Below are 62,796 nucleotides of genomic sequence, written 5' to 3' on the forward strand. Positions count from 1 at the left end.
TTTTTTTCAAAAACCATATGGATTTGAATCACGTGTGATTACATCAGACATGCTTGAACTCTCGTGGGCATGCGAGAGTTTTTTCACGCCTGTCGGTTACGTCATTCGCCTGTGGGCAGTCTTTGAGTGAGGAGTCGTCCACCCGCTCGTCGATTTTTTTCATTGTTTAGGAATGGCTCAGAGACTGTTGCTTTGTTTGATAAAAATTTTTTCAAAACTGTAAGGCACAACTGAGTGGACACCATTCAATAAATTCAGCTGGTTTTCGGTAAAAATTTTAACGGCTGATGAGAGATTTTGGTCTGGTAGTGTCACTTTAAGGACGGTCCACGGCGCCTGACGGTGATCTGCGCTTCGAGGCGGCAGCGTCTCGCCGTTTCAAGTTGAAAACTTCCACATTTCAGGCTCTGTTGACACAGTAAGTCGTCAGAGAACAGAGAACTTTCAGAAGAAGTCGGCATGAGGAGTTTATTCGGACATTCCATTGTTAACGGTCATTTTGTAATGAAAGAACGTGCGGGCAGAGTCGCATGTCGGGCTGGACCCGACCGCGGGGGGTCGCGGCAGGAAAAACGCCTCCGTTGGAAATCTTAACGGGCAAGTTGGAACATGCTCAAGCTGTTAAACAATTTCTCAGTTACTCACTTGTTGAAAGCCATTAAAAGCCGCCTCAATTCTACAAATGGTTTTCAACACGGAGGTGTTTTCCTGTCGCGGCGCACACAGATTTGCCGAGTCGTCACGGAAACGACTCGGCGAATTTGCGCGTACGTCTTTCATTAAAAAAATGTCCTTAAACAGTGGAATGTCCGCATAAATTCCTCATGCCGGTCTCTTCTGAATCTTCTCTGTTCTCTCACGATGTCCTGGGTGAATTAAGCCTTAAATTAGGATGTTTTCAGCTCGAAACAGGCCGACGACAGCGCCTGGAAGCGCTGCAGGACGTCCCGCTCCGTGGGAAGTCCTTACACCGACAGAAACACCCCATAATCTCTCATCAGCCGTTAAACTTTTCACAGAAAACCAGCTTAATTTCTCGAATAGTGTCCACTCGGATATTCCTCACAGGTCCAGAAAAAATTTTGATAAAGCAACGCGCGCCGTCTCGAGCAACGTGTGAAACAAAGGAATTCAGCCGAGAGGGCGGGACCACATCTCACTCAAGGCCTGCCCACAGGGAAATGACGTCACCGACACGCGTGAAAAAACTCACGCATGCGCACGAGGGTTCAAGCATGATTGGTGTAATCGCATGTCATTCAAATCCATATAGTTAAAAAAAATATATAAAAGGGTCGGTTTATTATCTAAGAGACCTCGTATATGTATATATGTATATGTATATATGTATGTATGTATGTATAAAATTTGCTGATATCAAGTCTTTGCCAAAGTTCAATATCACCTGATAGGAATGAGTAATTCTCTGATGTTTTCTGAGCTGCTGCAAGTATAAAAAAATAGATTTATTTATTTAGTTTAATTGCCTTTCTTGCGTTTTGTTGCAGTAAGCGTTCGAGTTGAACAGCTGATGCTACCTGTTCATGTAGTGCAAAGCATGCTGAAAGCACTCAAGATGAATTCTGAAGAAGCTCGCCTGAAATTTCCACGTCTACTCCAGATCATTGAGTTGTACCCCTCTGAGACACTGGACCTCATGACAAAAGAAGTGGGTGTAACACCAGAGACATACAATCCTGTTATATAGCTCATGTCACACTGCCTTTGCAAAACATTTTTTCTAGTAGGTCTACAACTAAACGTTATATCCATTATTGATTCATTTGGCAATTTTGTTGTAATAAAATGGCCACACAATTTTTCAGAGTGAAAGTAATTGAGTGAAAGTCTTGACATTACTTTGTTGACCATACAGTCCTAAAGAAAGGTGCAAAACCAATGTATCTTAAATTAAACCAGTTGGAATATTTGCTTGATTCCTAATTAGCAGTCCCAAGCAGACTTGTGGTTGCTTTATGTCTCCCAGAGGTAACTATCAGTTAGGTCATATGTAGGTGTCTGCTTGGCCTTGTCTGAACACTGGAATGTTCAGTACTGATGCACCTGCTTGATGTATTCTGTCTTCTTCAAGAAGATGCTCCACACAACAGTAGTGTTGTAATTGGCATTCCTTCAGATTGCAAGTAGTGCCCCTCAAACAATTATTTTTTGTCAGTTCTCGGTAGCTCTATTCAGAGCATCAACAGAGAGACCTTGTGCCAAGGAAATCCAATCCTCCTTTAGGTTTCTCATTGCCGTTCAGGTCTCACTGTATAATTAAACTGGACGAACCAGGATTCTGAAGGCTTGGCTCTTGGTCCTGCTGTTGTGGCCTTGATGTACACGTCCATCCAGTAACTTTATGACACTACAAGCTCCTCCCAGACATCTTTCAGCCTCACCAGCTGAGTTTCTGGAGACATGAATGTTTCTGCAAAGACAAATGTCTGGGCCATAATCAATCCATCAATTTCCTTTTATTGAGAGCTGCAATGAAACCAGGACATACAATGATTCTACAAGGATGACAGCCTCATCTGCACAGTCAAGGTCTGTGAACATGTCCTTACTGACTAATGCAATCAAGTGACTCCATGAACCAACCCAACAACCAGTCCATCAACTTGGGCATCCTACAAATTGGGCACCACAGTCTCATTTGAGGGCGGGCGCTAAAGGGGTAAAATATGCCACATATGATATAATTTCTCTACTTCCGGGGGGAAAAAAAACATTTTCAATGTTTTTTTGGGCACATTACATGCAAACAAAGTGGAAATGCAAAGGAAAAGTGACAGTGCTTTGGGAAAGTGGACATGTGTTGCAGTTGGTTTATGACCTGCAGCATGTGGAAGTGGTTTTGCAGGCGAGAGTACAGAGCTACTCTGGTTAGCTGTGTAGGCTAACACTTACCGACACAACCTCTCCCACTCGCTTTGTCTTCCCTTCTACAATGGGAACTGAAAAACCACTTTTTGCGATTGCTTCAGTGATTGCAGCTGAAAACAAAACAGTACACCATTTATCTGTGTGAAGTTGTGCTGTGTATATATTGCACAACAAACAAGACTGTGGTGCCCTATTCTCAAGATGATTCACAAAGCAGTCTTACCAACAGAATTAAAGGTGGTGTTTAAAAAAAAAAATCAATGCAAGCTACAAGGAAGCCATGTTGCAGTTCAGGGTTGTGTGGAATCCAAGCAGTTCCCTTTTTCTTCCCAGTGACAAAACCAAATATTAGGTGCATGCAGAAAAATGTGCAACCTTATTTTATCCCACAGAAACAAATGAAGCATGGGAGTTGTTTGGTGGGGAGGTAGAGGAAACCTTCTTGAGCATGCGTGAATTTTTTCTAGTATGCAGAGTATGTCAGACAAGCATCAAACCAAAGAGTGCAGGCATGTACCTCCATCAGATTTTAAAATGATGGAACGACTTGAGGCGGGGACTTTTGCCAGATTTGGGCTTGCGGGACACTCATTCAGGCTTTCCAGAAATACTTCTGTCAGTGGCAGAACCACTGAGAGAAGTGTGTGTGTGTGAGACGGTTGGGATTTAATTTTTTCATTTATACTGCACCAAATCACAACAAAAGCATCAAGGTGCTTCACACAAGTAAAGTCTAACCTTACCAACCCCTAGAGCAAGCACACAGGTGACAGTGGTAAGGAAAAAACTCCTTCTGATGATATTGAGGATGAAACCTGAAGCAGACCAGACTCAAAGGGATCCTGTGGAATGTGTGTTTGGCCAGGAAAGCCTGAATCAATTGAGCAGAATCAACAGCTGCGGGACTTCCAGACACAGTTGCTTCTCCTCTGCCATCAGCTGCTTCGGCACACATTTCATTGTCACTCTCTGTATGCCCAAATCCTCTGTTAAAATGGAACCTGTGCCAATCCCCATGTTCTCAGCAAATTCTTGTATGGTGATATGATGATCATCCATGACCAAAGTCTGTATTCTGTCAATCACTTGGTCATTCCAGCTTGTGGATGTCCTCAAGTTGTTCCGTCATGAATGTGCAACAGAGTTGCAGTACATGTGTTCACTCTTTGGCTTCCTGCTTGCGTATCACGTGCTCTGCGGTCTAGAAAAAAATTCACCCATGCACAAGAAGATTCACTACACCTCTCCATCAAATGACACCACACCTGCATTTGTTTTTGTGTGATAAAATAAAGTTGGATACTTTTTGCATGTAGCTTTTATTGCTTGCAGCATCGGTGGAACAACATCACTTCACGGTTTACTTGCCTTTGCTGTTCACTGCCTCTGCACTGTGACTGAGAAGTTATGGTTCACAGCTGACTGGAGCATCAGCCACAAGAATCCTGACACTGGAGGTGTTGATTGTAGAGTAATGGCTTGATCTGTAGTCAGCATGTTTTCAGGTCACGGTAATGGAGTTCTCTCTTAACGGTGGACAATAACACATTTATTTCTAATGCCTCCAACTCTTTATCAATTCTTCAGTTGTGATCCTGAGGTTTTGGTGGACAGTTAGCACATATGTGTGTTAATTCATCAGTGTTAAATCTGGTTTTCTTCTTCGAATGAATGAATGAATGAAAACTGTTTATTTCGAACATTTGATACAACAACAATTACAAGATAGATCAGTAAAGACAACAACAAAAAAGTTCCTACTGTGTACCCAACATGTCCAAAAAGGGGTAGGGTGAAGCATCAGCTTATTTATCCCTACCCCTTCTTCCCCACAACCAGTAATACCCTTTGCCACATATACACGTAGATTCCTACACACCTAAACCGATATCAATATATATATATATATATATATATATACATATATATACACATACACATACATATACACATCAACATACATACACATATACATACACATATATACACATATACATATATACACATATATATACACCTACACATACCTACTTACATACAAAATACTATATATTTACAAGCCGAAGCAAAAAACAAAAACACCCTAACCCTCATTACCCTTCCTCCTCCCTATACCCAGAAAAAAACATATTTTTGTACCGCTGTTTGAACTGGTTCATGCTTGGACATTGCTTGAGCCCCACTCCCAATCTGTTCCACATCCTCACCCCACAGACAGAAATACAGAAACCTTTTAATGTTGTTCGTGCCCACTGATGCTTTAAATTAAATTTCCCCCTCAGACTGTAATCCCCTGATCTGTTAAAAAACATATTTTTAATATTTGCTGGAAGTAAATTGTTTATTGCTTTATACACAATTTGTACTGTTTGAAAATGAACCAAGTCTGTGAATTTTAAGAATTTGGATTGTAAAAATAGTGGATTTGTATGATCTCTATAGCCAGTATTATGAATAATTCTTATAAGTCTTCTTACTGATCTTCAGTACAAATCTATATGGTTCTAGGCTTATATTTTTGTACACCAGTTGCTTGTGGAATGATTATTGTTTCCAAGATGCAATAATTTTTAAAGGTCTTGTGTACTTTTTGTTATAAATTGGTGATCGTGTTATCTTTGTGCTTGTAGATGATGACAGTTCCTTGCTGGATGCTGATTGGCTGGATCAGCCAAATGGTGGCACTGTTGGACAAGCAAGAAGCTGTAGCAGTAAGGCACTGCATTGAGCAGATTGCCGAGTGCTACCCTCAAGCTCTAGTTTATGCTCTGATGATCAGCAGCGAGAGTTACCAGTTTGAGGACTCGGCTATTGGACACCAACAGCAGCAATTTGTCAACAGGTACCCCACTGCTGCACTGCAGCTTATTGTGGGAAGGAAAAGTAATTGGGCAGTTCCATTATACTGTCACATCAGTTACAGCTGTCCATGGTCCTGCTGTTTAGTCTTAGTCTCAGTTGGATGAAGAAGCAATATACAAACTATAATTCTCTGGGATGGTTAGATCAGCAGTTAGAGTACTGTCTCACTGGGCCGCGACTGTTGGAGACATGAATTTGTGACAAAACTCGCAAATTAGTGACAAATTCTCACTTGGTATCTCACTGAATTGGTACTAACAACACATTAGCGCACGTCAGCCAAATGGCACATGAATATCGCACGGACTTGCGGCAAAAATGTCCGTGTAATATTGCGTGAGTGCTGTTTGAAGGCCGCATGGCACTCTCACAAATGTCCAGCGCCACTCCTGCAACTTTCGCAGATCCAAGGATCTGCTGGTTTGGGCTCGAATGGCGTGCAGCACTCTCACAGATTTCGAACGCCACTTGTGGCTGAAATAATGATGTGAACAAAGTGCTCGGGATTCCTGTGGGCTGCTATTAACCTGCTATGAAAAGAGGCTGTGGAGACTCTCCCGACTGTAACCAGGAAGTCACAGCCCTGTAAATAGTAATAATAAAATAAAATGAATATTTAAAAAAAACAGGAAAAATAAATGTTCACAGCACAGTCACTGACTTGAACTGTTCAAATTTCAGCCACGACGCAAGTCATACCTTGCGACTTGAGGGGATGGTGACACGCAGCGAATGTGCAAATTCTCACAAAAGCCGTCTGCAAGCTGCTGAGATAGGGCACCATCTCACTGGGCTGCGAGCGACTGTTGGAGATACGGGTTTGCAACAAAACACATGACTGAATGACAAATTTTCAGTTGGTATCTCACTGAAATGACACATTTGTGAACTAAGTGCTCAGGATGGCTGTGTGCTGCTGTTATACTGCTATAATATGCTGTTATTTTGTGAAAAGAGGGTGTGGAAATACCCTAGGCTGTTTGCACGGAAAAAGCACCATACATAATAATAATAAAATAAAATAAATGAAAAAAATTGTAATAATAAATGGTTTGCTTGGTGGCATTGCACTCACTGGAACGCAGCTGCAGAGTGTCCTTCTGCGCACTGGCTGGATGGAAGATCAGCCAAGGTATTGAACTTATTCCCATCGTGATCCGCAGTAAAAAAGATATTTAAAACATCAGTACTGTACAAATCGCCAGGACAGGAATCCTGAAGTCTGCTGCAAATACGTACATGGCCAGGATGGCAGCAGAGGGGCTGCCAGTCTCGCCACTGATAGAAGCTGTTCCTCTCTACTATCATTACTCACAATGTAGTTTCATGGCTTGCCCACCCCCCCCACAGTACTCTCACAAATCTCGCACGTTAGGAGTTGCAGCGAGTACATTCAGTGGGTCGCATGACACCAGTGACGGCTCTGGGAGCATGTTGCAAGAACCCTTGTCGCCTCACCAACTTTTAACTGTTCAAAATTCATGTGATATGCGATCGCCGATGTGCAACTCAAGCGTGAAAATTGCAACACCCAGCGAGCGTTGCATGAAAACATGCGACTTCCCTTGCATATGCTCTTCACAGCCCAGTGAGGTAGGAACCTAATAGACTTGGCAGTCTAATAAAATTGCCCAATTATGGATTCATATTGGTTTTGTGAGATTTCTTAGTTTTGTCTATTGGACTCTTCAAATATTAATTTTAATGATCCAAATAGGTTCACCTTTATCCGTCTCCAAGCTCCAAATAATAAAAGTATTTGTATTTTCAATTTTATAAACTGGCTTAAAATAATATCAAATTGTTTGCCAACAGGCTCAGGAGTACGCTGGAAAAAGGAACAGCTGTGAAGAACTTTGTTGATGCTCTGCAGCAGCTGACAAATCCTGACATGATTTTTAAAGTATAGTGTCCAAAATCAACCACATTTGAATTCTCACAGTTAACTTCTTGTTTTTGGCTTCTCATTGATTATTGCCATTTGATCCCCACAGGATTGGTGGGAGGGTGTGAAAAATGTGTTGTCAAAACCGAGCTTTGACATGAAGCAGATGAGCAACATGTATGAAGAGATGCACGCTTTGCTTGGTGATTCTAACAGTGACAGTCATGGAGCGTTTCGAAAGAAATTCATCAAAGTTAGTACCTTTGTATTGCACTGATCTTACAGCTCTTGTATGTTTAGAATTTTTCCCTACCTATCTGTCTATCCATTGATCCATCCATAAATTTATTTTCAATTTCAATTTATTTTCATTTACGAGGGCTGTCAATAAAGTAACGGTCCTTTTTATTTTTTTCAAAAACTATATGGATTTCATTCATATGTTTTTACGTCAGACATGCTTGAACCCTCGTGCGCATGCGTGAGTTTTTCCACGCCTGTCGGTGACGTCATTCGCCTGTGAGCACTCCTTGTGGGAGGAGTCGTCCAGCCCCTCGTCGGAATTCCTTTGTCTGAGAAGTTGCTGAGAGACTGGCGCGTTATTTGATCAAAATTTTTTCTAAACCTGTGAGACACATCGAAGTGGACACGGTTCAAAAAATTAAGCTGGTTTTCAGTGAAAATTTTAACGGCTGATGAGAGATTTTGAGGTGATTCTGTCGCTTTAAGGACTTCCCACGGTGCGAGACGTCGCTCAGCGCTCTCAGCCGCTGTCGTCAGCCTGTTCAAGCTTAAAACCTCCACATTTCAGGCTCTATTGATCCAGGACGTCGTGAGAGAACAGAGAAGTTTCAGAAGAAGTCGGTTTCAGCATTTTATCCGGATATTCCACTGTTAAAGGAGATTTTTTTAATGAAAGACGTGCGGACGGAAAAACACCTCTGTTGAAAGCCTTAAGGACAAGTTGAAACATGTCCTGCTGTTAAACAATTTCTCATATACTCACTCCACTGAAAGCCATCAAAAGCCGCCTGGATTTTACAAATGGTTATCAACACGGAGGTGTTTTTCCTGTGCCGCCGCACCGCGTCGGCTGCGTCCCGACGCGCGGACCCGTCCGCACGTCTTTCATTAAAAAACTTCTCAGCAACTTCTCAGACAAAGGAATTCCGACGAGGGGCTGGACGACTCCTCCCACAAGGAGTGCTCACAGGCGAATGACGTCACCGACAGGCGTGGAAAAACTCACGCATGCGCACGAGGGTTCAAGCATGTCTGACGTAAAAACATATGAATGAAATCCATATAGTTTTTGAAAAAAATAAAAAGGACCGTTGCTTTATTGACAGACCTCGTATATAGCGCCAAATCACAACAGAGTTGCCTCAAGGCGCTTCACACAGGTAAGGTCTAACCTTACTAACACCCAGAGCAACAGTGGTAAGGAAAAACTCCGAGGAAGAAACCTCAAGCAGACCAGACTCAAATGGGGTGACCCTCTGCTTGGGCCATGCTACAGACATAAATTATAGAACAATTCACAGAAACAATTCACAAAACGAATATACAGGAAATGCTGTTGGTGAACAGGGCAGGAGGGTTTCCAGCACAAATCCAACTCCCATCTCTGGATGGAGCTGCACCTTAAGCAGAGAGAAAAAACAGAACCAGGCATCAGAAAGACAAGAAATACAGTATAATTTGCCAGCATTAAACAGCAAGAAAAAAAACAAGAAATACTAAGGTGATCGCCGGCCACTAGCCCCAAGCTTCACTAAAAGACACAGTATTTAGGTAAAGTTGAGGCTGTGTCACACTCCGTTTCCTAATAAAATGAATTACAAGAGTAAAAAGCATAAAACAAAACTATACCAGTATGCTAGCCATACAAAAGGGAAAATAAGTGTGTCTTAAGTCTGGACTTGAAAGTCTCCACAGAATCTGACTGTTTTATTGATGCATGGAGATCATTCCACAGAACAGGGGCACGATAAGAGAAAGCTCTGTGACTCACAGACTTCTTATTCACCTTAGGGACACAAAGTAGTCCTGCACCCTGAGAACGCAAAGCCCAGGCCGGTACGTAAGGTTTAATTAGGTCAGCTAGGTAGGGAGGTGCCAGTCCGTGAACAATTTTATAGACTAGTAGCAGAACTTTAAAATCTGATCTTACTGGGACAGGAAGCCAGTAAAGGGATGCCACAATGGGTGTAATGTGGTCGAACTTTCTGCTTTGTGTCAAAAGTCTGGCTGCAGCATTTTGAACCAGTTGGAGACCCCTAATGCTGGACTGCTTTATAAATCTGAAAAAGTTAGGAACAATATGGAAAATGGGTTTGGGGATCCTTCCGTTTACAGACCGTGTGAACCCAAGATATTTCAGGTTTTTGTGGTTAAATTTATTAATTATTTCTGAATCCACTTATTTCAGTGAGGGGTCACAGGGGTTTGGGGCCTATCCATGCTTTCATTGGGTAAGAGGCGTGGTGCACCCTGGACAGGCCCTCCAGTGTGTCGCAGGGCTGACACACACAGACAAACACATTCACACCGACGGTGCATTTAAAGTGTCCAATTCACCTAATCTGCATGTCTTTGGAGGTGGTGGGAGGAAGCCGGAGCATCTGGCTGGAACCCATGCAAACACAGATAGAACATGTAAACCCCACACAGAAATGTACCAAGTCAGAACCGAACCCGGGACCCTGTCATCATAAGGCAAATGCTCACCACTAATCCACCCCGGTCAGCTTAATTTAATTTATTCATATACATCCATTTTGGCATTTAATGTCTGCAACACAGCGCAAAAATGTTGAGAGAGGACTGACTGTAAGGATTAATCTGACTGTAAGGATTAATCATCATTTTTACAGCCAGTTTTCTTGAGGCATCTCAAGGAGTGAATACATGAACCTTTCCAAATCCCTGACTATGTCTTGGATTTCACTGATGTCAGTAATTAAGAGATACAAACAGTATGGCACTGTACTTGTAAATCGATATCAAGTAGGCAGTTGGGTGATTCTATGGCAACGGAATTACAATCGGAGCACATTTTTAATGGGGAGCTAAAATATGGCCAGATTTTCCCATCGTCATAATTCCGTTACCATAGAATCACACAGTTGTCAAAAAATGAGTTACCATGCTTTAAGGAGACTAATGAGGGTAATGTTGACAACAACCTTTGGGAATGTTCATATATCCTGACTTGTCTTAAGAAAACAGTCTCTAAAAGGGGGATTTATATCAACAATAAAGCGCCCCCCCCCCCACCCCATAAACAGTTTTATTTTTTCATTTTTTCCTAAATTCCTCCCAGGCATTTATGTTAACTTAGATATTTCAGAAAACAAATATTTTTTTCAACATTTTATTAACTTTTCTTGACACAGTGAACAAATTTATAAAAAAACAGCCCTTGAATTTATAAGTAACAGCAGACTAGAACCACATGAAATAATCGAATAGTGTGAGTCTCAAGGCTGATACCCACCATTTAATTGTTTAATTCTGCTCATCACATTATTCAATTCAGTTTAGTTTATATAGCGCCAAATCACATCAAAGCTGCCTCAAGGCGCTTCACACATGTAAGGTCTAACCTTACCAACTCCTAGAGCAAGCACACAGGTAACAGTGGTGAGGAAAAACTCCCTATGATGATATTGAGGAAGAAACCTCAAACAGACTCAAAGGGGTGACCCTCTGCTTAGGCCACTGTAACAGTTACAAGATTTTGCAAAGTCTTACAAAACAACATAACATAACAAAAGAAGATGCACTTGATGAGAAGTCCATGCAGGCATCCAGTCCACAGGCAGGGGTCATCCAGCAGTGCTCATGCCATTCAGTGGTCCTGTTCCTGTGGCACAGTCCATTCCACATCCTTTTCAGAAACTATGCAGTAATCAAATCCAGCCCATGATGTCGTGACATCATCCGCACCTCGGACAGAGAGAAAAAAGAAACAGTCAGCCAGAAAAACTATACCTACGGTATAATTTATCAGCATTAAGCAACAGGAAAGCAAAAAAAAATATATGAAGGTGATCGCCGGCCGCTTGCCCTAAGCTTCACTAACAAACCCAGAATTTAGATAAAGTTGGGGCTGAGACCCACTACGTTTTCTAATAGAATGAATTTAAAAGGACAGAAAGCATAGTACCATGCTATGGGACTATGCTAGCCATACGAGAGGGAGAATAAATGCGTCTTAAGTCTGAACTTGAAAGTCTCTCCAGAATCTGACTGTTTAATTGGTGTAGGGAGATCATTCCAGAAAACAGGTGCATGATAAGAGAAAGCTCTGTGACCCACAGACTTTTTATTCACCCTCAGACACAAAGTAGCCTGCACCCTGAGAATACAGCCCTTGAGTCGGTACGTAGGGCTTGAATAGGTCAGCTAAGTAAGGAGGGGCTAGTCCATGAATAATTTTATAGGTTAGTAACAGAACCTTAAAATCTGATCTCACTTGGACAGGAAGCCAGTGAAGAGACACAAAAATTGGTATAATGTGGTCAATCTTTCTGCTTCCTTGTCAAGAGTCTGGCAGCAGCATTTTGAACCAATTGGAGACCCCTAATGCTGGACTGCAGTAAACCAGAAAATAGAACATTGCAGTAGTTCAGTGTTACGACCCCAAAGGGACCCAACATATTTATTGAGACACAGACAACAGAGGAAAGAGTCAAATAGTCAATTTTATTAATTATTAAGTGATTCTTCGTTCTCCTTGATTTATTTAATTTAGGTAGACTTCTTTAGTAGTGTTCCACAACCGAACCCTTACCTCCCCGTGTCCCAAAAAGAATCCAAAAGTTACAAAAGAAAGTTGGGGCCTGGAAGACCGGCTAAACAGAAACAGGTGCAGCAGCGGGCCAACCCCATACAGGGCTGTCGAAGCCGCTGCAAACACCAGACTAACAAAAAAGCAAAAACACCTAAACCCAATCAAAAGAAAAGCGAAAACAGGACAACCAGCCCCACCAGGCCCAGAAGAGAAGAAAAATCCAAAAATAAGGCTACTAAAAACTACTCACAGGACAGGCTCAGGCCTAAGGCTTGCAGCCTGCATCCTGACAGCTGGTAGCTGTGCGTGCTGACGAGCCACGCCCAAACTCCGGCACAAAGTGAGCTGGAGAAGGTGAGAGAGCAACGCACCCGCAGACAAGCCTATTTATAGGCTGATGGAGGGGGCATTTCCACAAAACCACAAAAAATACCCACAAAAATCAATAGACAAAAAAAATACAAACATACTTATAACCTGAAAAATAAACCAGAAAAGAAGAAAAAAAAAATATTAATACAAAAATAAGAATGGTAAGGAATCATGTGCCCAGCACGTAACATTCAGTCTAGAAGAAACAAATGCATGGATCGGGGTCTCTGCATCAGCCATAGACAGGATGGGACAAATCTTCGCTATATTTCGCAGGTGGAAGAAAGCAGTCCTTGTAATAGCTCGAATGTGGCAGTCAGAGGACAGTGTAGGCTCAAAAATTACCCCAAGGTCCCTCACTTTGTCATTGTGATGTATGACACATGAGCCTAGGCTAAGCGCTAGCTGGTCAAATTGATGCTGATGTCTCACTAGGCCAAGAACCATCACTTCAGTCTTGTCTGAGTTTTAAAGTAAGAAATTGCTAGACATCCAGCTTTTCACTGATGCAAGGCAATCATCTAAGGATTTTACGTGGATGAGATTACCAGCAGTTATCGGCATGTATAACTCTGAGTATCATCAGCATAGCAGTGAAAGGCAGTCCCAAAAGCATGTGCACAAGGGGTGCTGTAGAAAGGGAGAAGAGCAGGGGGCCTAAGACGGACCCCTGTGGAAACCCGTATTTCATGTCACTAAGGTTATAGGTAGTATTAGTATAGTTGTACAAGACACAGTGAGAACGACTGGTTAGGTATGATGTCAGCCATGCAAGGACATTCCCAGTAATCCCAAAATGATCCTCGGTGATCCACGGTATCAAACGCAGCACTGAGATCTAACAGCACCAGAACGGTAGTGGTGTCTGAATCCATTGCAAGTAGAAGATTATTCACCACTTTACTGAGAGCTGTCTCTGTGGAATGATATTTTCTAAATGCAGACTGCAGTTGCTCAAAGCGATTATTCTCAGTAAGATAGTCCACGAGCTGCCATGAAACCACTTCTTCCAGAATTTTAGAATAAAATGATAGATTTGATATCGGCTCATAATTTTCAATACACTAGAGTCAAGATTAGGTTTCTTAAGTAATGGTTTAATCACTGCAGATTTGAAACATTTAGGAACAGATCCTGAGGTTAATGAGAGATTAATCATTTCCAGTACAGTCAGCCCAAGTGTGCGCCACGGGGTGTTGGATTCCACTACTGCTGCCCCTAGTCATCAATCCTGTTTGTGATTTTCATGGACAGGATTTCAAGGTGCAGTCAGGGATTGAATGTGCCCAGTTTGCAGGTCTCAGGATTCTATCTCTGCTTTTTGAAGATGATGTGGTTCTGTTGGCTTGGCTTCATCAGACAGTAACCTCTGATGTGTACTGACCAGGTTTTGGGCCACGTGTGAAGCGACTGGGATGAGAATAAGCACCTCCAAATCTGAGCCCATAGCCCTCTATCAGAAAAGGGTGGATTGTTCCCTCATGGTTAGGGGAGAGTTCCCCAAAGTGGAGGAGTTTAAGTATCTGGGGTAGTTGGTGTTAGGATTGGTGAAACAACGTAATTTTGTTTGTGCTGTGGCCTAATCCTTAAATTTACTTTGCACATTCACTGAAGGCTTTTCAAAATTGAAGGACCATGTATTAAAACTGCTTTAATTCCTAAATGATTAATTTTAAAAGCTAACAGTCTACACCAGCATATTTTGTTTCTTTTCAACTCCATTGTGGTGGGGTTCAGAGGCAAGATAAATTGTTTCTGTTAATGTACTCATGGACCTGACTGTAGAAGGTACATAATATGTTAACTGTCATTTTTTTCTCTGAATATTCAACAGAAATTTGCTAAAGATGTCGAAAACCTGCTTGGACCTAAAGGCTGCAAACTGTTTGAGAAGAAAAAAGAGAGAGGTTTTTTGCAGAAGGTGGAGGATCTGGTTGCATCCATGTGTGGATTTCAGAAAGAACCTGGGAACCTGAAGGAATACTCACCATGGCTGAGTGGATTTAAAGCAGACACATTCAACAATGAGCTGGAGATCCCAGGTCAGGATCTTGAACACTGACTGAAATACCACTGTTGTTTTGAATGAATCAATAGTAGTTTGGCAATTTAGCCCTTGTGTAGTTTTGGAGATTACAGAACTTTATTATATGCAGAATATGCAGTATAATGAAAAAGAATACTATGAATATTTGTCTAATGCTATTCCATCCAGACTTTGGCCCTTATCCGTTACCTGACACAATGCAGCCCACGGTGCAAAACCATTGTTGTTTTCTTGCTGACACAGTTTTGATTTTCATGTCCAGTACTCATATTCTTTAAATTGTAGGTGCACTTACAGTCATTTGTGTCCCCATGGGTGTTTTTGTTCTTAAAATGAGGTGTGGTCAGACACAGTATATATATATAATTGTGTCATAATCCAAACACCTGCTGTGAAGTCGGGCACAGTATAATTCTTTGTGTTTATGGGACTCAGTTTTCAGATATGCACGATAAACATACACTCTGTGTCTACATACAACAAAACTGAATTGAAAACAGCAAACAAAATCAAAGTGGAAAATGTAAAAATTCAAAACTACACCTTACTGCTTCACCTCAGGCAGCTTTGGTGGCTGTTCTCTGATTTATGTATTTCATGTTATACCCCCCAAAAAAACCCCACCCATGACTAATTGACTAAACACAGCCCTGTTGTGCCCTGGACCTTCCTTTACATTCAGATTACATGAACTATAAATAGCAAAGTGGAGTTTGACAGACTCCTTTAGTTTTGCTATTGTGCTGTGCCCCATAGCTCGTCATGACAGTTCCCCTTATTACAGCAAATAATAAGAGGAATTTATGTTGCACTTTAACAGCATGCATATAAAAGTGTTTCACAGTGTCAAATATAACAACTTAGAAAGAAAAAAAACAAAAGAGCAAAATGCATCAAATTTAAAACAAGGAAGACACAAGTCACCCTCCATCAGTGATGTCAGAGTTACATCTCTTCATTTTGTGAATGACATTCTGTTGGCTTCATGAGACAGTGTCCTTTGATGTACACTGAGCAGGTTTGAACCCAAGTGAAAAGTGACTGAGGATCAGCATCTCCATATATGAGACCATTGTCCTCTGTTGGAAAAGGGTGGATGGTCCCCTCTGTGTCAGGGGGGATTTGGTGTACCAAGTGGAGGAGTTTAATTATCTTGGGGCCTTGGTAATGAGTGGGGTGAACTGGAGTGTGAGATCGATAAAATGATTGGTGCAGCATCTAATGTTTTGCGGACGCTGCACCGGACTGTCTGAACTTTGGGTAATGTCTGAAATAATAAGGCTGTCGACACAGGCAGCAGAAATGAGTTTCCTCTGTCGGGTGTTTGGATTCCAGTGTCGCAGACCGAATGGGTTCCCCCCTAAAAATTTGTCCGCCATACCTCCACTGCACATGCGTCATTTTGGAACTCAGAAGCTCATCTGAGACAGAGTCTCTTCACCCAAAGCGATCAAATGGATTAATGGGATTATTAACCATCAGATGATAAAGGTAAAACCTCTTTAATCATTCTAAAGTCAGTTTTAAGCAGAAACGAGGCCGTTTTAAGTAGAAATGAGGTGATACTCTGTGACGCTTTGAAATGACTGACACGCACTGAACACATCAGCTACCAGCTCATGTGGCTGCGGTGCTCTGATTGCTTCCTCCGTCTTTTATTACAAAATAATGCTGAATTTATGTCGAAATGATTGTTGTACAAAAGCTTCAGATATCTGTCACTGAGATAGATGATGACTAGAATGCAGTCTAAAGCAGAAGCGAGGCGATAATTGGTGAACCGCAGCTAATAACACATGCACATTGAAGGCAGGGCGGACCGATTTTTAGGTGGGACTGTTCGGTCGGCAATACTGGGAGAGGGTGAAAAGCTCGACTATCCGGGAAGGACAACGAGCAGACTCACTGCTGCTTTGCATCAAAAGGAGCCAGTTGAGGTGGTTCGGTCATCTGGTGAGGATGGCCCCTGGTTGTCTTCTTTGGCAGGTCTTCCAGGTACATCCAACAAGGAGGAGGCCCTGGAAAGACCCAGGACACTCTGGAAGGATTATATTTCCAAGCTGACTTGGGAACGCTTTGGAATCCCTCAGGGAGGAGGTACAGGATTCGCCCTAGAATATGGAAGTGTGGAATGAGCTGCTTGTTCTACTGCCAGACAATGGATGAATGAATGAGAATAAGTGAGTCTTCAGTCTTGTCTGAAAAACCTCAGTGGAACTCGGCTGCCTGATGTCCAACGGCAGAATGTTCCGTAATAATTGCGCACAAACAGAAAAAGCTTTTTCCTTGTTTTACAACAACAAATGTGTTAATACATTTGTCTGGACTTACTTTGTTTACCTAGCCATCAAACAAATCAACAGCTTAAACTGTGAAACAAATATTCTACCCCAGGAGCATGTGCACAGCCCACAACATGACTCAGATGTTCAATAGAAAACGAATTAGATTGGTTTTTGACTTTGTATTTTCCGATTTGTATTGTCTGATCAGATGCTTGGTCATTCAGTGAGTAAAAACGAGGGAACAGCCGACGGGACTTACTTTTATGTGGTTTTGCTTGTCGTCACTGTTTAATGGCGTGACACAGTGAGGAAAATAAGTATTTGAACACCCTGTGATTTTGCAAGTTCTCCCACTTAGAAATCATGGAGGGGTCTGAAATTTTCATCTTAGGTGCATGTCCACTGTGAGAGACGGCTGGCTCACACAGACCTGTTAATTTTTCTTTAAGAAGCCCTCTTATTCTGCACTCTTTACCTGTATTAATTGCACCTGTTAGAACTTGTTACCTGTATAAAAGACACCTGTTCACACACTCAGTCAATCACACTCCAACCTGTCCACCATAGCCAAGACCAAAGAGCTGTCTAAGGACACAGGGACAAAACTGTAGACCTGCACAAGGCTGGGATGGACTACAGGACAACAGGCAAGCAGCTTGGTAGAAGACAACAACTGTTATGATTATTTATTAGAAATTGGAAGAAACACAAGATGAATGTCAATCTCCCTCAGTCTGGGATTCCATGCAGGATCTCACTTTGTGGGGTAAGGATGATTCTGAGAAAGCTCAGAACTACACAGGAGGACCTGGGCAATGGTCTGAAGAGAGCTGGGACCACAGTCACAAATATTACATTAGTAACACATGATGCTGTCATGGTTTAAAATCCTGCAGGGCAGCAAGGTCTCCCTGCTCAAGCCAGCACATGTCCAGGCCCGTTTGAAGTTCACCAGTGACCAACTGGATGATTCAGAGGAGGCATGGGAGAAGGTCATGTGGTCAGATGAGACCAGAATAGAGCTTTTTGGAATCAACTCCACTTACCATGTTTAGAGGATGAGAACAACCCCAAGAAAACCATCCCAACCGTGAAGAATGGGGGTGGAAACATCATACTCTGGGGGTGCTCTTCTGTAAAGAGGACAGGACAACTGCACCGTATTGAAGGGAGGATGGATGGGGTCATGTATTGCGAGATTTTGGCAAACAACCTCCTTCCCTCAGTAAGAGCATTGAAGATGGGTCATGGCTGGGTCTTCCAGCATGACAATGACTCCAAACACACAGCCAGAGCAACTAAGGAGGGGCTCCGTAAGAAGCATTTCAGGGTCCTGGAGTGGCCTGGCCAGTCTCCAGACCTGAACTCAATAGAAAATCTTTGGAGGGAGCTGAAACTCCAAACCTGAAATATTTGGAGAAGATCTGTATGGAGGAGTGGACCAAAATCCCTGCTGCAGTGTGTGCAAACCTGGTGAAAAACTACAGGAAATGTTTGACCTCTGTAATTGCAAACAAAGGCTACTGTACCAAATATTAACATTGATTTTCACAGGTGTTCAAATACTTATTTGCAGCAGTAACATACAAATAAATTATTAAAAAATCATACATTGTGATTTCCGGATTTTATTTTATTTTTTTTTTAGATTATGTCTCTCACAGTGGACATGCACCTAAGATGAACATTTCAGACCCCTCCATGATTTCTAAGTGGGAGAACTTGCAAAATCGCAGGGTGTTCAAATATTTATTTTCCTCACTGTATATTTACTGAGAAAAATGATGACGTGTTCAATACTTACTTTACCCGCCATACACTTCAGTATTCTGTGATGAAAGATTTTTTTTTTTCTTCCTCCTCCTCCTTCTATAGGACAATATGATGGCAGGTCCAAACCCTTGCCAGAGTATCATGCAAAGATAACAGGCTTTGATGAAAGGGTATGCTTTTATTTTAACATTTCAGTCAGGATTTGCATCCTTTGTGTACGTCTCTGTGAGACGTACACAAAGGATGACTCGTCAGGTGATTTTGAATTTATGCCCTGCAGGTGAAAGTAATGACCTCTATTCGCCATCCCAAACGGCTGATCATTCGTGGAGACGATGAGCGTGACCACCCTTTCCTGGTGAAGGGCGGGGAAGACCTCCGCCAGGACCAACGCATAGAACAACTTTTTGGAGTCATGAACATTTTATTGAACCATGACACTGCCTGTGCTCACAGAGGCTTGCAGCTCCGCACCTATCAAGTCATTCCCGTAACCACCAGGTATGAAGCGCTCTCATTGTGCCGCTGTGTGGATCTGATTAGGCCGCTTCAGTCTGAAGTATGATGATCACACATCTTCTTTGTGGGAAAAATAAATGGTTAAGAATGTCACATTTACTGTACGTGGGCGACCAACATTTTTTGCCTTAATAGAATCGGACTGATTGAGTGGATGGAGAACACCTGCACTCTGAAAGAGTTCCTGAACAATGCCATGACCAAGGAGGAGCAGCAGATGTCATGGAGGTACAGAGATCTCACTTTAATATTTAAAATTATTTAAATGTTTAAAATATAATAGTAACCCAGATCTCAACCTGTTATTCATTGAGAAAGTATCAGTGTCACAAAATGTCAAGAATGATTACTTAAGTACAGTAGAACTATTTTTGTCTTAAATTGATGTAACGCACTGATCTGGGGTTTAAAAGGAAAATGAAAGAGTTTGAAGAAAAAGTAAATGATACTTCTTCCTCTGAACTATATAAGGTAGTACAGTTAGTGGAGTTTATCTTCTCTGATACAAGCAGGGTCATCACTTCTGTGACCTACAAAAGGAGGTCAACTGGTGGTGACCTAAAGACAGGAACTTAAATCATTTAACTGAAGAATTTGCTCTATAAATTAAAAATGTAACAATGCTAAAATACCATCAGCTGTATGACCATAAAATAGGAAACAGAATATGACCTTTTGACCTCTTAAAATAGGTCCAGGTTAGCCACCATCCTTTGAATCAATCCTTCCACTTTGTGCAGTTTTGCGTTTTTGCATTTGGATGCAAATACACTTAAAGTTAACTAATGATTACAGCTCACACAGTGGAGCGCTCTAGATGTTAGCCAGACCTTGGTGGGTTGCTGAGTATCCTTGAGTGAGACACTGAAACCCCAAACTGCTTAAGCTTGATTATAGTCACAGTTACACAAACATTGTGACCTTTATAAAGTTAAACTTATGGTTGGGTGGGTTTAGTGTTGTTGTTATCATGACAAATTCAGATGCAAGGTACTCATCATGTTAGAAGTATTTTCAAGTGTGACACAGTTTTGTTTTAAAATAAAACCTGATTGAAGGTTTTTTCTCTTTCAGACCTGCTGAAATGTTTCATAAATGGCTCTCAAAATATGGTCCAATCACCAAAACCAAGTCTGAAGTGCCAGCTATCCAACTGTATAATTGGGCCTACAGGTAACAGTATCACGTTGTACAGTATGCTAGTTACCATTTTTGCGTTTCAGCTGAATTCTCATGTAATTTATGTCTGTAACCAGTTTTCATACTCATCATTAGATGTCCCACTTCAATGAAAGGAACTATCAGACACCTCAGCTCCAGTAAACTGTGTACTTTTTACAATTTGGCAGGAAAGCGAATCGTGCTGAGACCGTAAGCAACTTTATGAAGGTTTTACAGCTTGTGCCCAGCGATCTGCTAAGGTCAGGTGACTCTCTGTATAAGAAAACTACGTCTTAAGGTCAACACTTCCAGTAAAAACGTGTCTCCCCCTCCCTGGCTTTCTAGGAGAGCTTTTCTGACGATGAGCAACAGTCCTGAGGCCTTTCTTTCCTTGCGCTCTCACTTCATTAGCTCTCATGCCTTGCTCTGTGTGAGCCACTGGATTTTAGGGATTGGAGATCGCCATCTCTCCAACTTCATGGTTAACACGGAAACAGGAGGCATGATCAGCATTGACTTTGGTCATGCATTTGGGTCAGCTACACAGGTGAGTCATGCGTCGGCTTTTATATTTAGTTAAAAGGTGTCGAATTTACTGACGCCTTTTAAGTGCAGAATTTAAAATATGTTCAGAAACAAATGTAAATGAACCACTTTTGTATAACTACAATATTTAATAAAATGCACAACGTTATTGAACAATAAAATGAAAATGGTTTCATGTAGTGAAATGAAAAAAAGCAACCATAAAATATATAATATACAACATCAGGACATTGATTACAGGAGCATCAGAATGACAGCCATGACATTCTGATCATGTGCCATGTTTCTTTGGGCATGAACGCAGGTGTGTCAAGGACCCCATTGACTGGAGGCCACTTTTCACTCGCTGCAGCAGTTAGATGGTTGTCTGCCTGAGTGTTTGCTATCCAGGATCCAAGGCGGTAGTGTTGCGTGGCACCCGTGTTTGCTCAGGGACCTAACCTGATCTTCCAAAAAGGAGACTCATGAGGGAAATTACCAAGTCATCCATAATTGTGAAGGAGAAGGATCTGTGAAGAAACTGCATAACGCAACTTTTATCTGTTGCATCACCAGTTGCACAGCTTTGTGGTGCAGTTTAGCAGAAAAGGATTTTCTGAAACAGATGATGTGAAATTTCAGCTGTGGTTTACCACAAGGCACACAGGAGACTCTAGATTTTGTGTGTTCCATTGTGTTTTCTCTACTCCATAAAGCTCTGGAATCAGCGATACAACAAATAATACCTAAATTTTGTGTAATTTTTCCAGCCACAGAGGCATTTTTAATTCTTTCAGTTTTCTTGGTGACTTCCCCTTAAGCCTCTTTCACACTGGGCTTGTATACAGTTGCGCTGTGATGCGTATGGAGTACGCTGGAAAATTGCGCACATTTGACATAGTCCTTGTGTAGACTGGTGTGTGATTGCATGTGTTTTCGTTCCTAGTCTTGTTTACAGTTGCATTACTGCCACGTATGTAGCCATCACTGCTACGTTCTGCCTCTGTGGCAGTGCGCTCCGTTCTCAAAACGGTTCACGAAAGCAAACGACGCTCATGTTTTCCGACGTACAGCAGGACACACTGCTGTCTCATCACGGCTCATAAGATCAGATCACAAAGTTCAGAGTCCATTGTGTGTCCCAAAAAAAAAAAGAAAATTTGCCATTTAAACTCACATACTTGAACATCTCGATTCTTGTTTGAGCATGTGAGAGATGGACACAAAGCGCTGTCTCTGGCCCTGAAAAAAAAAACAAAAAAAACACAGACAGTGCTGTCTCTCTCTCTCTTTTTTTTTTTAGGACCTGCTGCTTCTGTTCTCCGGGTTTTGAAAGAAATCCAGTTTATGAATTGAAAGAATGTAACCATGTGTTCTGATTGTCAGGTTACTGAAGTGTATAAATGCATCCCTGCCATAGATTGGCTCATGCACAAGCAATGGCTCATGCAGCCAGTTCGATCAGCTGTTTTAAGCATACACAGGTGCTATGGGCTGAGTTTTACCGCACACTTGCGCTCCCAGCATGCACAGGCGCTACCGGCATGGATCATTTCACCGCACACTCGCACGTAGGTCCTGTTCTGAGCACACACACGTCCACCAATTGATCACCTGTTGTAAGCAGGCACAGACGATGTCGGATGTGTGGATCATTCAGTCACACGCATGCACGCCAGTTCAATTAGGAGTTAACCTGGACATGGAAATGTCCTGCTTGCGATCAGTCCGTGAGTAGGAGTTAATGGACTTTACTTAACTTGCTGCACTCATGAGAGAATTGGAGGAGGTGAAAGAAAGCTGCGAGCTGCAGCGGCGATATCACATGCGATCCGTGCATGAGAAGTGAACGGTGGACGTGGAAATGTCTTCCACTGGAGATCTGTCCATGAGGAGTGGACTTGGACATGTTCTCTGTACGTGGAAGCTTGGCTCGCCTCTTCTTCTTTCATGGTTTTGAAACTTCGCTGCAAGCAAAATCCAGCGGGATGAATAAAATCTATCAATCCAGGTATTACTGATAAACGGATTTGTCGCCCTGCCGTGTAGAATTGCAGAGGCTTGGTGTACAGTAGCACAGTGTTGTGTAGAATTACAAACAGTTGCGGAGTGTTGTGTAGACTTGCTTGAAATCTGCGTAGTTTCTGCATCCAGTGTTCTATGCCAAAAAAATTAAACGTTTAATTTCTTGCGTCCTCCTCGCGTAGCCCTCAGGATACTGCTGCGTGGGGGAGCAAAAACTCGGCGTAGAGCTGCTTAAACTCGGCATAGAGCTGCTTAAACTTGGCGTAGACGGTAGGCCACAATATGCAGTAAAACGTTGGCCCTGGTATGAAAGGGGCTTTACTAGTCTCTGTCTTGCACAGTCACTCACCTTTTGAGACTACTCCAGATTTACCACACAGTACCATACTGTGTCTATTTCTTAATGATTGATATAAAGTCCAAGATATATTCAGCAAGTGGGAAATGTTCATGTGTCCATCCCCTGACTGAAAAAAATGATAATTTACTATAAAATGATCAGTGTGCCAGTAACTGTCAACTGCACGTATTTCCACTATATGAAAGGGTTGTGCTGCTCTTCAGTAACTGGACATTTTCTTAAATATTCCAGATAAAAAAATGCTGGGTAGTTTGCATTAATTTCTGAAGATATTTTAAATTCTCATTTTAAAGTTATGGGGTGCCAGTAATTCCAAACCCAAGACTGTAATTTGGAAGAATAAATGAAGAGGAACATAATCAGTATTTGACGTTTATCTTGTAACGGATGTAATCGTGTGTGCACCAGGCATACAGCAAGTAGGATACAGTCCATTCAATTTCAATTTATTTCACTTATATAAAGCCAAATTACAACAAATCTGCCTCAAGGCGCTCCACACAAGTAAGGTCTAACCTTACCAACCCCTAGAGCAAGCACAAAGGTGACAGTGGTAAAGAAAAACTCCCTCTGATAATATTGAGGAAGAAACCTCAAGCCGACCAGACTCAGAGGGGTGACCCACTGCTTAGGCCATTCTAACAGTTACAAGGTTTTTACAAAGCTGAAGAAACAGAAAACCAGAATAACATCAAAAACACTGTAAAGTAACTGCATGCAGTTACTTTAGACAGGTAGCCAGAAAAACATTTTGCAGTGTGTATACTTTTGGGTTCATCAAGTCATGTGATCATGTTGTTGTTGATGTTTTCTCTAAATTGGCATCTGTGTGTCCTGGCAGTTCCTTGCTGTTCCTGAGCTCATGCCGTTCCGGCTCACCAGGCAGTTTGTGAACCTCATGCAACCCCTGAAAGAGTTGGGTTTGATCCAGAGCATCATGGTGCATGCGCTGCGAGCTTACCGGGCCGAACCAGACCTGCTGCTCAACACCATGGATGTATTTGTCAAGGAACCCTCACTGGATTGGAAGGTATCCAACAGTGCTCCCACAGCCAGCTTTTTACAGGGTGAACTGTTGAAGAGGAAGTTTCAGGCGTTTTGTACCTGGATCGTTGTCATCTCCACAAATTCTTGTGACGGAGAAGGAAATACGACAGAATTTTGTGCATAATCGGTTCTTCATATCCTGTGGATATTTGTCAGTGCCACTGCTAGCATGCTAGCATCCTGTTGCCCCTACGTCACTCACAGTTGAGAATGAGCTGAGTGAACAGGTCATGTGACAGTCTAAGAATCCTCTTCAGTTCCTCAGCCAGACAGTAAAAATCTGCCCCATGTTGATCCCAGTCTGCATTTGGGCATTTTCCTTTTGTGAAAGTGAGGCGTGATTGCATCAGATGAAAAGCACTGTATAAATGCAGTCCATTTATCCTTTACATTCCAAACCTTTCAAATGTCCACGTGTCAAGCACTTTTTAGTGCAAATGAAACCACCATGACGGATTTGTTTTTAGGTGTAACACTCAGTGTGTGTTGCTAAGACCATAGTTATTGGATTTATTGATTTACAGATCCAACGACTGCTCTAAAAATCACACTCAGTGAAAAAAATTGCCTCAGGCCACTCTTTATTTTTGCTTTTCCTGCCGACTGCTTGGTGTGCTGCCCAGAAATTTCAAGACTCAAGAGTGACTTAGAGCGGTGTTATGTCCTCAGTTTGTGAGCTTTAACTGATACCCTGTCTACATCATGGATTAAACTGAATTTTTATTGGTGTGCTTCCAAAGGGTCACAGTGCCTGTACTTCCTGTCCGGCCATGGAGGAGCTGCACCCTTAAGTTTTGATGAGTGGACAGTCCAACTGTGCACACACACTGGATGTGTCTTGTTTGCCCATGGACGAGTCCCATGAACTGGATGTATTGTATTTTCCCCTTTTTTATTTATTTATTTTTATGAAGACTGCTGTGGAAATAAGTCTAATGCTGCCACACCTGCAACGAGCCCCATGCACGCAGTGACAGCGAGCGTCACCTGTGTGGAGAATGTGGATGAGGTGATCTGGATTTCTTAATTGTAGTTTCATTGTCTGTGAGGACATCAGTGGAAGCTGAGAGATGCAGATCCTAGACATCATCAGACATGTACATTTTCTGTGTAAATGCAGATTTCTTTTTACCCCCCCAAAAAATAATCAGATTTTGGCATCTATCATGCAGATCCGTGGATTGCTCTGCGGCTCCATCACAAATGACTGCTTTTGCAGTCTTCATCAGCCAGCGTGGCCCACATCAGTAACACATTGTTCTGACTTAATGTGTGCCAAATGCTGCATCGACACATTAACGTTTAAATCAGTCCTCGACATTTTTCCCCTGGATTAATTGCACAGATTAAATAATTGTGATTTTGTGTCACGGTGACTTGATTTTAAAGTCGACAAAAAAATTACAGTCTGTTTGGAAGAAATGCTTCAACTCCACAGCAGATGTTTGTTCACAAGATTGTTTACACTAAAAGTATAAAACTTTGGCCCTGGTCCATAATTTTTCATTAAAAAAATTGAACCCATCAATTCCCCAAAACACTAATTATTATTTAAACTTTGAATATTATTATAAATTTAATTCTAATACATTTTTTTTTACCAACTGACCCTTCAAACTGTTTTTTCTTTTGTTTTTTTATTTTTTTTGGCTGACCCTGGTCCTCGAGTCCCAGAAAAATCTGTAAAACAATAAATTCAATAACTATGGCCTATAGGGGTTTAATTTCAATGTAATTTTCAGATTTGAATTGTTCCTTTGTAATACAGTAAAGTACTTAACATTTGTTTGTAAAACTACAGTATAAATTAAGTCTGTGTTACTGTTCTACAGAACTTTGAACTGAAACAGCTGAAGAAGGGCGGCACATGGACCGAAAATATCAACGTCAAAGAAATCAACTGGTACCCCTTACAGAAAGTGAACTTTGCGAGAAGGAAACTGGAAGGAGCAAATCCTGCAGCTGTAACCAGGTAAGGGTGGACTTAAACCTGAGACACGGGTCATTGTTGTCCACCTGTACTACAGCAGAAGTGTGTGCGAAGTCTTATGTTGACACTGTGCACGTATTGTCTGTAAAGAGACTGTTAACTGTGTTTCTATTTCATTCCTTCTGACCGCCAGAGGGCGGTGCTTAACACCTGGATTATCCCATGTGCAGAGGTCGAGATCTTATACCAATAAAGTCACGTTAGTGAATGCAACCTGGGTGACGTCAGCAACAACATATAAGACTGTGTCACTCAGCATCCTGTTCTTTCGACATCTCGTGCATCTCTCAGCTGTCCACCTTTAGGCCACCTACAGGTAGACCTCTCAGAAATGACCGGCGGAAACGACAGGACAGTCATGACCGCCCTTTGAAATCATCAAAGGGCTGCAGGTCAGGACCTACAATTTTCAATTCAGTCGTCATCCCCCCAGGTTCAGTGGGGTAAAAGTTACAGTTGTTACAGACCCAGAGAGGTCTCTTGTTCTCAGGCAGGAAATTTCAGAGCTCCTGAAGAAAGGAGCCATAGAAGAGGTTCAGATCAGTTAAGAGGGATCTATTCAATTTATTTTCTAGTTCAAAAAAGGATGGTGGTTTTCATCCTATTCTTGACCTTAGAAATTTAAATCAATATGTAAAGGTACTGCATTTTCACATGCTCCGCATGACAGATGTTTTCCAGGGAATTTAGCAGGTGGACTGGTTTTCTCGTGTGGACCTGACGGTGCCTGTTTCACATCCCGGTGGTAGCTCACCACAGGCAGTTCCACCGGTTTGCCTTCAAGGGCATACTAGTTCAGAGTCTTTCTATTCGGACTCTCCCTCGCTCCCTGTACATTCACCAGGTGCATAGCAACAGCACTCTTTCCTTTGCAGGCTTGTGGAATATGGATTCTTCCATATGACTAGTTTGTGTGTGCTCTGAGCCCAAAGCAACCACTGGGACAGCACTTTGACCCTACTGAACCATGTGTGGCGGTTAGGGCTCTCTTTGAATTTTGCAAAGAGCTCCTTGACTCCCAGCCAACAGGTGGTTTTCATTGACATTGCAGTTGACTCAGTGGTGATGAGCGCTTGCCCATCCCCACAGAGAGTGGATGATATTCTCACCCTGGTCTCCCATGTTCACATGAATAAAACACTGACTTACGGTCTAGTCCTCCAGCTGAGGTGAAAGCTTACTGCAGTATCAGTAGTCGTACCTCTGGGACTCCTGCCCTTGTGCAACTTACAAATTTGGCTCAACAGCCTGGGCCTTGATCCCAAGCTGCACCACAACAGGTCTGTGCATGTGCCTGGCTGATACTATCAACATCTTCAGCCCTTGACAGACAGGGAGTTCATGACACCCGGTGTTCCTCTGAGCTCTCTGCCCTCCTGCCAGGAGGTTGTTCTAACAGATGCCTCCCTTTTATGTTGGGCCACAGTGTGAAACCACAGAATGATCAGGGGTGTCTGGAGCGCTTGGGTGAGGCTTCATCACAACAATGTGCTGGAGCTGCTGGCGAGCTTGGAGGCATTTCTCCCCTGCCTTAGAGGGGAAACGTGTTTGTTCAGTTGGACAACACGTCAACAGTCTACCATATAAACCGTAAAGGGGGCACCAGACCTGTTCATGCCCTGAGAGAAGCCCAGAATCTTCTCCAGTGGGTTTTGCCTCACTTGAAGAGTCTCACAGCTGTGCATCTGCTGGGGGTGCTGAACAATGCTGCAGATTTGCTCTGACGACAGAAACCACAACCGGGCAAGTGGCAACTGTACCCGGATGTGGTTCAGATGATCTGGGAGAAGGCAGAAGTTGATCTGTTTGCCTCAAACGCCACAACAGACTGTCGCTTGTGGTTATCTCTCTCAGAACCAAACAGCCCCTTGTTCCAAGACCTTCTGCCTCACCCTTGGCTGGGCCATCTCCTGTATGGCTAGCCGTCTTCAACCATTGTTTGATAGTGGTCTTTCTCTCTCTACTATTAAGGTCTATATTACAACTCGCCACATTATGGTGGATGTTCAGTCAGTAGGGTCACACTCTTTGATATGTCCTTTTTTTAAATGTGCTCTCCGGCTGCAGCTTCCAGGGGTTGCACATGTGCCATCCTGGGAGCTTCCATTGGTCCTGTGGGGCTTATGTTCTCCACCGTTTGAGCCACTGGGAGGCAGTGACCTCAGATGGTTGTTTGTTAAGACTCCATTCCTCCTTGCAATTTCATCCATAAAGCATATTGGCAAGCTCCATGCCTTGTCAGCAGTGGAATTCTAATGCGTCAGAGGTTACTCTGTGGCTTAACCCTTCTTTTCTACCAAAGTGAGGTTTGGCATTTCATGTTAACCATAATCCACAATCTAGTGCAGAGTCTAATTCTAGTGTGTTGTGTCCTGTTCGCACACTTAGACGTTATTATTGAATTGACAGCTGAGTTCCGCGGAACTGATGCAAGCTGTCTGTCTGCTTTGGGGGGCACAGGAAGGGCTGTGTCTTGTCCAAACAAAGACTGTCACATTGGATTGTTGATGCTATATTGGGGGCTTGTAGGACAGATGACCATCAACCTCCTCCAGTGAGATGTCATTCAACCCGGGTCGTGTCCACTTCCTGGGCTGCCCTGAGAGGTGCCCCACTGAGTGACATCTGTGCTGCAGCAACATGGGCTTCCTCCTGTGTTTTCACCCGCCTCTACAGAGTTAATGTAGCTGCTCGTCATCCTGTAACGACAGCTGTATTATCAGCTTCTTCAAACTGCAACTGAGGTTCAGTCAGTGCAGATTCCTCATGACCTTGTTAGTATGAGGTCAACCAGGTGCTAAGCACCGCCCTCTGGCAGTCAGAAGGAATGAAATAGAATGGGAGTTACATATGTAACTATGGTTCTGTGAATTCCGGATGATCGCCAGAGTTGGTTATCACTGAGTCTAGTCAATAGATTTCTAAAGAACAGAATGCTGGGTGACACAGTCGCTGACATCATCCAGGTCATGTTCACTAACATGACTGTTGGTATAAGATCTCGACCTGTGCATGTGTGGGATAATCCAGGTGCTAAGCACCGCTCTCTGACAGTCAGCCGGAATTCATAGAACTGTAGTTACATACGTAACTCTCATTTTGTGTTCAGTGAGGAACTGCAGCTCGGCTTTGAGAAAGACGCTGCCTTCGCTGAACTGCAGGCTGTCACCATGGGAACAGAGGAGCACAATGTTCGTGCTAAGCTTCCAGCTGCAGGTTTGTCGGTGGAGAAGCAGGTCGACTGTCTGCTTGACCAAGCCATGGACCCCAACGTGCTGGGCAGAGTTTATGCTGGCTGGGAACCGTGGGTCTGATTCTGTCATACAAATCCTAATCTGGGATACAGATACATAGCCATATTTAGGGGGAGATAAACAGTTTAGCAGATTTCTTAGAAGATGAAAACTACGGGTCTTTGTTAAAGTTCTGAATTGTGATATTAGGACATGTTATGGCCACATTTGCTACTGTGTTCGGAAGGAGGAATTAATGCCCTATCATGGTGTAGTCAACATGTCTTAACTGACCACTAAGTCCTTATAATCAATAATGTTTGTTAAATATTGTTTTACAGTGGTGGAACAAATATGGCAGCATTGGTTTATACTTGCATTTTTCCCCATATGTTTAAACCTTGTATGTTGAAACTGAAATAAACTGATTGTTCATGCATAAATAATTTCTTATTGTAAGTCATTTTACACCTTATTTCATAACTGACTAAATAATTTTTCGTGTGGTTAGGATCTCAAATGGGGGGGGGGGGTCATCCATTTTCCCTGAGTATAGTTAAATATGACACCAGTTTTAAATCGTACACAATAGACAAGCAGCAGCGCAGTGGCCAAGTGGTTGATGCGCACTTCTTTCCAAAGCAGGTTCCCAATTCAAGACCACCCGTGCCCGTTCCCTGTGTAATGTGGAGCACTCGTCAGGAAGAACATGCAGCACGAAACGTGTGCCAAATAAATATACAGATGGGGTCTTCGGTAGCCACCCACATGCAAAAGCTAAAAGCAGCTGAAAGTGCAGATGCGGGGGCTATAAACAACCAACAGCAGCCACCAGAATGTGGCCACTGCTGTGGAGATAAGCTGTTTGTAAATTCAAAAACCAGATGTATAGAAGGAAGGAAGAAGGAACTGCTTTGGATTCATACAAAATCCTTTCTGCAGGGTTGTGTGGATTTGTGATCATTCTATTTGCTGTTTAGAATGTAAATGCTGTTAAACAGAAAAGACCATTATTTCTGATTTAATACATTTCTGTGCAGAAAAGGCTTGGCTCTCTCACTAAAAACTACATCTGCTCCTAATTTCCATCATCCCCTGTATGGGTGTGTTATGCAAGCAATACAAAGTCACTTTTCCAATTGTTCTGGTGCTTTAAAGTTCACCAGATTTTAATCAGTTTATCTTCATCATAGGCCCCTTTAATTTGGAGATATACAAGGTTATGGGAACAGGCTTATCTGTCAATGCACTCACTGTATTTTACAGTGTAGTTTTGTGATGTCAAATTTCCAGCATATATGTATTTATCTCGAACAGAGACAGTGTGAACTAGACATGAAAGCTAAAGTACAGTAGTGTTCAGAATAATAGTGCTATGTGACTAAAAAGATTAATCCAGGTTTTGAGTATATTTCTTATTGTTACATGGGAAACAAGGTACCAGTAGATTCAGTAGATTCTCACAAATCCAACAAGACCAAGCATTCATGATATGCACACTCTTAAGGCTATGAAATTGGGCTATTAGTAAAAAAAAAGTAGAAAAGGGGGTGTTCACAATAATAGTGTTCTATTCAGTGAGTTCATCAATTTTGTGGAACAAACAGGTGTGAATCAGGTGTCCCCTATTTAAGAATGAAGCCAGCACCTGTTGAACATGCTTTTCTCTTTGAAAGCCTGAGGAAAATGGGCCATTCAAGACATTGTTCAGAAGAACAGCGTAGTTTGATTAAAAAGTTGATTGGAGGGGAAAACTTATACGCGGGTGCAAAAAATTATAGGCTGTTCATCTACAATGATCTCCAATGCTTTAAAATGGACAAAAAAAACAACAAAAAAAAAGATACGCGTGGAAGAAAACGGAAAACAACCATCAAAATGGATAGAAGAATAACCAGAATGACAATAAGAAATATACTCAAAACCTGGATTAATCTTTTTAGTCACATAACACCAGAAAACCAGTATCTGGTGTAACCACAATTTGCCTCATGCAGTGAAATAAATCTCTTTCACACAGTTGAGCAGCAGCCAGGCCCCATCAAATGTATTTGCCCACCCATCTGTTATATGACGAACTAGTCAGGTTGAGACTCCAATGAGGAAGAGCATGCAGATGCGCTTCCCTGACAGGGTTTCTGACAGTTTGTGCAGAAATTCGTTGGTTATGCAAACCGATTGTTGCAGCAGATGTCTGGGTGGCTGGTCTCAGACAATCTTGGGGGTGAACATGCTGGATGTGGAGGTCCTGGGCTGGTGTGGTTACATGTTCTTCGGTTGTGAGGCTTTTTATTTTATAGACTTCACTCATTTCTCTCACAAACAGCATGAAACAAATGGAGTTGATGTGCAGATAAAATAACTGAGCTAATCAAATATCTGTGTGTGTGTGTGTGGGGGGGGACTATACAAATGGTAATGGGGGGTGTCGTTAGCAAGATCTAACTGCTCATTTTAGAGGATCAACAAACCACAAATACACATGGGTTAATCCATTTTTAATAGATTATATCAGCAAAGACAAACGTTAAATTCAAAGATAATGTCACTGCTCACATTTCTTTAATGCCGTTATTCCAAATCCTCTGAAAACATTGTTTCCCCGTTTACACAAAAAAGTTCACGTGTCTCGATGCAGAGGTTGGAATCCACAACACAGAATTCCTGTTGGTACCGACTGCTTAATTCCATTTATTTATTGCAAAGGTCTGTATTCACAGTTCACATCTGTAAATTATTCAAGTAAAATTAGTGAAGTGGAACAATTCCTTTGGCGTGCGTCGTTTTCTGTGACATTTAATACTTCAGTGTTTAACATCGCTGCAGTTTATCGTTTTCTCTCTGTAGATTCTTTGCATAGGATACACACGCCACATATTATTAATCAGGGGCACATGCCATTCCCTGTTATTCCTGTAACAATATTACAGTTTAATCTGACAGATTAACTCATGGTTTATAGAGATTATTTTTGGTAGCTGTCCCTGTAGTATGACTGAGGCTGGCAGGTCTGTTTTTAAACCTCGTGTCGAAAACACAAATTTTCAGTAACAATCTCAACATTAGTACTCACTCATGAAACATGTTTTGACATATTTTTAAAAAATGAGTAAAGATGCAACAAGCTAGTGCGGAAAGTGATTGAGACTAAAATAAGATTAGACTTGGTTTGTGTAAATTGGGCCCAAATAAAATGAAAACTTTTGTTCATATTTTACATTACAGACAGGAGCTAATAAAAATCTACTATTCAATATCTTCCTTCCAGCTGCACTTTTAGCATTTGTGTTTTCTCATGAGAAAAAACCTTCGGTATTATTCTAATGTGAAATGCTTTGTATTTTAAGTGCACAAAGTTTCTTACATTCTCAGACACTTCACAAATAAGAGCAAAAGTACCATTTCTACTTTTTCGAAAATAATGTAGTGCATTTACTCTCTTCACCGACTATCTTATACATTTCTACTTAAAAGGACCTTACTTGCAATCAGATTGAAAAAGTGCACAATGCATAATTTGTATCTTAAGTAGAATGTTGTGATCAACTCACTGTTTATATATATATATATATATATATATATATATATATATTTAAGAGATACTTTTGTGAGGCCTCAGCCACTGTAACTATATAGTTATGTTAGATTAAGACTACTAATAATGCTGATGGTACCTGTTTTTTCTGATACCTAACAAAAACCAGAAAAAGTAAAATAACTGACCAATGACTCTGGCTGATAGATCGCCATACAGGCAGCAGCTTTACTGCAAATAAAAACTAATTTCTGTGAACTGAACACTGAAATCAGATTTTCTGGGATTTATTTAGAAGGAAAATCCTATCAGGATTAATAAAGTTGCACCTTCTCAATCTTTAGTCCTTGATTCTTTGTAGAGCCGTACACCAGCATGCTACCAAAACTTAGTGCAAAGATGTAGACCAATCTGTGTACCATCAATCAATAACCCACAGACTGCAAGGACAGAAGAACATCCTAACGGGTGAAGGGTCAGATGTTACTTCAATTGACTCTAAGTAATTTCATTGATTTAAAACAAGTTTATGTGTGTGCGTCCAACAACTGCTTCCATTGCTGACCTCCACAAATCTAATTTGCTCCGTAGAATTATTTGGTTTGGGAAAAATGCCTGATCCAACTATGTGTCTATGCATAAAACCAAACTCGTATTTTGTTTTTTATTTTTGGAAACCAACAGTAACGTCTGACACTGGGATAAAGTTATGTTTGAGGATTCTGGAACTTAATCGAATGATTGCTTTCCAGTTACAGTAGTGTTCAGAATAATAGTGCTATGTGACTAAAAAGATTAATCCAGGTTTTGAGTATATTTCTTATTGTTACATGGAAAACAAGGTGCCAGTAGATTCAGTAGATTCTCACAAATCCAACAAGACCAAGCATTCATGATATGCACACTCTTAAGGCTATGAAATTGGGCTATTAGTAAAAAAAAAAAAAAAAGTAGAAAAGGGGGTGCTCACAATAGTAGCATCTGCTGTTGATGCTACAAACTCAAAACTATTATGTTCAAACTGCTTTTTTAGCAATCCTGTGAATCACTAAACTAGTATTTAGTTATATCCCAGTTTTTCATGATTTCTTCACATCTGCGAGGCATGGAGTCAACCAACTTGTGGCACGTTTCAGCTGTTATTCCACTCCAAGATTCCTTAACAACATTCCACAATTCATTCACATTTCTTGGTTTTGCTTCAGAAACAGATTTTTTGATGTCACCCCACAAGTTCTCAATTGGATTTAGGTCCGGAGATTGGGCAGGCCACTCCAAAACAATTTTGTTGGTTTGGAACCAAGATTTTGCTTGTTTACTAGTGTGCTTGGGGTCACTGTCTTGTTGAAACACCCATTTCAAGGGCATGTCCTCTTTAGCATAAGGCAACATGACCTCTTCAAGTATTTTGACATATCCAAACTGATCCATGATACCTGGTATGCGATATATAGGCCCAACACCATAGTTGGAGAAACATGCCCATATCATGATGCTTGCACCACCATGCTTCACTGTCTTCACTGTGGCTTGAATTCAGAGTTTGGGGGTCGTCTCACAAACTGTCTGCGGCCTTGGACCCAAACAGAACAATTTTACTCTCATCAGTCCACAAAATATTCCTCCATTTCTCTTTAGGCTAGTTGATGTGTTCTTTGGCAAATTGTAACCTCTTCTGCACATGGCTTTTATTTAACAGAGGGACTTTGCGGGGGATTCTTGCAAACAAATTAGCTTCACACAGGCGTCTTCTGTCACAGCACTTACAGGTAACTCCAGACTGTCTTTGATCATCCTGGAGCTGATCAATGGGTGAGTCTTTGCCATTCTGGTTATTCTTCTATCCATTTTGATGGTTTTCCCATTTTCTTCCACATGTGTCTGTTTTTTGTCCATTTTAAAGCACTGGAGATCATTGTAGATGAACAGCCTATAATTTTTTGCACTTGCATATAAGTTTTCCCCTCTCCAATCAACTTTTTAATCAAACTACGCTGTTCTTATGAACAATGTCTTGAATGTCCCATTTTCCTCAGGCTTTCAAAGAGAAAAGCATGTTCAACAGGTCCTGGCTTCATCCTTAAATAGGGGACACCTGATTCACACCTGTTTGTTCCAAAAAAACTGATGAACTCACTGACTGAATGCCACTACTATTATTGTGAACACCCCCTTTTCTAAATAAAAAAAAAAAGCTGATGTTATGTTCAAACTGCTAAAAAAGCAGTTTGAACGTTAGTTTTGAGTTCGTAGCGTCAACAACAGATGCTACTATTATTGTGAACACCCCCTTTTCTACTTTTTTTTACTACAACCCCTGGCAAAAATTATGGAATCACTGGCCTTGGAGGATGTTCATTCAGTTGTTTAATTTTGTAGGAAAAAAGTATATCACAGACATGACACAAAACTAAAGTCATTTCAAATGGCAACTTTCTGGCTTTAAGAAACACTATAAGAAATCAGGAAAAAAAATTGTGGCAGTCAGTAACGGTTACTATTTTAGACCAAGCAGAGGGAAAAAAAAATATGGAATCACTCAATTCTGAGGAAAAAATTATGGAATCATGAAAAACAAAAGAACGCTCCAACACATCACTAGTATTTTGTTGCACCACCTCTGGCTTTTATAACAGCTTGCAGTCTCTGAGACATGGACGTAATGAGTGACAAACAGTACTCTTCATCAATCTGGCTCCAACTTTCTCTGATTGCTGTTGCCAGATCAGCTTTGCAGGTTGGAGCCTTGTCATGGACCATTTTCTTCAACTTCCACCAAAGATTTTCAATTGGATTACGATCCGGACTATTTGCAGGCCATGACATTGACCCTATGCGTCTTTTTTTGCAAGGAATGTTTTCACAGTTTTTGCTCTATGGCAAGATGCATTATCATCTTGAAAAATGATTTCATCATCCCCAAACATCCTTTCAATTGATGGGATAAGAAAAGTGTCCAAAATATCAACGTAAACTTGTGCATTTATTGATGATGTAATGACAGCCATCTCCCCAGTGCCTTTACCTGACATGCAGCCCCATATCATCAATGACTGTGGAAATTTACATGTTCTCTTCAGGCAGTCATCTTTATAAATCTCATTGGAACGGCACCAAACAAATGTTCCAGCATCATCACCTTGCCCAATGCAGTTTCGAGATTCATTACTGAATATGACTTTCATCCAGTCATCCACAGTCCACGATTGCTTTTCCTTAGCCCATTGTAACCTTGTTTTTTTCTGTTTAGGTGTTAATGATGGCTTTCGTTTAGCTTTTCTGTATGTAAATACCATTTCCTTTAGGCGGTTTCTTACAGTTCGGTCACAGACGTTGTCTCCAGTTTCCTCCCATTCGTTCCTCATTTGTTTTGTTGTGCATTTTCGATTTTTGAGACATACTGCTTTAAGTTTTCTGTCTTGACGCTTTGATGTCTTCCTTGGTCTACCAGTATGTTTGCCTTTAACAACCTTCCCATGTTGTCTGCATTTGGTCCAGAGTTTAGACAGCTGACTGTGAACAACCAACATCTTTTGCAACATTGCGTGATGATTTACCCTCTTTTAAGAGTTTGATAATCCTCTCCTTTGTTTCAATTGACATCTCTCATGTTGGATCCATGATTCATGTCAGTCCACTTGGTGCAACAGCTCTCCAAGGTGTGATCACTCCTTTTTAGATGCAGACTAACGAGCAGATCTGATTTGATGCAGGTGTTAGTTTGGGGGATAAAAATTTACAGGGTGATTCCATAATTTATTCCTCAGAATTGAGTGAGTCCATATTTTTTTCCCTCTGCTTGGTCTAAAAAAGTAACCGTTACTGACTGCCACAATTTTTTTTCCTGATTTCTTATAGTGTTTCTTAAAGCCAGAAAGTTGCCATTTGAAATGACTTTAGTTTTGTGTCATGTCTGTGATCTGCTTTTTTTCTACAAAATTAAACAACTGAATGAACATCCTCCGAGGCCGGTGATTCCATAATTTTTGCCAGGGGATGTAATAGCCCAATTTCATAGCCTTAAGAGTGTGTATATCATGAATGCTTGGTCTTGTTGGATTTGTGAGAATCTACTGAATCTACTGGTACCTTGTTTCCCATGTAACAATAAGGAATATACTCAAAAGCTGGATTAATCTTTTTAGTCACATAGCACTACTATTATTCTGAACACTACTGTAAACGCCAACATTGTGACCTCTTTCATCAGTGAAATGCTTCCAATTAACATCAAAATCATACACAAGGAGAGAGGGGTCACTTTGTTTCACTCATCCTCAAAGATCATTATTATTATACAGAGTCTTATTACTATTATACAGAGTCAATACCAGAGGTGGGAAGAAGTCATTCTCAAATCATGAATCAGCAAGTCCCAAGTCAAGTCTCAAATCATAATGACCAATTTTTTGCAAGCTGACTTGAGACTTGACTTGGGACTTGCTGATTCATGATTTGAGAATGACTTCTCCCCACCTCTGCTCAATACTACGTAAAAATGGGGCAGCAAAAATCTTAAATCGGGTGATTTAGCAGTGACCTACCACCAAATCCTGGAAAAATAAGTATCTGCTCACAAATTCCTACTAAAGTGCGGATGTGGACCAGATGATTTATGTGGATTTGGTGAACAGTACCAGAAGTGTACTGTGAGACTTTTGAAGCAAGTGAGGGTCTGCAATCTGATACTTACCATATGTCAAGTTAAAAACATGCCATCACTTTAATTTATGCAGTTTTAAAAATCCTGAAAACTGCAGAATTTAGTGTTAATCTTTTCAGGAGCCAATCAAAATGTAATTATTGTTTTTATCTTCATGCTGGGTGCAGTCACTGGTTGTCTGTAGAATTAGCAGCCTTAAATTGATCTGTGTAGTGACATGAACAATAGAAAAAGTAGTTGCCATAATGATGTCTTCATCAAAGTGACAGTGACTGCAATTAGTTGCCAAATACCAGTCACAGACAGCGTGAGCTGGGACGTATTATTCAACCCACCTCCCCACCGTAACAAGGAAACCAGTTGAAATGGTACAAAACCAGTCAGTGTGCATAGCATAGATACTGAAGGCATCACCTCCTCTGCATCTGAACAGAATCTAGTGTTGTATATTGTGAGCTATATCTTAGGTCTCCACCCGTTAATGAACTGCATGAGTTTCTTCAATTGCAATTTGCTGAGCTTGAAGTCCTCGGACAGAATCTCCTCAGTGAGCTGCAGGAGCAGATTCCCGTCAATCTTCTCGGCCACAAAAAGAGACACAGCGTCATCAGACAGGCCAATAAACCTCAGAGATTTGGACACCTCTTCGATAGAAAGACCGCCCAGACTGGACGGGGGCTGCCACTGTGCCGTGGCAGACAGTGATGGATAGTTAGCAGTGGGAGAGTTAGAGGTGGGATAAATCTCTTTGTAGGCCTGTTCATGGTGAGCAGGTGAGGAATTCTGATTTTCCTGCTTACTGTCACACAACAATGCTGACTCTGAATCTTTCTTTGTTTTAAGCGTTCTCGGTGGTAAGATGGGACAAGACAAGCTCTGCTTAGTGTTGGATTCTTCTATTGATTTGTCTCTGTACATTTCTGAGTTGTAACTTGATGATTTTGTGCAGACCTGATTTGATGATGCCTTCTGGATTCTGAAGTCAGTATTGCCGGCCGTATGTTCTAGGCCCTCAAAGTCCACGAGGCTAGATGTACAGGCTTTTGCGGTGCTCGGGGACCTCTTTCGTGGATAACTGTAGTAACTTCTACAGCTAGCTGGCAGAAATTCTTCCATGCAGTTTGATTCTCCTCCACTGAAGTTATTTGGCCAAGACAGTCTGGATGACAGTCCTCCAGCAGGATTTGGCTCACTAGCGTTGGCTTGACTCCAGTTACAAGGATAACACACAGGGCTTGGTTCTTGTGGCTCGAGGGCTTCGTTCTCACATGTTCCACTAATGGGTGGGGGTGGGGGGAGTACAACAATTTCAGAGGTTTAGATAAAAGCATCAACTCTACCAGCAAGCATGCACTGTGGAAACCCTTCACTGCATCCACAAAACCACAGAGCTACCTTGGGTCCTGGATTACAACCACCCAGGCAAACAACCAGTCAATAGTCACCTCTCGAAAGCAACTGCCACCCAGGTGAAACATGAGCATCCCCATGGCCTTCTAGCAGGGTCCTCAAATCTCAGGCACCTGTGTGTTAGATCATGCACAGAGAAATGCGCCACATGACCAAAATGTCAAAGGTGACACTCCCTCACAATGCAAGTCATAGTCCTCATCTTAGTCTTAGTCAGGCATACACCAACACAGGAAGCACAAGGGCCACAAAGACTTGGAACTTTATTCTCTTACAAAGGTATCAGTATCAATAAACACCCCTGTCCAGTGACCTTGTGACTTCATAAGCTCTTCCTCAGTGTCTCTCAATCTCAAAGGCCGAGGAACCACAGACATGAATGTCTCTCCAATTAAACACTCTTACAACATAGAAATTCACTTCTGATGGCCAAGTCTAGGAAGTCATTAAAAGCCTGGATCTTAAGACATCCAGAAATCCAGGGCTATCCCAAACCCAGACACTCTGATTCCTCACTGTGCTTCTCAAGTGTTCGGAAACCAGGGTATCCATTGATTCTGCAAAGATCACAGCAACATCCACAAAGTCAAGGTAGGAAATGTTTCCTCACCAACAAAATCACCTCAGTCACTGGCTTCCACAACTCCACCCAACACCCAGTCCATGCAAGCATTGAACACTGTAGAAGCCAGAACATGTCCCTGATGAACACCCGGTTTTCACTGAGGAAAACATCAGTCTGTATCTGTGTACAGGTTAGCTGTGATGTTCAACACTACCCTTTTGAACTAATTAGGTTGAGAAACATTTATGAAGTCATGAGGTCCATGGACAGAAGGGTTTGGTGATGCCAATACCTTTGTAAGACAACAAAGACAGACATCTTTTGGGTCCTAGTGTTTCCTGTCTTACTGTACGATTGTGAACCTGAGTGTTAACCAGTGACCGAACAAGATGCCTTTGGTACTAGGTCTCTTTGAAGGATCGTTGGGTACCGCTGGAATGACTTTGTATCAATCTAAAACTTAAAGAGACAAAGATGAAGTATTGTTTGGAAGTCAGCTACAACATTTGGCCATGTGGTGGTGTTTAGCATGCTCAGGAACACAAGCGCCTCAGTGTTGAGGACCCCAGCACCTGGAGAAGGCCAAGGGGATGCCCACGTTTCACCTGGCTGTGAGAGGCAGCTGGTTACTTTCAAGAGATGGAGATGGATGAACTGGTTGTCTGTTTTCCATCCAGGACCTGAGGTACTTCCATAGCGTGGTGCATGTGGCGACATGTGGAACCAGCACATGCTAGACCTGACCTTATTTACAAACCACATTTTTGCTCAGGAGACTAAAAATGGCATGTTCATGTTTATAAATTTGCACACAACCTGCAATGTACAAGTAGTTATGAGGGGTGATTGAGAAGCTCTGAGCCTGACCTAAAAGGGTGTGGTTATACATCTGTTGCATTCTAAGAAACCAATTTCTTCAGTGTTACACCCATTAAATCAAAAATTGCACATTCAAGAAATGTTGGTTTCTCAGGACGCAAATATGGCCAGTAAACGTTTGCTGCACAACATTTAGACAAGCCTGTAAAATACTGGGATAATATAGTCTGGTTAGATCAGAGCAAATTTTAACTCTTTGGATGCCATAATACACACCATAAATGGCACTGCGCATCAACCCAAAAACACCAAACCAACAGTCAAGTTTGGAGGTGGGAACATCATAGTGTGGGGCTGTTTTTCACCATATGGCACTGGCAAACTTCATAGAATTGAAAGAAGGATGAATGGAAAAAATATACCGAGACATTCTTGATAAAAATCTACAAGGACGATGAAAATGAAATGAGGGGCATTTCAGCAAAACAATGATCCCAAACACACAGCCAAGGAAACGCTCAACTGAAAATAAAGCTGTTAGAATGGACGAGCCAATCACCTGACTAGAATCCAACAGAAAATCTGTGAAAAGAACTAAAGATCAGAGTTCATAGAAGAGGTCTACGGAACCTTCAAGTTTTGAAGACTGTTTGTGTAGAAGAATGGGCCAAAATCACACTTGAGAAATACATGTGACTAGTTTCTCCTTACAGGAGGCGTCTTGGAGCTGCCCTTACCAAAAAAGGCTTTTGTATAAAATATTAAATAAATTTCAGTAAACGTGCGTTTCACTACAGTAAACGTCGTTTTCCTCTTTTGAGCTGAGCTTGTTTGAACTGGTTCAGTCGGACCCAGTACTATGCGCGGTGCTTTACCGCCCACCTAAATAAAACAGAGACTTCATAAAAGAGCTCTCTGATTTCTTGGCTGGTGTTATGACAAACTATGACAGGATTTTGTGTGTTGGTGATTTTAACGTGCATGTCTGCTGCCCTTCTAAGCCACCAGCGAAACACTTTTTAGACCTGGTTGATGCTTTTAACTTTGTACAATATGTTACTGGATTCACACATGAACATAGGCACACGTTATAAGTTGTTTTATCACACGATCTGTCTATTTTTAATGTTCAGGTATGTGATACAGTGTTTAATGACCACACGTCTGTTTTATTTGAGTTTAATTTGCCCTGTCATAGTTTTAAACCGTGTGCACCTGGGCGACATTGCTGCATGTTGAAACCCTCCACTGCTGCTCAGTTTTCTTCTGTATTTGTTGCTGAAAATCAGTTTGACACTTGGCCTTCTGTCCTCTTTGACACTGAGCAATTGACCTCAGCCTTTCTTTCCACTTGTGCCTACACTCTTGACTCTGTCGCTTCTGTAAAAATCATGCGTTCACGACCTAAATCTGAGCCATGGCTGAATGTTACTGGGCTCGACAATAGCACTGGTCCGATGGCCCGGCGGCCTTTTTTACATGTTCCGGGCCACCACGGGCCAGTGAAGTTCATATTTCACTGGTCCGTATGGGCCAGTAAGAATTAAAATCGCTTTGGGCAGATTTATTAGTCTAATGCCGCGTTCACACCGGGCGCGATCAGATGCTACAAATTCGCGGGGGTCGCGTGGCAACGGATGCGCCTCCTTCACCCGGTGTGTCGCTCTGCTTTTGCTGCGAAAATTCGCCCCGGTGCGTCATCAAATAGGAGGAGCTTCCATTCAGCTCGCCGGCTCCGGTTGTCAGTCAAGTTAACATGACGGACCTTGATCACACGGAGCGAGTTGTTGTGGAAAGCTGACAAACGTCATGAGACGTTCCCAATACAGGCAGTATCATTATTTGCTGCAGGAGCTGCGTCTGGATGATGGCTGCTTTCAGCGGTCCTTCTGCCTCTGCAGGACCCAACTTGAGGACCAACTGTCCCGTTCACGCGCGCACATGTAAACAATTAAAAAAAAAGAAAAAAAAAAGAAAAAGAAACTCCGGGGCTGCTGCTCCTCCAAAAACTCTTGTCATAGTTGTGAAATAAAGGACAAAAGAGACATACGTCCTGCTCACAGGCTACTACCAGAGACAGGACATGTTGCACCACTTCGCAATGTTGGGAACATTGCCGAAGTGCAGACAAACTTCGTCTGCAGGCGCATCTTCTGATGTGGCGCAAATTTCGCTTCAACATCGACGCGTCATTTTCGCTTAAGCAAGATCGAGCGCAGTGAATATTATGAATTTCTTGAAACCTCCTGCCCCTGGGCAGAAACCAGGAAAGCAAAGGAAAGAACAGCTATCACCCTCAAAACAAGCACAGAAGAGGAAGGCTGCTGATGCTGAATATGAGAAGGGTGAGGAAAACTTGGCAAACTTCCTGGAAGAAAAGACGGCCATAGCTGGAGCGTGATGAGGAGAGTGAGGTTGTCTTCTGTGGAACTTGTAGGGCCATGCCAGAATATGCTAACAAGTAAGTATAAATATACCATGTCCTGGTAGACAATGTGGTATGATTTCATACGCCAGTTTTAAAAGTCTAATCAGTATGCCCTTGTGGAAACCCCACGGTGACAACATTAGCAAGGGAACTTGGTTTATGAAATTTAACATATTAATTTTGTAAATGATCAAGAAATAAATTTATTTTTGTATTAATGTCTGAGTGTTGAAAAAATTCCTATCAGTTACCTACCGACATTTTTTTCAAAGTTTGCTCACTTTAAGGTTTTTATCATGTAGTATAAGAATTTTGTGTTTGTTTTCAAGTGTTTTTACATTAAGGAAACCCAATTCTAATGTCTGAGTGTTGATTTAAAAAATTCTTATCAGTTACCCCCCGGTTCGGCACAGGCGTGAAAGTATGGGCCAGTGATATTTTCATCCGGGCCAGTAACTTTCAGATTCTACTGGCCCTGTGGGCCAGTGCATAAATTGCCTTATTGTCAAGCCCTGTGTTACCACCCGTGCGGCCAGGCGTGAGTTCAGGAGAGCTGAGCGCTGGTGGAAAAAAGATAACCTTCATGTGTCCTATGAAATTCTCAAAGAAAGCTGGAGAAATATCAGAGGACCGTCAAAGCAGAAAAAAACAGCCTATTTTACAGACATAATTTCCCAATAAATGAATAAACCTAGTGTTCTTTTTAAAACTATTGATTTCATTTTAAATGCCCCCCAATCCACATGTCTGGAAGCCTCTTCCCAAGTCTGTGAAGATTTTCTCTGTTATTTTATTAATAAGGTTGAAATTATCAGAACTCATATTTCACTCCCCTCTTTTGACCCTTCCATATCTGTCACTTGCTCAGCTGTCTTAAACCGGTTTAAGCCTGTATCGCTTTCATCTCTCATAAAAATCTTCACTCAACTTAAACCCTCCTCCTGTTCCACAGACATTATTCCTCCTCACCTCTTTAAAGAGGTCTGGGAGACCATTGGACCTAATATATATTATCATAAATAGCAGTCTTGCTTCCGGTGTTGTCCCAGCAAATTTTAAAGAAGCATTTGTGGAACCTCTGCTAAAGAAACCAAATCTAGACACCTCAGTCCTTTATAATTATAGACCGATCTCAAAGCTTCCATTCATCTCTAAAATCTTGTAGAAAACTGAATTTGTATAGCTGCAGTCTTTTTTGGAAGAACATGATATTCTTGATATTTTTCAGTCTGGTTTTAAAGCATTACATAGTACTGAGTCTGCACTTTTAAGGGTTTTTAATGATCTTTTATTAACTACTGAGTCTTGTGACTCAGCTATTATGCTTTTAGATCTCACTGCAGCTTTTGATACAGTTGACCACACAATTCTCATTTCTCGTCTTGAGCACTGTGTGGGTATCAAGGATGGTGCCTTGGAGTAGTTCTGATCATATCTATCTGAGAGATGCTTTTCAGTGAAGACTACTGCCCCTCTGTCTTGCGGAGTTCCCCAAGGTTCTATTCATGGGTCCATCCTTTTCTCTTTATACATGCTCCCTCTTAGTTTAGTTTTTAAAAAAACATGGCATCTCCTATCATTTTTATGCAGATGATGCCCAGATTTATCTGTCCCTTAAGAAAAATGACAAGAGCTCCCTGATACCCTTATTAGTGTCTAAAGGACATCAAGGCATGGATGGCTTTTAATTTTTTTAAATTTAAATGAAGAAAAAATGAGGTCATGGTGTTTGGACCCAGTCGAGCCTATGGTGTCTCCTCTATAGAACTGGGCTCCCTGCACCCATATGTAAAACCCATTGTCACAAACCTGTGTTAAAATGGACAGTGATTTTAAACTTGATAAACAAACTTGATAAACAAACTCTAAAAACAGTTTTTATCATCCGAGGCCTTTATCTAAAATTAAATCTATCGTATCTTTCAATGATTTTGAGTGTTTATTCATGCTTTTATCTCGACCCGTTTGGACTACTGTAATGCACTGTATACTGGCATTAATCAGACCTCCCTCGCCTGCTTACAGTTAGTCCAAAACGTGGCTGCTCGTCTTTTAACAGGCACTCCTAAGCATGCTCACATCACTCCCATTCTCGCCTCCCTCCACTGACTCCCTGTCCGTTTTAGAATAAATTTTAAGATTTTGTTTGTTTTCAAATCACTAAATGGTCTGGCACTTCAGTATATTGCTGATCTTATACATATCTACGCCCCCCACGAGAGCACTGAGAGCTGTCGATCAGTTCCGTCTTGTTGTGCCAAAAAGCAGACAAAAGACCAGGGGGGGCCGTGCTTTTTCAGTGGAATGAGCTGCCCACCCATATCAAGATGGCCCCCACCCTGGATACTTTTAAATCTCGTTTAAAAACGTATTTTTATTCCATGGCTTTTAATATTGCATGAGAGTTGTGTGGTCTTCTGTCTCTGTTTTTAATTGTGTTTTTTTTTTTATTAGTGTTTTATCTTATCTGATATCTTCCTTTTGTTTTTATATGTTTTTAATTTATTGGTTTTTTTTTTAACTATTTTATCTGTTGTGCAGCAGTTTGGTGACCTTGTTTGTAAAATGTGCTATACAAATAAAAGTGGACTGGACTGGATAACATGTTTCATTGCATTTTATTACACATAATTTGCTGTACTTATTTGTTTTGGTTTCTTTGTATGTGTGGATTACTTGGGTTGTTACCGACATCTGGTGAAAATGTCATGTCAACAGCACCTTTAGAAATATATTTATCATATTTTCTGGCGTATAAGTTGCATTTTTTACTAGTTTGGGGGGCATGCGACTTATACTCTAGTGTGACTTATATATCAAAAATTCACAAGTTTGTTATTAATAATCGTAATTATTTACATAGGGCTTTCCCAAGAATCAAACCACTAAACAAAATAAACACCAATAATAAAAGAATAAATGCTAGTAATAAAAAAAATACACTACAACAATGCACAAAAATCCCAAATTAAAGAGCTCATAATGTAGAAAAAGGCGCAACTCATACTCTGAGAAAAATGGTCACGTGTTCAATACCTATTTTACCCGCTGTATATACTTCAGTGTTTTCAGTGGTTTTGTGTGTACGCAGATATTTCTTGAAACACTGCTGTATTTACATAACAATTTTTGAAAACGACCAAGAAAAAATTATATCCATTTCCGTGTGGACAAGGCCCTAGTCCATTGTAACTGACATTGTTGTTTTGCGTCCCCCACTCCCCCATTGACGAATTTTTGGACATATATGACAAATACTCTCGTAATGTCCGGAAAACACTGTAATGAAGTATGGGCAGATTAGAGCTTCTGTATATTCCCCCCCGTGTTTTCGGTGTGGTCCATTGAGTGGCAGTGGCCAGTACTAAAATTAAAATGCTGCCATTTATGTTAAGGACTTGCAGTCAGGTTGACAGATATGAAAATAAAAACCAGACCAACATCAGTAACTGCATGTATTTAACAAATGCAGATGTGAAAATGTGCTGTTTTTAACAGCACGATAAACCACACATCGCACAACGGGAAGTACTTGCTGAGTATGAAATCATGGACAGAGCTTATCTACCTACTAAAACAAGAATAACACTGTAAAAGAGAAACCAAATGTTCTGAAGTGGTTTGTGCCCCTGCAATAATGGATAAAATAACAATTATCAAAAGATGGGTAATATCCCACATATGGATAGGTTTGTCACAATAACAAATTTTGTTGTACGATATATTGCCCAAGAAAATATCATGGTAAGTGATATTATCAAACAAGACCCCCAAAATACTTAAATTCCTTGACTTGGGGCAGTAACTCTCCCCTGACCTAGAAGGGACAATCCACCATTTTCTGACAGCGAACCATGGTCTCGGATTAGGAGGTGCTGATTCTTATCCCAGTCACTTCACACTCGGCCTCAGACCTGATCAATGCACATCGGAGGTCACCGCCTGATAAAACAAACAGAACCACATCATCTGCAAAAAGCAGAGCTGGACACCCTCTGCTCCCTGACTGCACCCTGAAATCTTGTCCAAGAACATTACAAACAGGACTGGCGATAAGAGGCAGTCCTGGCGGACCAACCACTAGAAACAGGGCCGATGTAATGCAGAGAATGCGGACACAGCTCCTACTTTGGTCATATAGAGACCGGATCGCACGTTGCAGCGAATCCCGTACCCCATACTTCTGCATCACCCCACAGGATACCCCGAGGGACCTGGTCACACGCAAACACATGTAGACTGATTGGTCACACTCCCAAGACCTCTCCAATATCTTTGCGAGGGTAAAGAGCTGGTGCACCGTTCCACGACCAGAACAAACGTATTTATTCTGAAAGGGTTGTTAAGAAAAATTATTATTGCTACCCTCACATCTGACAATTTAGTCATCCTCATATCATAAAAAATATGAAATTGTAAACTCAGTTCAGCTTTGCTCCATTTCTTTCACTGATATTGTTCATATCAATATGAAGCTGATCTGCTCTGTGTCTGCCTGATCCCATCAGATCTCAGAAGCTAAGCAGTGTGGGGCCTTGTTAGTGCATGGATGGGAGACCTCTTCAGAACACCAGGGGCTGTGTGTGTTTCTCCAGGTTACACTGGAGTTGCGTCAGGAAGGGCATCTGGCGTAAAACTTGTGCCAAATACCAATGCGGATCTGGCTGTATCCACTGTGGCGACCCCGAACAAATGGGAGCAGCCGAAAGGACAACAACAATAACAACAACACTGTTTGTAATTTAGTACTATAATTAAGTATTTTGTTTTAAAATATGTAAAACTTTAGAAACTTTTTTCATTTCTTATTTAGGACCACAGACAAAAGGTTCTTGTTGTCGTTGCCTTGCACCTTTAAGTTATTTATTTTTAAATGGAAATCAAAGTCTTTTGTCTGACCCCAAAATCATCCAACCCCTGACTTAAAAAACAATATCCAAACCGACTCAGTTTTTGAGAACTGTCTACTCCATGCAGATTTACCATAGAGTGCCTTACTAAATGGACTGCATTTATATAGCGCTTTTTCATCTGCATCAGACGCTCAAAGCGTTTTACAAATAATGCCTCACATTCACCCTCATGTGAGGGCGCTGCCATGCAAGGTACTCACTACACACCGGGAGCAACTAGAGGATTAAGGACCTTGCCCAAGGGCCCTTAGTGATTTTTACTGTTTGTATTTCTTTGTAACCGATGTAAATAAAGTCCAAGACATATTCAGTGGCAGCTTTACCATCAGAGAACCTCATCCACAACTACCCCAAGCTGTCATTAATGTTAAAGGAGGCAAAACTAAAGGATTATTAACCAACTGTGAGGTCTGTACAGGGAAATATTAGACCAATGTGTTGTCAGTATGGACCAAGCGGAGCAAAAAACAGAGGTCTGATATCCCCATACAAACTGAGCAAGTGAAGTTTATAATTTGTTTATTATATGGCTATTATAAACATGCAAACTTACAGTATTGGCCAAATATGAAAACTGCTGACAGCTCGTAGTCCGACTTGTTTGTTTCACCTCCATAAAGAACTTGCTAATAGATGTTCCAGTCATTAGCTGGTAATAAGCGTTCAATCTGTGTGAGTTTTCAGATGCTGTTTAGATATTTATGGAGTACATTCATGTCCTGACATGCTTCTTCTAATCGTGTTTTTAGCTTCTGGTTTGTAAAGAAAATACACGTTTCGGACTGATTGTCATGGAAACCAGTCCAATATGGGAAAATATCCAACCGGTAAGCAGCCAATCAGAGTGTGTGTAGCGTCGTGGTATTAAAAACAGGAGTATGTAAAGTTCTGATCAGGGTCATTTGGGTTGTTTCTGTTGTAATTATGATTTAAAAAGAGTAAACAGTTGTCTGACAATAAATGGCTTCACCCAACCACTAACCATGAGTGAAAGAAAAGTTTTTGTGTTATCATTCATATTCTCTGAAAAAAAATGGCCAAATACATAAATAAATAAATTCTGCCAGGGTATGTAAACATTTCAATCAATCAATCAATCAATTTTTTTTTATATAGCGCCAAATCACAACAAACAGTTGCCCCAAGGCGCTTTATATTGTAAGGCAAGGCCATACAATAATTATGTAAAACCCCAACGGTCAAAACGACCCCCTGTGAGCAAGCACTTGGCTACAGTGGGAAGGAAAAACTCCCTTTTAACAGGAAGAAACCTCCAGCAGAACCAGGCTCAGGGAGGGGCAGTCCTCCGCTGGGACTGGTTGGGGCTGAGGGAGAGAACCAGGAAAAAGACATGCTGTGGAGGGGAGCAGAGATCGATCACTAATGATTAAATGCAGAGTGGTGCATACAGAGCAAAAAGAGAATGAAACAGTGCATCATGGGAACCCCCCAGCAGTCTAAGTCTATAGCAGCATAACTAAGGGATGGTTCAGGGTCACCCGATCCAGCCCTAACTATAAGCTTCAGCAAAAAGGAAAGTTTTAAGCCTAATCTTAAAAGTAGAGAGGGTGTCTGTCTCCCTGATCTGAATTGGGAGCTGGTTCCACAGGAGAGGAGCCTGAAAGCTGAAGGCTCTGCCTCCCATTCTACTCTTACAAACCCTAGGAACTACAAGTAAGCCTGCAGTCTGAGAGCGAAGCGCTCTATTGGGGTGATATGGTACTACGAGGTCCCTAAGATAAGATGGGACCTGATTATTCAAAACCTTATAAGTAAGAAGAAGAATTTTAAATTCTATTCTAGAATTAACAGGAAGCCAATGAAGAGAGGCCAATATGGGTGAGATATGCTCTCTCCTTCTAGTCCCCGTCAGTACTCTAGCTGCAGCATTTTGAATTAACTGAAGGCTTTTTAGGGAACTTTTAGGACAACCTGATAATAATGAATTACAATAGTCCAGCCTAGAGGAAATAAATGCATGAATTAGTTTTTCAGCATCACTCTGAGACAAGACCTTTCTGATTTTAGAGATATTGCGTAAATGCAAAAAAGCAGTCCTACATATTTGTTTAATATGCGCTTTGAATGACATATCCTGATCAAAAATGACTCCAAGATTTCTCACAGTATTACTAGAGGCCAGGGCAATGCCATCCAGAGTAAGGATCTGGTTAGACACCATGTTTCTAAGATTTGTGGGGCCAAGTACAATAACTTCAGTTTTATCTGAGTTTAAAAGCAGGAAATTAGAGGTCATCCATGTCTTTATGTCTGTAAGACAATCCTGCAGTTTAGCTAATTGGTGTGTGTCCTCTGGCTTCATGGATAGATAAAGCTGGGTATCATCTGCGTAACAATGAAAATTTAAGCAATACCATCTAATAATACTACCTAAGGGAAGCATGTATAAAGTGAATAAAATTGGTCCTAGCACAGAACCTTGTGGAACTCCATAATTAACCCTAGTCTGTGAAGAAGATTCCCCATGTACATGAACAAATTGTAATCTATTAGACAAATATGATTCAAACCACCGCAGCGCAGTGCCTTTAATACCTATGGCATGCTCTAATCTCTGTAATAAAAATTTTATGGTCAACAGTATCAAAAGCAGCACTGAGGTCTAACAGAACAAGCACAGAGATGAGTCCACTGTCCGAGGCCATAAGAAGATCATTTGTAACCTTCACTAATGCTGTTTCTGTACTATGATGAATTCTAAAACCTGACTGAAACTCTTCAAATAGACCATTCCTCTGCAGATGATCAGTTAGCTGTTTTACAACTACCCTTTCAAGAATTTGTGAGAGAAAAGGAAGGTTGGAGATTGGCCTATAATTAGCTAAGATAGCTGGGTCAAGTGATGGCTTTTTAAGTAATGGTTTAATTACTGCCACCTTAAAAGCCTGTGGTACATAGCCAACTAACAAAGATAGATTGATCATATTTAAGATCGAAGCATTAAATAATGGTAGGGCTTCCTTGAGCAGCCTGGTAGGAATGGGGTCTAATAAACATGTTGATGGTTTGGATGAAGTAACTAATGAAAATAACTCAGACAGAACAATCGGAGAGAATGAGTCTAACCAAATACCGGCATCACTGAAAGCAGCCAAAGATAACGATACGTCTTTGGGATGGTTATGAGTAATTTTTTCTCTAATAGTTAAAATTTTGTTAGCAAAGAAAGTCATGAAGTCATTACTAGTTAAGTTAATGGAATACTCAGCTCAATAGAGCTCTGACTCTTTGTCAGCCTGGCTACAGTGCTGAAAGAAACCTGGGGTTGTTCTTATTTTCTTCAATTAGTGATGAGTAGAAAGATGTCCTAGCTTTACGGAGGGCTTTTTTTATAGAGCAACAGACTCTTTTTCCAGGCTAAGTGAAGATCTTCTAAATTAGTGAGACGCCATTTCCTCTCCAACTTACGGGTTATCTGCTTTAAGCTACGAGTTTGTGAGTTATACCACGGAGTCAGGCACTTTTGATTTAAAGCTCTCTTTTTCAGAGGAGCTACAGCATCCAAAGTTGTCTTCAATGAGGATGTAAAACTATTGACGAGATACTCTATCTCACTTACAGAGTTTAGGTAGCTACTCTGCACTGTGTTGGTATATGGCATTAGAGAACATAAAGAAGGAATCATATCCTTAAACCTAGTTACAGCGCTTTCTGAAAGACTTCTAGTGTAATGAAACTTATTCCCCACTGCTGGGTAGTCCATCAGAGTAAATGTAAATGTTATTAAGAAATGATCAGACAGAAGGGAGTTTTCAGGGAATACTGTTAAGTCTTCTATTTCCATACCATAAGTCAGAACAAGATCTAAGATATGATTAGTGGTGGGTGGACTCATTTACTTTTTGAGCAAAGCCAATAGAGTCTAATAATAGATTAAATGCAGTGTTGAGGCTGTCATTCTCAGCATCTGTGTGGATGTTAAAATCGCCCACTATAATTATCTTATCTGAGCTAAGCACTAAGTCAGACAAAAGGTCTGAAAATTCACAGAGAAACTCACAGTAACGACCAGGTGGACGATAGATAATAACAAATAAAACTGGTTTTGGGACTTCCAATTTGGATGGACAAGACTAAGAGTCAAGCTTTCAAATGAATTAAAGCTCTGTCTGGGTTTTTGATTAATTAATAAGCTGGAATGGAAGATTGCTGCTAATCCTCCGCCCCGGCCCGTGCTACGAGCATTCTGACAGTTAGTGTGACTCGGGGGTGTTGACTCATTTAAACTAACATATTCATCCTGCTGTAACCAGGTTTCTGTAAGGCTTAATAAATCAATATGTTGATCAATTATTATATCATTTACTAACAGGGACTTAGAAGAGAGAGATCTAATGTTTAATAGACCACATTTAACTGTTTTAGTCTGTGGTGCAGTTGAAGGTGCTATATTATTTTTTCTTTTTGAATTTTTATGCTTAAATAGATTTTTGCTGGTTATTGGTAGTCTGGGAGCAGGCACCGTCTCTACGGGGATGGGGTAATGAGGGGATGGCAGGGGGAGAGAAGCTGCAGAGAGGTGTGTAAGACAACTCTGCTTCCTGGTCCCAACCCTGGATAGTCACGGTTTGGAGGATTTAAGAAAATTGGCCAGATTTCTAGAAATGAGAGCTGCTCCATCCAAAGTGGGATGGGTGCCGTCTCTCCTAACAAGACCAGGTTTTCCCCAGAAGCTTTGCCAATTATCTATGAAGCCCACCTCATTTTTTGGACACCACTCAGACAGCCAGCAATTCAGGGAGAACATGCGGCTAAACATGTCACTCCCGGTCCGATTGGGGAGGGGCCCAGAGAAAACCATTTGAGCACAACTGTATGTACACAGGTGTGTGCCTTTCCAAGTCATGTCAAATCAACTGAATTTACTCCAGGTGGACTCCAATTAAGCTGTAGAAACAGCTCAAGCATGATCAGTGGAAACAGGATGCACCTGAGCTCAATTTTGAGCTTCATGGCAAAGGATGTGAATATTTAGATACTTGTGATTTCTTAGTGTTTTTTTTTTCTCATTTTTAATAAATTGGCAAAAATCTTAAAAAAAAAAAAATCACATGGTCATTATGGTCATTGTGTGTGGAATTTTGAGGAAAAAAAAATGAATTTCATCCTTTTGGAATAAGGCTGTAACATAAAGTGTAGTGCTGTTAATTTCTGGACTGTATAATCATTCTCATCAACAGCTAACAACGGTGTTTTTTTTTTTTTCCTGGTATAGAAGTTGTACCATAGCAGAAGTCTCCCAAACTAGTGGCAAAAAAAAAAAAAAAAAAAAAAAATGTGACATATACTCAAGCAAATGTGGTAATTGTTACAACATTCTTATGCGTGGAGATAATTTAACTGTTAGTTGATATTAGAACTCTGTCTTAGAAAGTATGTATTTTACACAACTTACCGCAAATTAACAGAAAATTGATGAAGTTTAAATTACATGTAACTTGTAACATGTTACATGTAACATGGCAGATCAGTTATGAAACAATTTCTTATTCTTACATATTGTGGAGTCCTGAAGAATAATATGAGAGGGTTGGACTTGGAGACCGAGTGTCTTGTTGCCTTGGCTTAGATGTGAGAGGTACTGCTGGCACCTGTTTCAGACTTCGAGGGGGAATTGGTGGGGCATTCAAAAGACGACATTCTTCTTTCACCTAGAAACAAATAATCCGACAATGAAACTAAAAGCAAAAACAGTATCTTTGTGTTTTCTCAGTCAATGACATCAGTTACATGTCTGAGTGTTGAAATACTCACAGCCTCAGACTTGGGTGGAACAGGTGGTGGCGTCAGAGAGATATCTGAACTCTGTATTGGACTCAGAGGACAAGACACTTGGTATGACAGAGCCGCTTTTGTACTGCCACCATTGTTGATGCCTCGGATTCCCTCGCTGAAAGATTTGGGGATCTGACCTCTCAAGTGATCCAACCAAAGCTCCTCGTAGGGAACGTCCGACCTAATGAGTGATGGTTGATGGTTTGAGCTGTCCAACAGCTCAGGCAAAAAGTGTTCATTTTCTCCAGAGTCTGATGGAATGCTATCTGACGGCAGGACAGCCCAATCTCCATAAAGGGCCATGCAGCCCTGCAGATTGACCTCACTGTTGCTGTGCAGGTTGCTGCCATACACACACACAGACAGTCGGTGGAAGGACTGGGTGAGTTCATCCCGGGCGTAAGATAAAGAGCTCGGAATCTGCACATGTGTGAGACATCCATTTGTGCTGCTGCTTCCAGCATTACAACTCCCATTCCCACTGCTTTTCTTAGGACTCTTACCATCATCGTTCCAGTCTGTCCGTACATCCCGGACAGCACGGGAATAGTCGTCTATGTCAAACTGCTCCTGACAGAAGGAGAACCAGCGGTGCACCATTGTGTCAAGCCACAATTCTCCTTGTAGCAACTCCTCAGGAACAATAAATCGAGGCATGGCCATGTGGAAAGGAAAATGGATTGGGATGATTTTGTTGCTTCTCAGAATGCAGCACACAACCACCGTCTTGGTCTGAATGTTGACCAATTTGTAGCGATGACCCTCACGAATAAGGTGGAGGTCATGCTGATTACGGGGTGGGCTACTGGGCACTATGACATTGACTGGAAGACGGGTTTTTTCCACAATGTTCCTGATGGTGTGTTCGCCGTCCTGCATCTGAAGCTCCAGTGGACTGCAGGTGCTGAACCTGCCCTTGCACTGGAATGGCAGGCTGATGCTCTCATTGGTACGATGGTTCATGCAAATCAAGCAAGGCATTTTGCCCCGACCAATTTTACTAATGGAATTCAGCTTCCCAATCTTCTTAAAAATAGTGTTTAATCTTGATTTCTCTTTAAAGGTCTTTGCATAGAGGATCTCAGCTTGTCCCATTAATGTCAGTTCGTCACCTGTGCTTAGTGTAATGTTGTAAACTTCTGTGTCTTCATTACATTCCCCTGTAGCCATCTGTGAAATGAGAAATGGTTTTAAGGACATAAAAACCCTGAGACAAACAAAACATTTCATTTAAAATATTCATCTTTTTGTGACTGATTATACCCTGAACAAAATATGAGCCTGGAGCCTAAAATAATTAGACCTGGCCTAGAGGACGTGATGTAGACACATTTACAGACTGTGAAAAGCTTTCTAGGTGATTCACCAACTACTTTTTGTAAACCTACAACTACAATAATTTAAATGGGTGAAATATGGCAGCTTAGGTTCTACAACTGAAACCCTTGAAAAAAATATGGATGAGATGGTATTAGGCTTTGAAGGTGTGATAACCACAAGCAAAAATAATGTTCCACACTGTACTATACATACATTATTGCACATCTCTGCAGACATTATTTCAGTATTGATGCAGGTATTGTCTCTCTCTCATCCCTCTGGCTGCATTTCCAGTTTGTGACGGTCTATGAAACCCATCACTTTTACTGTTTTACATTAACCCTTCAATATCCTCACATTTTTCAACAGAATGTAGTAGATGTCAACACGCTCTACCAAACAGCAGAGCTGAACATTAAAGTGTTAATAATGTCATGGACTCACAATGCTAACCACTAACGTTTCACTAACGTTTGTTGGAATGAAAAGCAAAGTGTCACAGAGCAGTACATCCTTAAAATGTGTTTCATTTCTGAAGAAAAAAAAACTGGTAGTCATTCATAACACATAATTTTCCAGTGCTAGGTTAAAGGAGTCTTTAATAATACAAAAGCACAGGACACTTTGTTAGAGACAGCTGACTCTGGAGCATTTTACTTCAAATTGTGACCACAATGTGTGTGTGTGTGTATGTATTGGGGGGGGGGGGGGGTGTTTGCCACTTGTTGATTTCGTAATACTTTTAGCAACAAGCAGTGGGCAATGTCTCGATTTTCATTCTCTTTCAGTCACTCTTCAAAAAAAGGAGGCAGCATCCCTCTAAAACGCAATCGTGTTTTTTTATTTTTGACATCCAAAATAGTCCTACACTCCATTGACAATTTGGGTTTAACCAGTGCAAAGATAATTGACTAATTTCTATGGGATTACAGGTGTGTTTATCAAGCTTGAACGTTGAACAGGAAATCAGTTTTGGAGCAATGGCATTTTCAAACTGTGGTACAGTGTGAAACCAGTTAGTGGTCCATGCTGACTAATAAATGGGCAATTGAATACTGAAATAAGCCTCGATAAATCTTGACTCAAAGGTTTAAATCAAGATGCAATTAAGGGATCTAGAACTGAAGTAATATGACATTCATAGTTACAAACACTACTCATATTTTATTAATACAGAACTCAGAAGCAATCCTGATTCCCATAAGTACCTTAACATTAAACGTTATATCTTCCATGACGTAGACTCTTTCAGGAAATGCCTTGGCCACCTCCTCCACGCTGTTAAAGTACTGCACGGGCTCCTTGACATCTCTGTCCTGCTCCAGTAATTTAAACTGGCCTGAAGTAAAACACATTTATGCAACTACTGTATGAGAATCAGGAACCACTGACGAATAATTTTCAGACAGTAATCACTAAGACTGTGCAATGCATGGATTCCCATAAAACAGCATCATTACAGAGAATAAAATGAGCATTAATTTTTTATTGTATAGATGCTATTAATAACATTCAAACAGTGTATACATATATATCCCACCTTCATAGTGAACTGGAATCTCTATTTTTGGACCAATGACGTAGTGCCCCTCCTCCAGACTGTGAGCGGTAATCGTTGTCCACTGACGACAAGAATGAACCAAGAGGTAGTCATTGTCTCGGAGCCCTTCGACCAACTGGCCTGCAGAAATTAAAACAACAAAGACACTTAAATAGTAGAATGAGTAGCAGGTGACATATTCCTTCCAAGAGCATGTAGGTTGTTCAGAGGCAGAACACAGAACATGTTCTTGCCAAATTTTAACCTTGTTTCCTGTGACTGAAGGAAAAAAGAAAAAAAAAAGAAAAAACTGAAGCCTCTCAGCCATATACCTTAGAAGGCACATGTATGTTTTTAAAGAATACAGATGTAAATTGCACAATGAAATAAGTGAGCACTATGCCAGATGCTTTTCCCTAATAACAAAGTAATATTTGAGAGAAGATCCTACATTACCTTACAATAAATGTAGTCAATGTTATAATTCCTAATAATCCCAACGATGCAATTACAATGACTGGGTATATTGACAGATATAATACTTTTTTGTGTGTGTTGTCAGATCAGCTCCTCCAGTTTGAGAATAAAACCTCATTCCCACAGCACCATGGTAACCTTCTCTGGAGTGCAGCAAGGGAGGAACTGAAGGATGTTGGCATCTTAATTGCACATGCAATGTGTGTTTTTCAGAATCAGCATAGACAGGCTGGTGTTAAAGGTCCGATTTGGGCATATCACATGCCAGCTATTTTTCCACTTATACACATGGGTTCAGCCCAGCTCCATAATGCTGTCCCATACTATTCTTCCAGTGCTTTTGGTTTCTCTGTACATGTCACAGAGCTCTTGTTCTGTCAAGTGAGATAGTATCAAGTGCTGGTATGATCACAGCTACCCTAATTCTACCCTATACTGGTACCTTAAGGTGCGCAAGTAATTGAGTAGCTGTAATGTCATGTTTGAATTGGAAATGTGATAACGCTAATGTTTTATAACACTACGTTACAGTGCTAAAAAATATGTTCCTCTTCAGTTGACGACTTTGTTACCAAGCCAACACCAGGCACACCTCGGCACGCAAATATCCTGACTGAAGCAATCTTGAACATGTTGGTGAGACTGATCTCACTTCACCACAATGATGGAAAAGAAGTATGATACAATATTTGAGAATGTCAGTCTCTGTCTCGCTCACTTTCTCTCTCAATTTCAATTCGATTTATTGGCATGAATGTATTAAAACAACATTGCCAACAATAACACATAGTAAAATAAACAATTTATTTAAATGATATAATAAATAATAGCAACATTCAAAGACAAATAATAGCTGCATGCTGTTGGAATAAGCTGCAATTTACGTATTTGGTACTTTTAACATTTCCCATAATCCCCCTGCACTTCCCAGAATGCACCGCAGCACCAGCAGAGTTTCGGCATTTCAAAGCTATGTAAACAATGGCTAGCGAGGATGTGGATGGCACCAAATCAGCGAGTTCATGACCAATTATTATGATGGCATATTCCCTCAAGTTAAGAAGGTTATCGAGAGGAGGTGTAGCACCCGCGATTAACTTCTGCTGTGCCCTGATGTTGTCTTGTAGTCCATAATTCATGAGGTGTGTTTACACTGTGCCCTAAAGCAGAACTCTGCTGAAACTAACCTCTCGCATGAGTCATGGGCCGCAAGACGGTGCAAGATTCACAACTGCAAACCTGCGTGTGATGTGATTAGTCATCTAATTGCAAAAATAATCGGTGACTAGGCAATTATCAAATAATCATTTGTGGCAGCCCTACCGTGTATACAAATGTTTGTTGTAGCTCTGTATTTTTCATACCATACCTGTAGAATTCATGGTTAGGGGTACATCTCCTGTACCTGTAGCCCCTTCATTACAAGAACTTAAAACAGGTTTACACTGTGCCAAGGATGAGGAATGCTCCAAAAAGGTCTACTTTCTGAATTGCCATGAGTTTATTCATTATATATATATATAATGCAAGTAAAATACTAAATAATAAATCAGTCCCACCATGGCACACATTTCAAGTTATGCAGTGTTTACACTATATCGTATTGCCCATGTATTTGAATATACATTACACATTTGTATTCTGTACATTATTTTATAAAAGAATTTCAATAAAAACAACACAACAAATGACCAGTATGACCTCAGCATTAGTGGACACACTGGACCGATAGTTAATGAGTCATGCACGGGTTTGCGCCGCATGCATCACTAATAGAGGACTCTACACGATTTTGTTGGTAAAAATCAGATATGGTGACTAAAACCAAGAGCAGTGCCTCGGTTTACTTTTGACGCAAATTAGCAATTTAGCAGCTAGCAAACGCTGGTTGCACGTCAACTTATCAAGTGTGGAAAAGTTCCTTACCGTTATCCAACCTTACGATTTGAGGCAACCTGTAAGCGCTCACAAGTTGATCTAATAGCAAGGAAGTTTTACTCCACGTAACATCTTTTAAATTATTGTACAACATTGCTCCGATGTCCATTTTGTTAGCTTACTTTAGCTAACGAGAGTTAGCTCGTTGTAAACACGGTCACAAAGTCACACAATGCTGCACAATTTAAGCATCAGCTCCCCACCTATGGCCACATAGTTCGGGCTTTCCTTATTAACCGTCGCATAGTTCTGTATTTAAATTTTCTACGTCTTATAAGGGTGTTTGTTCTGATAATATAGCATAGCCATATTTGTTTAGCTCCCGACGTCTGCATCAAGTCAATTAAAGTTAGTCAGACTGGAGGAAGTAACCGATTATCTTAAAATTAAGGCTATTTCAGGCATTATTTCAAAGGGCCAAAGAACGCATATCAGGCAAAAGAGTCGTTATAAAAGACTAAGTCTGTTAACTCAGCATATACTGTGTTCCTGGAGTCCTTTCATGTACAATGCGAGATTTTATTGATAACCATGTGTGGTGTGCGCTGAAAGTACAACCCGGAAGTTAAATTTTATTTCGGCACACTTGATGCATTTCAGTCGTCCAAGAGACCCAGAAGACGTTTGTAAAATTTACACACACACGCACGCACGCAAGCAGGCACGCACACAGGGGTAAGATGTTTGCACAAATATTGCAACTGTCCCAGCTGCATAAAACTATCTTTGTCTCTGCTTGTTTGTTTGATTTTTTACTACAACTTTTCTAATCTGGCAGTTTGTTGCAATATCTTATAAAAAAAAATAAATAAATAAACGGAGCTGAAATTAAATGAAAGATATCTGTAGTGTAGACTTTCAGCTTTAATTCAAGGGCAGAAATACTGCACGACCCATTTAGGAAATACACCCATTTATATACATATATATATATATATATATATATATATATATATATATATATATATACACACACACACACACACACACACACACACACACACACAAATGTTCATTTTTACAGCTTTCTTTGGATTAGTCAGTGGATGGATACAGTGGGGTAAAAAAGTATTTAGTCAGCCCCTGATTGTGCAAGTTCTCCTATTTAGAAAGACGAGAGAAGTCTGTAATTTTCATCATAGTTACACTTCAGCTATGAGAGACAAAATAAAATAAAAAAAATCCAGGAAATCACATTGATTTTTAAAGAATTTAATTGTAAAATATGGTGGAAAATAAGTATTTGGTCAATAACAAAAGTTCAACTCAATACTTTGTAACATAATCTTTGTTGGCAATGACAGAGGTCAAATGTTTTCTGTAAGTCTTCACCATGTTTGCACACACTGTAGCTGGTATTTTGGCCCATTCCTCCATGCAGATCTCCTCTAGAGCAGTGATGTTTTGTGGCTGTCGCTGGGCAACATGGACTTTCAACTCCCGCCACAAATTTTCTATGGGGTTGAGGTCTGGAGACTGGCTTGGCCACTCCAGGTCCTTGAAATGCTTTTTACGGAGCCATTCCTTCTTTGCCCAAGTGGTGTGTTTGGGATCATTGTCATGCTGGAAGACCCAGCCACGTTGCATCTTCAATGCTCTCACTGATGAAAGGGGATTTTGGTTTAAAATCTCACAATACATGGCCCTGTTCATTCTTCCCTTAACACAGATCAGTCATCCTGTCCCCTTTGCAGAAAAACAGCCCTAAAGCATGTTGTTTTCACCCCCATGCTTCACAATACATATGGTGTTCTTGGAATGCAACTCAGCATTCTTCTTCCTCCAAACACAACTAGTTGAGTTTTTACCAAAATGTTCTATTTTGGTTTCATCTGACCACATGATATTCTCCCAATCCTCTTCTGGATCATCCATATGCTCTCTGGCAAACTTCAGACGGGCCTAGATACATACTGTCTTAAGCAGGGGAACATGCCTGACACTGCAGGATTTGAGTCGCTCTCTGCATAGTGTGTAGCATTTCTTACTTTGGTCCCAGCTCTCTGCAGGTCATTCATCGGGTCCCTCTGTGTAGTTCTGGGATTTTTGTTCAGTGTTCTCATGATCATTTTGACCCCACGGGATGACATCTTGCGTGGAGCCCCAGATAGGGGGAGATTATCAATGGTCTTGTATGTCTTCCATTTTCTTACAATTGCTCCCACAGTTGATTTATTCACACCAACCTGCTTGACTATTGTAGACTCACTCTTCCCAGGCTGGTGCACATCTACAATTTTCTTCCTGGTGTCCTTCGACAGCTCTTTGGTCTTGGCCATGGTTGAGTTTGGAGTCTGACTGTTTGAGGTTTGTGGATAGGTGTCTTTTATACAGATAATGAGTTCCATCAGATGCCATTAATACAGGTAACAGTTGGAGGACAGAAAAGCTTCTTAAAGAAGAAGTTACAGGTCTGTAAGAGCCAGAAATCTTGCTTGTTTGTGCGTGACCAAATACTTATTTCTTCTTTAAAAATCCTACAATGTCATTTCCTGGATTTTTTTTTTCATTTTGTCTCTCATAGTTGAAGTGTAGCTATGATGAAAATTACAGACCTCTCTCATCTTTCTAAGTAGGAGAACTTGCACAATCAGGGGCTGACTAAATACTTTTTGGCCCCACTGTACTTGAACATCCAATTATGAAACACAACCTCCATTGAACAAGACTCACAAGTTGAAACAGCAAGATTGGGCCAAGATATATCTGAAGACAGATTTTTCAAAGGTTTTACGGACAGATGAAATTAGAGTGACTCTTGATGGACTGGATGGATAGGTCCATGGTTGGATCACTAACGGACACACAGCAAAACGTCAGCAAGGTGGACGACGGTACTGGTATTGGCTGCTGTTATTAAAGATGAGATAGTTGGACCTTTTTGGGTTGAAGATGGCCTTAAAATCAACTCCCAAACCTACTGCTAGTTTTTAGAAGATACTTTCTTCAAGCAGTGGCACAGGATAAACTATGCATCATTAAAGAAGGTCGTAACTTTTCTGCAGGACAGTGCTTCATCACATGCATCAAGGTCCTCTGCTGCTTAGCTCACCAGCAAAGTCCTGAAAAATGATGACATGGCCCCCTTTCTCACTTTAGTGGAGCAGATAACTGTAACAATCATTCATTTCTACTCTAGTGGTGGTTGGCTCTCACTGCGATATTGTATCACTTCCTGTTCCGGAGCACAGCGGTGTTTTTCTGTATCTATTAGCTGTTTAATCTGCGCAGTTAGATTGATCTAGTTAACTAGATAATGATTTGTTTCACAGTGTAATCTTCACGTGCCTTAACTAAAGCACTCCCTCTGCTGAATCACCTCTAAATTATTTACACATTATTCACTTTGTGTGTTTTTAGGAATCCGTTAGCTTAGCGCAGCTACTAGCTCTTAGCCGGTTTAGCATGGTGGCTTCTCCTGTCTCTCCCGCACTTTTCTGCTCTGGGTGTGAAATGTTTAGTTATTCCTCGGCCTCCTTTAGCAGTAATGGTACTTGTAATAAGTGTAGCTTATTCGTAGCTTTGGAGGCCAGGCTGGGCGAACTGGAGACTCGGCTCCGCACCATGGAAAATCCTACAGCTAGCCAGGCCCCTGTAGTCAGTGTGGACCAAGGCAGCTT

The 62,796-nt window shown here is 41.2% G+C and overlaps 2 protein-coding genes and 2 long non-coding RNA genes across 4 annotated transcripts; 3 read left to right on the forward strand and 1 right to left on the reverse strand.

Moving 5' to 3' along the window:
• Window positions 1-1,496: 1,496 nt before the first annotated feature.
• On the forward strand, window positions 1,497-29,906 carry prkdc (protein kinase, DNA-activated, catalytic subunit). Its single transcript, XM_034165437.1, has 14 exons — window positions 1,497-1,669; window positions 5,520-5,731; window positions 7,567-7,654; window positions 7,746-7,889; window positions 14,641-14,848; window positions 19,014-19,081; window positions 19,192-19,412; window positions 19,566-19,658; window positions 20,505-20,603; window positions 20,780-20,851; window positions 20,937-21,138; window positions 24,344-24,532; window positions 26,382-26,521; window positions 29,649-29,906. The coding sequence occupies exons 1-14, from the start codon at window positions 1,532-1,534 to the stop codon at window positions 29,851-29,853; spliced, it is 2,079 nt and encodes a 692-aa protein (XP_034021328.1). The 5' UTR covers window positions 1,497-1,531; the 3' UTR covers window positions 29,854-29,906.
• LOC117505905 lies at window positions 12,037-13,034 on the forward strand. Its single transcript, XR_004559303.1, has 3 exons — window positions 12,037-12,267; window positions 12,326-12,331; window positions 13,002-13,034. It is a non-coding gene; the product is annotated as an uncharacterized LOC117505905 (long non-coding RNA).
• A 2,348-nt stretch (window positions 29,907-32,254) lies between the features above and the next one.
• Window positions 32,255-52,594, forward strand: LOC117505904. Its single transcript, XR_004559302.1, has 3 exons — window positions 32,255-32,390; window positions 35,687-35,693; window positions 52,585-52,594. It is a non-coding gene; the product is annotated as an uncharacterized LOC117505904 (long non-coding RNA).
• Window positions 37,926-59,519, reverse strand: garem (GRB2 associated, regulator of MAPK1). The gene is made up of 6 exons (XM_034165436.1): window positions 59,165-59,519; window positions 56,762-56,902; window positions 56,430-56,560; window positions 53,881-55,071; window positions 53,623-53,777; window positions 37,926-39,246 (listed from the first exon to the last, which is right to left on the reverse strand). Exons 1-6 carry the CDS (start codon window positions 59,283-59,285, stop codon window positions 38,427-38,429), a joined length of 2,559 nt encoding a protein of 852 aa, XP_034021327.1. The 5' UTR covers window positions 59,286-59,519; the 3' UTR covers window positions 37,926-38,426.
• Between the last annotated feature and the right edge of the window lie 3,277 nt (window positions 59,520-62,796).

The sequence above is a fragment of the Thalassophryne amazonica genome, unplaced genomic scaffold, assembly GCF_902500255.1.
Source record: "Thalassophryne amazonica unplaced genomic scaffold, fThaAma1.1, whole genome shotgun sequence".
In the NCBI taxonomy this organism is placed as follows: domain Eukaryota; kingdom Metazoa; phylum Chordata; class Actinopteri; order Batrachoidiformes; family Batrachoididae; genus Thalassophryne; species Thalassophryne amazonica.

Excerpts from the sequence above, each read along its gene's own strand:
- prkdc (XM_034165437.1), top strand. The coding sequence starts at position 1,532 with ATGCTACCTGTTCATGTAGTGCAAAGCATGCTGAAAGCACTCAAGATG. Across the intron at positions 7,890-14,640 it reads TTCGAAAGAAATTCATCAAA|AAATTTGCTAAAGATGTCGA; the intron begins GTTAGTACCTTT and ends AATATTCAACAG. Across the intron at positions 20,604-20,779 it reads CTGTATAATTGGGCCTACAG|GAAAGCGAATCGTGCTGAGA; the intron begins GTAACAGTATCA and ends ACAATTTGGCAG.
- garem (XM_034165436.1), bottom strand. The coding sequence starts at position 59,285 with ATGGACATCGGAGCAATGTTGTACAATAATTTAAAAGATGTTACGTGG. Across the intron at positions 56,903-59,164 it reads AATCGTAAGGTTGGATAACG|GCCAGTTGGTCGAAGGGCTC; the intron begins GTAAGGAACTTT and ends TAATTTCTGCAG. Across the intron at positions 53,778-53,880 it reads TTCCACCCAAGTCTGAGGCT|GTGAAAGAAGAATGTCGTCT; the intron begins GTGAGTATTTCA and ends ATTTGTTTCTAG.